This window comes from Mercenaria mercenaria, chromosome 15 (genome assembly GCF_021730395.1).
Source record: "Mercenaria mercenaria strain notata chromosome 15, MADL_Memer_1, whole genome shotgun sequence".
NCBI classification, from domain to species: Eukaryota; Metazoa; Mollusca; class Bivalvia; order Venerida; family Veneridae; genus Mercenaria; species Mercenaria mercenaria.
Genome location: NC_069375.1, coordinates 13413724 through 13485812, shown reverse-complemented (window position 1 = coordinate 13485812; position 72089 = coordinate 13413724). Strand labels below are relative to the sequence as shown.

General features: G+C 36.3%; 2 protein-coding genes across 2 annotated transcripts; both read right to left on the bottom strand.

The window, feature by feature from the left end:
- Positions 1-26521: 26521 nt before the first annotated feature.
- On the bottom strand, positions 26522-42977 carry LOC123547114 (uncharacterized). Its single transcript, XM_053524589.1, has 5 exons — positions 42565-42977; positions 41792-41903; positions 39316-39463; positions 27833-30901; positions 26522-27654 (listed from the first exon to the last, which is right to left on the bottom strand). The coding sequence occupies exons 1-5, from the start codon at positions 42975-42977 to the stop codon at positions 27329-27331; spliced, it is 4068 nt and encodes a 1355-aa protein (XP_053380564.1). The 3' UTR covers positions 26522-27328.
- A 75-nt stretch (positions 42978-43052) lies between these two features.
- Positions 43053-65734, bottom strand: LOC123547108 (signal peptide, CUB and EGF-like domain-containing protein 2). Its single transcript, XM_045333925.2, has 14 exons — positions 65680-65734; positions 64939-65055; positions 57807-57886; positions 57467-57565; positions 54955-55077; positions 53571-53693; positions 52790-52912; positions 49669-49791; positions 49242-49361; positions 48066-48114; positions 47406-47476; positions 47045-47158; positions 44746-44871; positions 43053-43387 (listed from the first exon to the last, which is right to left on the bottom strand). The coding sequence occupies exons 1-14, from the start codon at positions 65721-65723 to the stop codon at positions 43053-43055; spliced, it is 1647 nt and encodes a 548-aa protein (XP_045189860.2). The 5' UTR covers positions 65724-65734.
- Positions 65735-72089: the final 6355 nt, after the last annotated feature.

Here is a 72089-nt window from a genome sequence, read left to right as displayed (position 1 = left end):
CATCCTTCTTAGGCTTTGTACCAGTTTCTGTTTGCTTACTTTCCTCATCTTTGGCTGGACCTTGTTTGATTCAGGTTTCGGTGTCGGCCTAGGTCTTAGCCCTTCTGTCTTATCTGGACAAGAAAAGGACATATGTGTCTTTGATCCACAAGTATAACATTCCTTATGTTTGTTTGGTTTGTATCTTGCATTATTTTGGTCTCCCCACTTTCTGGGCTCATAATTTCTACTCCGAAATTCTGTCTTGTTGGTATGAGACCTTTGCCAAGATGAAAACTGTTTCCTAAGATCATCTACCGCCTTCTGTAGTTGTTTCATACTGTCATTTTTACCCTCAGTTTCGTCACTTGTGACAAATAAAAGTCCTTTCGCCTCAGCTGACCTCTTCTCTGCGGGATAGTAAGCCTCTAGTTCAACAGCATGCCTGACCACATCATTCAGATTTATAGGTCTTGCTTGTTTGACCTTAATTCTAATGTCTGAACTCTGCAGAGAATCTATAAATTGCTCCTTTGCCAGGGTCTGCCTCACATCTGATGGTGCTGTTGGATACTCCAAGTTTGTGAGTCTTCGGATGTCTTGTGCCAGCTCAGACAAATTTTCAGATGCTTTTTGTCTCCTTTCTCGAAGCTGACATCGATATAACTCTTGTTTGGTTTGGAGGTAAAAACCTATCCTGCAACGCCGTTACAAGTTCAACATAATCATTTGACTTTGTTGCCAAATTTCCGAATACACCCTGGGCTTGGCCTCTCAAGGATACTGCTAGGTATAAGCCCTTTTCATCATCAGACCACTTATTTATCTCTGCACATGCTTCAAAATGAGCCTTGTAGTCAAGCCATGAACCTGTACCGTCATAAGTTGCCGGTTTCACCATACCACTTCGTTTGGAACGAATGTTGTCATCCTGGGGTTCAGGTTGGTTTATTCTAGTGCTGTTATTAGTGTCAGGCTTTTCAGCACTAACTTTCTTTTGTTTGAACGAGTTCTGCGAGTAACATGTCGATCCCAGGGCTCCTTTTGTGTTTCAGGCGTCTCAGAACTGCTATTGTCAGATAATCCCTCCTGCTTATCAACCTGGAACCTAGTTGATACTTTACGTTCATTCTTCTGCCTTCTTTGATCAAGAGGTGTGGCGAACTTTCGTTTCCGAACCTTAGGTGTGGATGTTAAAGGTTCCACATCATCCTCGTGCCCGTTTCCAGCTGCACTTTTGGAAATTGTTAGCAGGTCCAACTGTCTTTCTAACATAGTAATCTCATTCTGCATTCTGAGAGCATCGTTTTGCCGCTGTAGTTCTGTAAGCTGCTGATGCAAATGTTCGAGCTCGCCCCGGTATATCTCACTGATGTTTTCAGCCATATTTTCGTATGTTAACGTGGATAAGTGATACTTGTATGGATATCAAATGTCCCACCGCTGCCACCAATTTGTAAAGTTTTCGCCCGAGCCTGGTACTAAATTATCGTCTCAAACAGACTAGATATAATAGCAAAATATCAATATAAATTTCCCAGCTATCTAGCTTATTTAAGGTATAAAAATGTGTATATATATAATTTTTCTCAAGCTACCTTGCTTAATGATTCTTCACAAATGATTGTAAAAATGATTGGATATTGTTGGAACAAATTAAAATAGAATTATGTTGTTAATCTGAGCTTGTAACTGATTTCAATGTTTCAATTGGTTTCAAACAAACTTTCTTGTCCCTTATTAATCACTAAAATATTTATGTTCGGAACTTTCTTAATAAGGTTTCAACTTGGACTGAGACTATATAGCTTCTATCTATCCGGTATGCTGTATATGCTACGGCATAGGTCTCAACCCTGCCTCAGACCTTCACTTCTGTACTCTATGTACCTTTAAGTCTCAAACTTGTCTCTAACTCGAATATACGCATGTATGGAACCTAGGACCCGAACCCAATTTGTCTTAACCCGCAACTCAGAGCATACGCTGCTACTCTGGGATATTAAAGGAACCTGCAACTCAGGGCATACGCCGCTACTTTGAGGTATCCATATAAGCTACTAGTAGTTGGTCCAAAGTCCTAGGAATTTCCAAATATCGTAAATAATTTATTTAATTATTATTTTTCTTCGATCTGCTCTCTTCAAAACCCAACGAGGTTCTGTCAAAGCGCATCTGCTGGCTTCTATTTATATGCCAGATCTCATGCGGATCCCACGGACTTTTCCGTTGGTCCTAATGTCGTACATATTTTAAACACTCGTTTTCCTATACTAGACTCTTTTAGACTTAAAAATGCAATTGATTTCTTAACTAGAAATAGTTCATGAAGTTTACAGAACAAAATTATAACTTACTTTTACTTTCCTTTTAAATCCAGTTTCAGAATTTCTGCAGACAACTACAGTATTTAACCCAAAGATGATTATCTAGCGCAAGTATACCTTATAACCGGAAAGTGCGTTTTCACTACAGTACTGTGGCTGTGTATTGCGTCTGGCAGGTGGTCATAAAGATTGGCGGAACCATCAGCTATTTAATTGACATCCTTATTGACCAGTCAGCTATCACCAATAAAACATTTCATTCTGGAGGCGTTTCCCTGTGTGGTGGTGCCTTTTCCCAATAATCAATATTTATAATATTATCCAAAGATAACATGTTATAGGATTTAAGGATCAGGGTCCCAATCTTTTAATCTGAGAAAGAATAAAACGGAAAACGAACACTGCATGAAGGCTTTGGATTTGATGCAAAATTAAATGTATCTTTAATCATATTAAACCTTTGAATGCAATTGCATTACATTGAAATTAATATAAATTAAATTTCAAACTTTACTTTCAATTTACTTTGCGTTTTATTATTCATGAAATTCATAAATTTCCTTTGCATTTCACTTGCTCTTAAATGTTACAATTTTTTTATTTGGTGGTAATTTTAGGACAATAAATATGATGATTTATATGAAGTTAGTAATTCTTTATGCAAGTAAATTTTGAATGCTACTGATCAAATTTCACACAATGTTCAAGATCTTTTCAGTAAAGGTATAGGTCCGGGCTCGAATATAGGTGACAGGTTCAAATGCGAAAATTGCACATTATTTCTCTAAAAAAATCTATGTAACATCAACCAAGGCCGAGCAGTAACACGCTTTGGTGCATAACTATTATTTCTATGGAAATAAAGACTTTTGTATAAGTTGTGTCCGTCTGTACGATCTGCAGACTTGCTATTAGGACCGTTAAACAGGAATTTTGGACGTTTTTTCCCTTAAATTTCATTAAATCGAATTTGATATAAAAACTGTTTGGAATAACATATCAGACTTAACTGTCTTTTAGCAAGTAGTTGGAACTAACGTCTAAACGAATATGCAATAATAATAATAAAAAAATCCACATTTGCTGAATTTTGGCATTTTTACCGTAACATTTTAGCCGTATAATAAGGAATAAATGCCTGTAAATTGATTATTAGGTACAAATAAATACAAGTAAACATTTCCTTTGATAGAAAAAATAATATCTAAAAGTTAGTTACAAAATAGGCAACATTTGTCTGTATGTAATTTTGGCTTTTTAGGTTTCAAAACCTGTATTACCGTACTTTTACGTAGTACTACGGTGAAAGTCTGTGTTTTTCATTAATTTCAAATTATTGTAGATATAACAGACACAAGATATTTTATTGAAATTACTTTTAAAAACTAATTCAAGGCATTGTCTAAAAAGATACGTAATTTGTATATTTTACTGCCGACGGCTCCGTCGTGGGAACCTCTTAAAATGTACTATTTTCGTGAAAATATATGCTTTTTTTTTTCTTAATGTAATAAATAGATGGGCGAGCTATGTCTGACAAATCATATCTTTATGTCCTGATGTCCGATTTTAATAAATGATACGTTGTTGGAAAGAACAAGCTAGTACCTAAGTTAGAAGAAGCAAAAAAGGGTTCGAACATTACTAACCGCACCTTTGTGTGTCTTTGCATGTCTTTGTGTGTCTTTGCATGTCTTAGCACTTGTTTAGCACGACCCTCTGGGTTAGGTATTTTTGCCATGGATGCCATATGGTGGAACAGTACTTTAACTGGGGTCTAACATAGGTTTTATATGCAACCTCTTTAAATCTTTTATTTGAGGTTTTGACATTTCGTTTGAGGAATCTTAGGGAATTTTTTGCTTTGGATGTTACGTTATTGATATGATTGATCCATGATAGGTCTTTACTAATGGTTACGCCTAAATATTTGGCGGAATCAGCCGTTGTTGTGCAGCTTATAAGGGAAGATAACAGGGGTTCTTTTACGACTGATTCGTAGGACTTCGTACTTATCTAGACTGAATTCCATGGACCAATCAGACTCCCAGGTTTCGAGACTTAAAATGTCTTGCTGTAGAGCTTGGGCATCACTGTTTGATTTGTCCGTAACATAGACTATTGTATCATCTGCGAACAGCCTCACCTTGCCTTAACACTTTCAGGCAGATCATTAATGTATGAGAGGAGGACCGAGCCTTGTGGGACACCAGAGAGGACGGGGAGATTGTCTGAATTGTGACCTTAGACGACAACCTGCTGAGTGCGACCCTGAAGGAAGGACTTGACCCAAGAAGTTGCCTTTGGGTTGACACCTAGTCTTTGTAACTTGTTGACTAGTTTGTGATGATCAACCTTATCGAAAGCTTTCGAATCTGTTTGTTGACCTAGTTCTAAACTGTGACTGACTTCTTGGGAAAAACGTATTAGCTGGGTTTCAGAGCTGTGTTTTGACCTGCAACCATGTTGGTAAGGGCTGAGAATGTTAATCTGATCATAGAAGGACATGATGTTGGAGGCAAGGATGTGTTCCATTAACTTTGAGGCAATACATGTGAGGGATATGGGGCGATAATTAGAGGGTTTACACTTAGGGCCTTTTTATATATGCAGGGGCAATGACTGCATGCTTCCAGTCATCGGGGACAATACCAGTATTGAGGGAGATTTAGAATATGTAGGTAAGGACAGGGGCTATTTCTAAGTACAATTCCTTCAATAACCTAGGTGGCAGTTCATCTGGGCCAGAGGCTTTGCTTGGATCAAGGTTTTTAAGGAGCTTTTCTACACCTTCCTGAGATATGTTGACCTTGGGCATGACTGGTTTATTTACAGGGGTTAGCAGCTGTTTGCATGACTGGGCGATGCTAAGGGACTGAGGCCGTGAGAAGACTGACTCAAATTGCCGTTTGAATATATTTGCTTTTGCTGTCGGATCGACACATGTTTGACCTTCACTTTTAAGAGGAGCAACACCACTATTTTCTGTCATATTTGATTTGACAAATGAGTAAAAAAATTTGTTTTGACCTGGTTTGGAGTCGGCAGTGAAGATTATGGTGTCAAAATACTACCAGTAACTATTCCTAATATCTTTTTTGTATTTTTCCCTTTAAGCATTTATATTCTTTGACCAGGTTTTCAGAGTGGGAGTGGGAATTTGACCTTTTTATTTTGGAAAATAGACGGTCCCGTTTCCTAATTTGCTTGATAATGGCAGGAGTAACTCATGGGAGATCACGACGGACTTTAGTGCATCTAGTTGGGATGTGGATAAAGTAGTGGTGTTGTGGACTTGAGAGGGCATGTTTGTGAGGAAAATGTCCAATATATTATTTCCTCTAGGTGACCATTTGCTGGAAATTGAGATTAACTATATTTTCAAGAAAGGAGGTATACAAGCTATGTTGTATACAAGCTACGGTACCTACAGTTTTCAGAGCTAGATTATGATGTCCAGTCAACACCAGGCATGCTAAAATCACCAAGGACCCAGAAAGAACTGTTTTTGGGAATATTCTGGATGGTTGACCAAAGTTCACTTAAGGATGTTTCATCATCTTCCTTAGGTTTGTAATAGGAAGAGATGTATATATCTCTAATACCTTTGAGGGACAGTTTGGCCTAGACAGAATTGCATTTTGACCTGAGCTGAGGCTGTTTTGAGCTGACAAGGGAGCGTGAGATGGCTAATAGGGTACCACCACCTTGGGCCTCTGTCCTGTCATCTCTAAATATTTGGAAATTAAAGTGGTCTGAAAGAATTTCTGAGTTACGAATTTCTGGTTTGAGCCAGGTTTCGGTCATACATATAATGTCCGGATTAACCTGAGAAATAACCTGATGTAGATCAGGGATTTTGTTTTTGATGGAACGGCAGTTGACGTTTATAACAGAGAGTTGCTCTACAGGCTTTAATTTAGGAGGTCTGGGAGTCTTGACCTTTTGCTTAGTATTTTGGGTAGATGTGGCAATTGGTCTAGATTTTGGACTGGGTGTGAATCTTACCTGATCGGGTATTTGACTATTCACGTTCATATCTGGGGTGTCATCTCTAGTTAGAGATTCTAGGGGTAGATAGGTAGTGCTTTCACAAAGTGAATTTAAGGAGGTTGAAAGTGACGACGAATAATTAGTGTTGCCACACCTAGTGCAGTACCAAATAAAGCGGGAATCGGACAGGCAATCATAAGCTGAGTCGCCTATACCTTGGCAGTCTGTATGATACCAGAAGTCACATGAGTCACACAAGATGTCCTTCTGTGCCCATGTGACTTCTTTATTACATGTTCCACAAGGGTATTTGGGAACATGTTTTGCTGGGGGTCCAGGATTAGTTTCAATATCCGAGACCTGGGTCAGGAGTAGACAGTGCAGAAAAATTAATGATGATGACCTTCAAGGATTACCATTTACTTAAACTGTTCCACACAGTAAAATTGCTCTGGTCAGGTACAGAAATGTGAAAATCAGTAATGCTGGGGCTGGTCTGGTCCTTAAACACATCTCTCTTAAAGGTAAGAAGCTGGCATCCAAGGATGAATACATACAGGGCCAGTAGTGCTGCGTTGAAGTTCATTCTCGGGCTGGAAAACTACTTTTGGACTAACCGGAAGTAGTTTATGTCAACAAAGCGAGGTTACTTGAGCGTTCACCTGATACCTGAAAATGCTCCAAATGATATGAAATTAAAAATGGCGGACAGTGTGGTAGCTTTTTCTGCTAGCTGACAAAAGTTATCTAAAATAGTGTTTAAAGAATTTAAAGGAATATTTTTATCACTGGAAAGTTAGTTTACGGATATATAATGCTCCATATGGTATTTAATTGAGATTTGAGAACTTTGAAATGGATCTAAACGGTGATTTTGCAGTGACAACAAAGAACCGCTTTCAAATTTTACAAGAGCGGGAAAATAGCACAATGAATTCTTCAATAAATACAAGTAATACCAATAATGACATAACTAGACATGATTTTGCTAACAGTTCCATTGATAGTAAACTTAACTACATGTTTGATGAACTTAGAAACATTAGAATTGAGCAAATGAATTGTAACAAAGGAATGGTGAATTTTGAAAAAAACTTTGACAGGGATGAATGAAAAGATGGGTCAGGTGAATCACCTGGGTCACGCTGTCGATCGCCACTTGAGCCATTTGCGACAAAAATTTAAATGTGGCTCCGAAATTTTCTAATTGGCGAAAATGGCCCGAAGCTATACTGTATGTCTGTCTGCAAATCTACGAATATTGCCAGTTTTACGAACCAAAAGGTGTGAAAAATCGATAATCTTTGTAGACACAACATCCGTTATTGAAAGGGAGTGAGCCAATTTGCAAATTTTTTATTTGATCAGGCAGTTAATTGGCGATAATTAGATTATTGAATAACAAACTGGGTAATTATAATCATCATTTTGTGCACTTGATAATTTTATGAGCAGTCGGTCGTTAGACAAATTTTCTATGATTGCCGAGGGTTCGTTTGGGTAAAAACAAATGAAAATGCTTTAGACAAGCAGAAATTGTAAGTATTGAATAGCTGTGATGATAGAAAAGCAATAAAACATAGGTATTTTATCAAATATTTAATTCTAACTTACGTTTTCCGAATTTGTCACCCGTTTTTGCGACCATGATTTTCGGATATTTCTGTCATTTCTGACGATATTTTTAGTGCAATCTTAATAAAAAGCCAATAAAAAGTCTACATTTAAGAAAAATATGACAACTGTTGCAAAAGGAGCTCTTATTTTGAAGTATTTTTCGAGAATAAAACATGCGAAGGCATCGAACCCCACCCACTTATAGGCAATGTGCAAAATAAGACAATTGTTTTTTTTAAACATTTTTTTTTCTTTTTTGACATCTTTATTTTAAATGTGATTTTCAGATTTTTTTTTATTAAATGGCAGATGTTTATAAAAATGATAATTTTAGAAATTAACACAAATTGATTTTCAAATAGCTTTTTAAAGGGTCACTAAAAAATATGTAATAACTACATTAATTTCTTGAGTAGTACGAGTACTTTGGTACATATAATGTAGTCATACAAGAACGTCAATGCTATGCGCTTCGCCGTTGTTGGCCTCATAATTTTATCTTCGGAAAAAGCAGTGGCTCAGAGAAAAAAATTCCCAGTGTGACCCCTGGGTGATTCATACCACTAACAGGCACACAGACTTTATGAAATCACTAGCATACAGGTCCATAGATATAGAGGCCAGGTCACGTAGAAACAATCTCATATTTCGTGGCTTTAGTGAAAACAAAGGTGAGAACTGTTTTATGATAATACGGGACTTTCTGAATAACCACCTTGATATTGACCCCAGGGATATGTACCTAGCCCGTGCACACAGACTAGGTCAACGGAAACCCATGCAACAGATACAAAGAAGGCCTTTAATTGTGCATTTTAGGGATTATTGTGACACTGAGTTAATCATGAGTCGTGTTAAGCTGCTTAAAGGCTCGCCATTCTCGGTGGACTATGATCTCCCTCGTGAGATCCAGGAGGCTCGAACTAGATTATGGCCGCAGTACAAGATGCTAAAATCCAGGGCACCACAATCGAAAGTTCAAATTGTCTACCCAGCCAAACTTATACAGGACGGAAAACTCATCAAGGATGAAATGCCAGACTGGAACAAATATACAAAAATCAGCAGACTTTCGCAGCTGGATTATATAGTGCCCAAAAATGGAGACCATTCTACACAAGATCAACAAACGCTGGTGAATCAGTGAACACGTCGAACGGTGTTGATACATGTGCAAATGAACAGGTTCGAGACAGTAACTTTAGTAACAATTTACCTTGTGTATCCCAGGGCAGTGCGTCTGTATCCGTAAATGTCATCCACACACCCCCACAATATCCATTTCCCTTTCAATTTGCCCTTCCTCCTACTTTTCAGCAACCGGGTATATTACAAAGTCCTGTAAATCCAGGGTATGTAAATAGTCCAGTGCATATGCACTCAGCATTATTTCCAGGAATTCTTAATCAAACCAACTCGCATGTACAGTCACTACCTGAAACATCTGTTCCTGGTAATGTAGACGCAAGTGTTCCTAGCGTTATGAATACCCTATCCCAGGCAAGTCAGATGGAAATGCCCACCACAAATTCTCAGGATAGCTTGTGCTACTCGCAATGTCCTTCAGTCACTAATACCTCCACTGTTGATCCGCAAAGTCAGCAAATGACCGACTCAGTGTTAAATAACACAAGCATGGTAAGCCGTGAAACCCAGCAAAATGTTACAATGCAGTCTAATGTCAATGTCCCTGTTTCGCTGACAGACAGTAATAGTCCAGTTAAAAAAGGCACTATCTCGCACAAACAAACTAGCACTGACAAGCAAAATACTGAAGAGACACAACTCAAATCTATTTTTGCAGACAATATATGTCAGTCACAGGCGGATAAACAGTCAACAAATTCCCAGACGAGGGGGCGTGCACGAAATTCTCGGGCTGTATCCAGGTCAGTGAATCGCTCAAATTCGGCTAAACCATACAGAAGGAACAGTTCAAGCACAACGCGTAGTAAAAATGACACGGTTTTACCCAGTGCTATAAATAGCACATATACACAGGTAGACAATTCAGCAGACGACGGATTTGCCCCTACAGGTGTGAAAGTAGGACAATAGGTCATTGACCAGAAGGTCTCGCTACGTTGTGTATTGTTGAATATACAGGGTGTTTCGACAAGGCGAGCAAATAAATTATTATCACCAGAAGTACAGACTATTTTTAAAAATCATGATCTGATCTTACTCACTGAAACTTGGTCTAATGATCTGACAGAGCTACAAGTTGAAAATTTCGAACATTTTGTGTTACATAGAACGGAAAATAAGGAAACTGCCAAACGTTCATCAGGGGGTATAATAATATACTTGCGAAATGATTTTGTTTCCTCTGAGACTTTAATATTTCAAAGTCAAGATGACATTAAAAAATAAAAATAAAGGGATCTAAGTTAGGCTTAGAGAATGATTTGTTTGTATGTTTATGCTATGTAATTCCAGAAAATAGTACTCGTCAAGCAATGTCTGATTCGCATACCTTTGATAGACTTTTAGAACACATTGTAAGTTTAGATTCGAAATACGAAAATGGCTTTAATTTCCTACTTTGTGGTGACATGAACTCGCACACATCTGATTGTGCAGATTTTGAAGCGGATGACAATTTTTCACATAATGATTTTTTACCTGACGATTATAATATCGATGAATATAAGCAACGTAATTCACAAGATAAAGGTCGTTTAAATAACAATGGTTTACTTTTATTGGATTTATGTAAGCAAACTGGTTTACGTATTATGAATGGCCGGATTGGCGATGACAAGAGTATTGGTAGGTATACATTTGTTGGCAGCAGAGGGTCTAGCGTAGTGGATTATGTAATCAGCTCGCAAAATTTATTTAAATATGCTAGATTTTTCAGAGTAGAGGAACCAAATATATTATCTGATCATTGTTTGGTCGATTTCACTTTTGTATTTATTAAGTCGGATTTAAACGTTATATGTAGTGATAATCATTACGAAAAGGTGAATTATAAATATAAGTGGAATTGTGAAAATACAAACGAATATATAGAAAGTCTTTCTGCTACCGAGACGAGAAATAAACTTGATATATTTAAACAAAGTATTCACGAGAGTGTAAACAACACTGATATTGATTCTTGTGTTAATGAATTTGCCAATATTGTAGATGAAGTTGTCTCCCCTTTATTTAAATGTAGTTTAGACAGTAAACGGTCTAATATTTGTGTTGCCGCGGGCCAGAAATGGTACACAACAGAATGTGATGATAAACGCAGATTGTTTCATGCGGCCTTAAATCTATACAGGAATGATAAGACAGAAACAAATAGGCAAAGCGTGGTTGAAGCCCGGTCACAGTATAAATCTTGTATAAGGAAAGCTAGATATGAGTATGATAAAGATGAAACTTGTAAATTGATAGAGGCCAGATATAAAAATGCAAAGTTATATTGGAAAATGTTAAAACATTGTGCAGGTGTCAAAGAAACAAATGTTTCACTTGATGTTTTTGAACAGTATTTTAAATCAGTAAATAATCCTGATGACCATTTTTTCAATGCAGATGAAGATGTATTACATTTTATTAATAGATATGAACAAAATGAGTTTAACATTATGTTTGAGGAGTTAAACGTTCCATTTACGAGTGATAGTTTATTGCAAGCAATTAATCAATTAAGTTTAAACAAGTCTGGAGGCCCGGATTTATATCTTAATGAATTTTTCATACATGGTAAGCAAATTTTAACACCTGTATTGTTATCGTTGTTTAATAAAATTTTTGAAATGGGCTATTTCCCTGAAACTTGGTCTGAAGGTTTTGTTATACCGTTACATAAAAAAAGGTAGTATAAATGATGAAAATAACTACAGAGGTATCACTCTACTAAGTACCTTAGGTAAACTTTTCACACGTTTGTTAAATAACCGCTTAAAGGATTGGGCCGAGCATTATGGAGTATATATAGAGGCACAAGCAGGTTTTCGTTCTAAATTGGGCACGGTGGACAACATATTTGTGTTGCATGGTATTATCAATCATATGATTAACAGTGGTAAACAATTATATTGTGCATTTATTGACTTTAGTAAAACTTTTGATTACGTAAACAGAGATAATCTATGGTCAAAATTAATTCAACTTGGTATAAGGGGCAATATTTTGAATATTATTAGATCTATGTACTCAACAGTGAAATCAAGAGTCAAGTGTTGTAACGAGTTAAGTAATAATTTTGAATGCATTTTAGGGGTGAGACAGGGTGAATGTTTATCTCCCTTCCTCTTTTCGATGTTTATTAATGATATAGAAGATATGTATGTTAAAAATGGTTTTGATGGCGTTGACGTTAATATGTTCAAAATGTTTTTGATATTATATGCAGATGATATAGTCATATTTGCAAACAGTAGCACAGAATTACAATCCAGCTTAGACCTATTATTAGATTATTGTAATAAATGGAAAATGGTAGTTAACATTGCCAAGACTAAAGTTATGATATTCAGAAAAGGTGGGCGTTTACCCGAAAACATCAATTTATACTTTAATGGTAATACTGTTGAAATTGTTAATAAATTTGTTTATCTTGGTATTGTTTTCACCACAGGTGGCTCATTTTCAGAGGCACAAAATACAATTGCTGGCCAAGCACTTAAAACTATTTTTAAAATGGAGAAGTATCTATACAAATTTACAGATATATCTGTTAGGCATAGGTTAGAACTATTCGACAAATTAATATTACCTATTCTAAATTACGGAAGTGAAGTATGGGGGTTTAATCCAAGTAAATCTGTAGAACGGTTACATATGCAATTTTGCAAACGTTTGTCAGGTGTAAAGAAAAACACCCAAAATGACTTTATATACGGTGAACTAGGAAGAATGCCATTACAGAATATGAGATATTACAATATTATAAAATTTTGGATAAAGTTACTGACGTCCGATGAAAATAGATATATTAAAAAGGTGTATTTAATGTTGAAACAAGACATCATGGATCACCCAAACAGAAAAAACTGGTGTTCATTGTTAAAAGATTTATTGTGTACTCTTGGTTTTTATGAAGTATGGTTATTTCAGACCGTTGGAGACTCTACGATATTTTTGTATAATGTAAGACAAAGATTAAAAGATCAATTCTTACAAAATTGGTCTGGTAGGTTAAATGAGTCCAGTAGAGCTTTGTTTTATAGATATATTGGTAATCATAGATTTCAACCATATTTGGATATCGTTAATGTTAAGAAATTTCGTATATATTTCTCACGTTTACGTTTATCTTCTCATAGACTGTTAATTGAAACTGGTCGTTGGACCAGACCTGTAAGCACCCCAGTAAACGAACGAAAATGTAACTTATGTAACAGATTAGAGGATGAATATCATTTTACTTTAGAATGTGTTTTGTACAATGACCTAAGAAAACAGTTTATACCAGCCTATTATTTCAGGCGACCAAATATGCAGAAATTTATTGAATTAATCATTACAGAAAATAAACGTGTCATAAGAAACTTAAGCAGTTATGTAGAAAAAGCATTTGCAGTTAGAACAATGGAACTTTACAGAGGCAACACTTTTTAGAAATCAACATATTACGTTGTCTAAGATATCTAACTGATCTATAGTTTATAACAATATATAAAGATACTTATAGACTCATTGAGTGTATGTATACGCATCATTACTATGTTTGGTAGATACACATATATTTCGTTATGTTGTTTAAATACATAATTCTACGAATGAATTTATAAAATATTTACATAGTAAAAATTTAACGTTCTGTATATCTACTGTATTTATTTGTTTGAGGTTCGTTTATTGTAAAATACAGACGTCACACCTTGTTAGTTTCGCTTTCGAGCAAGACGTGACTCTATGTCGTGCTAATAAACTCATTGAGTGTACGTAGACGCAATATTACTACGCTTAGTATATGCACATTTATCGCATTATGTTGTTCCACTCCAAAATTCAATAAATGGACATGTTAAACATTTACATAGAAAATATATTGTTCCGGGTATCTAATGTATTATTTTGTCTGATATTTAAAAATTTTAAAAATCCAGATGTCACACCTTGTTAGTTTTCGTTTTCGAGCAAGTTGTGAGTCGATCTGGAACTTTGGAATATTAAGAAATGACAGAAACATTTATGAAAACATTTTAATAGAAAATATTAGTTTTGTACGTGTGATATACAGAGCGTTATAATTCAGATTGTGTGTGAATTGGTATTTTGCATGTATATTCATAATGTCTTATTGGATAGAATGTTGTTGGCAGATAAGCTTGTTAAATAATAATATTATTATGAGAAATTTACATATGTCATTAGGATATATACGTCTTTTACATGTCGCCATATTTATATGTATTTGTTGTATTGCCTCATGGGTCTCAGACCTTCTGGATGGAAATAAATAAAACTAAAACTAAAACTATGATTCGGCAGTTCTGAGATACTTTATGTTAGTGATAAGTTAGTTTACCACCTACCATCTATTTAGATAGAAAAGAGTGACAGGAAAACCTATTCTTCTGAAAGATTTTTAAAAATGTGACGGAGCGATGGAAAAATTCCGTGTGCACTATCCCGACGCATGCGCACATTCCGCAAATCACTGACAAACTGTGGTAAATGATGACGAATAACTTCAGACATATTTAATGTGTTTTTATCGTCCTTGAGAATGTTTGCCATAGGATCGAATTTTGCCAATCTTGTGTTTGATCTACCGAGCAACGGACGGTCGCGTAATACTGAAACATACACAGTGCATACATGAATCAAATTGATGAAAAGAAAAGTCCTGTACGCGAAATTGCAAGCAGTTTATTGACTATCCCTTTTAACGTTATCGACAAGAAACGGTTTGCTGGCGACATGTGGCTATCAGACTGAGCCCATGCTGAAACGTCTAATTCCTTCTTCAATACGGCATCGCTTTATCTTTCCTAGAGAAACATGATAGGCTGAGCCACTGTTCTGTATCGATTCTAAAGGTCGATTACTATTGACATGTTTAAAGGTTCATGATGCCTTTGTTAAAAAAATATGCTGCACAAGTTACAATGTAAACGAAATTATGAACACGATATGAAATTATTATTTCTTTGTATCTCCTCAATATATTTTTGTACTTTGCTTATCATTTTTGAACTCAGTGTACTTTAATGATTTAACGAAAATATTTTACGTTTGTATTGAATTTGCACATGATCATTTAGAGACTTGATCAAGCTAACCTGCCTGGTACAGTATTTACAACTAGGAGGTCTTTAGTTTCTATCCCTAGCGAAAGTAATGTATGTCTTGTGAAATGCCTATTATATATAATATTAGGTCTTCTACGTATACACGAAGATAGTAAGCAGCATTTTCTCCAGTGGTCCCAAAAATATAAGCTGGATCTTTCATTTAGGTCTTTTTTTGTTGAATAATGTATGTAAAACATAGTTAACATTTTTAAACAACAAATTAAAAACAGCGTGTGTCCTTAACATTTTAATTTAGCTGTAGGATGTGTCTCTATTAAAAACTAGGAATGACTTATTATAACAATACGCAGGATATTAAGAATTATCCGAAAATTTTAATTTCCTATTTTACTAATACTAAATCCTCTACCACGGCCAATTTCGATATAACTGTCACCAAGCTTTAAGCATTTTAATTTGATATTGTATCCCCAAACAATTGTTACCTATAGTATTTAAAAGATAGTGTCTGCACACCTTTAGTATTGGAGAAATGTTATAAAAGTTTTACTATTTTTGTGAGAAGTTATTACCCCAAGTCAGGTAAGTATTATGTGATAATCTATATTTAAAATGTTTTTTGTACACTAGTTTTTCGCTCTTAAATACTACACCATTATCTACAATTGCATGTCTGTATATAGTTAGCTTAATAAAATTAGTTTGGTTTTTATTGTCGCGAGCAGGAAAAAAAATACATTCAAAAAAAATAACGTGCTTACTTATAAATAAACAAAAGTAGACTTTTTTTTTCTTTTCTTCGTTTTATTATTCATGGATATATACAAATTTTATTCTTAATAATACTAGATTTTTCGTCGTCGGATATTAATAGACATGGTAAATCAGAATTAATTTTTACATCTTATTTATTTAGAGATTGTGCAATTCGTGCAGATCTTGAAAAATCCAGCACCTCTAATTGTAGTATTAAAAGTGAAACGAGCGATATATACTTTAGTTTTGATATGATATTACCGAAATTTTGACATTAAAGACACTGACCTCCAGATTTTCGCTAAAATGATGTTTCTTTAGAATTGAAGTTTGATCATATTATGAACATCAGAACATGAGTTTTTGTTTCTAAACTGTCTTAAAATGCCAAAATCAAGAAAAAAAAAAGCATGCCCGAGTCGGGAAATCGAACCCGGACCGCCGCGGCAATAAGTATTAACCAGCTTTCTTGACCAGTATATCGCGGAGGAATACGTACTTACAGTCGTTATATATATGCTTTATAATTAAGTCAGTTTACCTCCGGTATCTTTTCAATTTTAAATGGAAAAATTAGTAGAATCAACAAATTCATATTGTTTCCATAAAATAAAATCTGTAAGTAAATAAGGAAGTTTTAAAGCCTTCTTAAGAAATATGGCAATAATTTTCTGACATCTAATTTTTTTTTTTTTGTTTTTTTTTTGTCGTACGATCTGAAGGTCTGTGCCTCGGCATTTTTAGGTTAAAGAATGTCATAATTTTGCGTTCAGACATTCGTAAAGTATAAGATATACCGAAAGTATATCAAACCTTTTATAAATCGCCATCTTTCATACTTTGCCAAATTTTTGACAAAGGTTACATAATTATTATGTCAGGTATCTGTTTCCAAAATAAATATGATAGATACAGGTTATTACAATACACCGAGTAAACATTATATTCAAACTCTTAAAGTTCTACAACAATATTTTTATTTTCAATTATTCTAATTTCAACCTAAAAATACATCGATAATTGAAATAATAATATGTACTTTAAAATCCGATACAAAAGTAATTGAAAATACAATAAAACTTTGAAATTGACAAACATTAGAACAATTGCATTCAAGTCTTAAATGCAATTACAGCTTGCTGGAATTTAGAATACAATTTTGTTGTGCTTGGAGACGGGGAAAACTAGGATATGTCCTAGGTGAAACACCAACAGGACTACGAAACCAAGAGTCATGTTTTGTTTTGTTATGTTTCCAAATCCTCTAACAATTTAGTAGTTCTTAAAATTAAGGTATCACAGCGTGTATTGATACATAGTACGCAAACTTTGGTAATCGATGCATATTCTGTTTCGCCTTTACACTAAAATAACTCAGAAACAAACAGACAAACAGAAAACTTACTTAACATAGACTATAAGAATAAAAACGAGTCGCTTTATTGCATCCGGTGTTGAAAAATAAAAGGTAATGAACAAATATACATTTAAATCTGTGAGACAAAGCTTAAATGCAAGCGGATAAATGACCACTTTTATGCACTGCATTGCCCCCCCCCCCCACCCCCAACCCCCTGCACATTCATGCATGTTTTACCTCCAAGAGCTTGATGTATACCCCCGGCACCAGCCCCAGCCCCTCCCCCACATGTTAATCCTCTAAGAGCCTGATGTATTTAGAGAAGGCAGCGACAATAGTTGAAAATGCCTTTGTAAGAGGTGTACTACCACGACCGGAGTAAAATGTTACGGTGAAGGAAAAAGACTGACGAATGTCAGTATTTTTTAAAAATGTAGTCCATCAGTTTGAAACTAATTTGAGCTACGTTCAATTAACCATGTCTAACAGTAAATATAAAACATACCATGGAACCAAACTGCTTTCCGTTTCCATTGAATTATGACAGCAAATAGACTCTAATACCCTTTTACTTTTATGTGTCATTTTACTGTAGTTTGCATGCGACGATGTATCTGTAATTTATAACAAGTTGGAAAATACACAATTTTTATCAGTATTATCTCAAAAGAATATTTTAAAATTTGCACTAAGAATTATCTTTAAAACTTCTTTTTCCTTCCCATATTTTATTGAAATAGGAATATCAGTCGAAGCGTCAATAATATTGGTTATTCTGTTTGTAAATATTTTGATTGATATTAGTGTTGATATAACTTTGCTTGGATACCTGACCTTATAAAAGGACAAGAGCGCGTAAACCAATGTGCCGAGTGATTCTATCACAACATTAATAGTTGAGAGTCTTCCTTCTTCTAGACCGGAATCTAAAGAAATCCAGTAAATGTTAATGAAAATGAGCAGAAAGCAACGCGAAACAAAGAAATGATGAACTATCATCTGTAAATTGGAATTCGATTAAATTGTGAACTTCAATTAATTCCCTTCACTTTCGAATTTTAATTTTTTGAAATTTCTTTAAATAATTGTATTAATATTTAGAATATTTTTATCGAACAGTCTATCCGAAAGTCCATTAACAGTAAACGCATTAACACTTGAAGACAACAGAGTGCGAGTATGTCCCCGACATGTCCTTGACAAATTAGGGATAACAATGAAAGCAAGAAAATATGTAAACCTTTGTATGTGGGATTTTGTTGGCATTTATCTATGCCTGAAGTTTGTAAAATTTTACTAGAATGTTTTATTAGTATTATAAAGCTGCTTATCAGTAATAAAAAAAAACTTTTATGAAGCACAAACATTTAAATTTCCTAATTATATGTGCATTGCAGAAATAACGGAAAACATCCAGATGGCCACGAAAGAGAGAAATGAAGGTCATGTCAAGACTGTAATTTCTGGTAGGACAATGTGAAGGTGTCGATATCGAGATTGTCAAGTAGTATGCGGTTACCATCGTCTTTGCGCTCAAGTAGAATAGACTTTATTGTATCACGAAGGTCAAGCAATTTCGGATCTTCACCGTCCAGACGTTCAAGCAGTGTAAAAGTGACATCACCTGTCCATGGTCTGACGTCGCTTGTCCATGGTCTGACGTCGCCTGCTCGAAGACCAAGAATAATTAACAAACAAATTTTGGACAGAAAAAGCAAGCAATCAGTCTTTGATGTCTGACAATATTCCAAATGAATTGGAAACCATGAATGAAAACAATATACCAAAAGAACTAGAAATATTTATTGATAGATGCAACAACATTGAAAAGACTGCTGTTCAAAATATCACGCAGCGGTCAAAGCTGAGATAAAGAAGTATAGAAAACAGGTGAATAATGTCCTAGATGTATGGAAAAAAGAAGCGCTGGAAAAAGTTGATGATATCATGAAGTGTGATATTGCTCATCTTAATTCCATATTAGATGAATGTGTCAAACTCGAAGAGGAAATACTACAATCAGCAAAGGAGGTGACAGAATATAGAACAAAATTGTTGGAGGTAAATGTTATTGAAACTGAAGCGAAGAATACTTACAGAGAATATAAATTCATATGCAACGAAAGTATATCAAACCTTTTAAAAACGGAAACTCGAATTGGTGGAGTAGAAATCACGCACGAAGTGGCCGGACTCTACAATAATCTGAATGGGTTTGGTAGTTTTGTGCCAACTTATCTTGAAGAGATTAATGTTAAAGCTAAAACTGATACGTTTGATTGTGATATAACTGGAATGGCGATGATTGGTACCCACAAGCTTGTAGTTACTGATACGGGTAATAAATCTATTAAGAGTGTAGACACAAAACTCAAGAGAATCACTTCACACCTGAACTTTTCCTCTGGTCCCTGGGATTTGACAATGGTACACACGGGCCAACTTGCTGTCACTATACCTAGTGAGAAAATAATTCAGTTTGTACTAACCACCGGCGGCTTGACAAGAGACCGGCATCTCAAGGTTAGCGGAGAATGCCACGGGATAACCTATCGCCGTGAATGTTTAATCGTATCTTTTCGGTCGCCTGGTAAAGTTCAAATAATGAATCTTCAAGGTCGTGTTTTAAAAATCATAAATCAAGATTTACATAAAACAAGACTATTTGACTGGCCGGATTACATCGCCGTTAGCAAGGACGACAGCTCCATTTATGTTTCAGACTGGCAAAGAAACACAGTTACCCGTCTTAGTTGGAAAGGGGAAGTCACTGGCGTTTACAAAGATACCATTGGTACCAATATGGCAGGAATTGCAATTGCAAATGACGGGAGTGTATTTGTCTGCAAAAGAACGAGTCATTCAATTGTGAAACTAAGCCCGGACTGCTCAGTTAGCAATACAATCCTTGAGGAGAAACATGGACTCAAATATCCGTGGTCATTGTGCTTCTGCGACGAGGAACGTAAACTCTTCGTTGACAATAACAGAAACAGTAATACTATTGCAGTCTTTGAACTGCGATGAGTTCCATTAGGTGAATATAACAGTCGAAGGTACTACCGGCTATCCAGCTGTTTAGTACTATAACCGAAGAGCTAGTATATAGAGAACTGCATTCATCAAACGACAAAACGATCGTCGATCGATTTGACTGTGTTTTTTTTCTATCACTTAAAAAGTGATTTTCATGGATCATTGATAAGCGCTAGTTCATGAAGGACCGTTCCTGCAGAACCATGCTGTTAGACAATTTAAAGTTCCTGCGAAACAATGCTGTGAGACCATTTAACGTTCCTGTGAAACAATGCTGTCAGACCATTTAACGTTCCTGCGGAACCATGCTGTTTTACCATTAAACGTTCTTGTGGAACCATGCCGTTATACCATTAAACGTTCCTGCGGAACATTAAACGTGCATGAGGAACCATGCTGTTATACCATTAAACGTTCCTGCTGAATCATGCTGTTATACCATTTAATATGCATGAGGAACCATGCTTTTATAGACCATTAAACTTTCATGCAACGGATCCTGAACATACACGTTTATGTTTTGCAAATATATTTTCACTTCGTTATCAACTGTTGAAAATCTGTAACATTATTCTTCACGATATCTACATGTCTGTTTTACATCAAATATGAATCTAACGCAATGTTTTCTTTTCTTATAATATACTTCACATACTGTTATATGCTGAAATAAAGCTGAAAAAAACCTCTAAAACTTAGTTTGTATTCTTAAACAGACTGAACGTGGAGACAAGCCTTAAGGTATCCGATCCACTTAGCAAGTTCTATATAACAATGCTGTTAAGATATACGAACTACTGGTGCCCGGTAAGCTTATATATTTTTGAAATTATTTGAAAGTGTATTGTCTACTGAAAAAAAAAACATAAAGTACTTGATAAAAGCATGTTATAGATTTTTTTTTTTTTTTTTTTTTTGCTTTAACGTTTTCAATGGTACTTCAACAGAAATTCAGTTATTACAGTGTTTTACAAGATTTATAATTTCGAAATCAAAAACATGACTGTAACGATTCGCGATTCGTGAATATTATTTATTGTCATCTTATTTATAGGTTGGCCATTTTAACTTTTGGGGTTGAACTAATTCCAACATAAACTTTTTGATGTGGAATAAGTAGTATGCAAGGCAATGAAATATAAAAAATTCCTCAAAAATAGCATGGCGCAGTTTTGAGATATTGCATCTGAAATTCTGAAGTAGGGTTTAATAAGTATTGTGGCCGTTAATGCAGACCATAAGATTTATTGTTCTACTACTGGTGTACTATAGCACATGACTGCTTTGAATATCCGGAAAAATATATTTAAAGATTTCTAGCAAGTACCGGTCGGCTACGTTTAGTATTTCACCTTTCTGTCAAAAAACATCGGGGTGTCAAAGTTCAGAATATAGGTGTCAAAATTCAGAACATAAAATTTCTAACCAAATTTATACATACATATTTCTAACACAAGCTCGTCGGTATTGGAGTTAGAAGGGGTTGAACACCAAACATGTGCATTTCAAAGTAAACATCAAGAAAAAGATCAATTCATAGGAGATTCGTAAAACAGCAAGAGCTGCCTGTTGACAGCGCGCTCGACTATTTGAAGAATTGATGGAAGTATGGCGTCAAAATATTACCAGAGATTTTCAGACAAAAGAAGAAACATAGATCAGACAAACAATGTACCTGTATTTGTGAATTAGATTAACTTGCACTATATGGCAATGTGTGACCATAATGGTAAGCAAGTGTTCAAAGTTTCAAAGCCACATATCAAACATTTTAGACACAATATGGAATGGTATGCGAAACTAAACTAATTTCTATGTCAAAAAGGGTCATAATTGAGCTAAAGTCCTTGTCCTTGCTATGTAGTCTTGCCTATATATGTAGACTATGATGGTAAACAAGTGGTCAAAGTTTCAAAGCCATATGCCAAACAGGTTAGGCAAACTATGGACTGGTATGAAAACTTTAACTGATTTCCAAGTCCCAAAAGGACCATAATTCAGACAAAATAGTTGATAGAGTTATGTACTCTTCCCTTTAGATGGAGAACATGACGATAAACAAGTGATTAAAGTTTCAAAGCCACATATCAAATAGTGTTGACCAGAACGTTGACTTGTACGAAAACTGAACCGATTTCCAAGTCCAAAAAGGGCCATAATTCAGCCACAATAGTTGACAAAGTTATGTACCCTTGCCTACTGGTAGATACTAATATAATAACAAGTGTTCAAAGTTTCAAAGCCACATGTCAAACAGTTTTGACAAAACATATACATAAAAGGGTCATTATTCATCCAAAATACTGCACTCTTGCCTACAGGTAGAGAGTGTTATAATAAACAAGTGTTCCAAGGTTGAAGTCAATATCTTTGATGGTATACAAGATATTACCATTTCATAAAAGATTTAACAAACGCCGACGCCGGCGCAGGCGTGGGTAATATAGATTTCCATATTCTTCGAATAGTTGAGCTAAACATGTATTCATAATGTTATTGCAGATGGGTGGGGTACTTGATAACATCAATATTTGCTCAAAATTCATAAACAGTTATAGTAGTTATTTATAAGATGCTTCTTGAATTGCTTTATTATGTAATGCTATAAATGATATTAATACTGTGCTTAACTGGTTTTATTTAGATAAATGTGCATTATTTTGTTTAATTTAAAGTAAGCTGCCCTTTAATATCACTTAATTTTCAGAGCATGGCTTGGATTTCATTTGAAGACTTTATTTCGGTATTGCATAAGTAACCAAAGATTATAAGTCATTAATAAAACTTCATGTTGGCATTAGTTTAAGGTTCTGACATTATTTCAAGTAATATAACCGGCCTATTACTAATTTTTGTTCAGCAGACACAAGGTTAACCAGGCATCGAAATGTTATCTATTTGTGGATCGTAATCACACTCGGCAATTTCCGTGCGATTAAGTATCCTCGTTATGAAATTCGGATTTCTTCGGAAATATATGTACAGGTGATTTTCCTTAAAAACCGGAGAATACCGAAATCGCATACGGAGTAGGCCGATTGTCATAACTGTTTTCACTACCTTGGTCGTGTATTTTACGCCGTGTTTGAAAATCGGTACACATGGCAAACTTCTGTATAAATGGATATAAATATTGTATAGAATTTCGAAAATGGACATTTTAAATATGATAAGAACTTAAAAGTATACCACAAAATCAGTTTATTTAACGTACAATAGTTCGGCTAAATTTGGCCATATCCTCTAAAACAGTCGCTGATTGAATACCTGTTAAGCACTGGCAAATAGTTAAGACGTACATCTGCAGATAATCGGTGGGAAGTTGTCAGTGCAGCAGTAGCAGCTAACGTCTACTTCTGTCAGCATTTACAACAGATAACTACTGGTACTGTTAGCATTGTTGCAACTGTTTCTAACTCGGGAAAATTGTGTTTTAAAAGTCAGTTAATTAGTTTCCGAGATACGTCGCCAGCGGAAAGACTATGTTCATACTACCATTTATGTTTGTCCAGTGATTGACAATTACGATTTAATAGTGCTTTTTATAGTAACTTTATGTAGTTAAGTTGTGTTTCTTATAGCAGTTTAATCCGTCCTTGTTTGGACCTGCTATCATGAAAAGTGTATAAAAGCACTTTAATCCGTCACCTGTAGTTACTGTCAGTGGTTAAATTCTGTCCCCTTAGTCACTGAGACCATAATTACATTGAAGAGCCTAGAGTAGTGGTTAAGGCATCCGCCTCTGGGACGGAAGGTCGAAGCTTCAAATTTGACTGGAGGTCATTCCGATGGCCTTGTGGGCTATGAATCGGGAAGAAAAAGGCGTTTTACCAATCAAAATGGTTGGCTTCTAAAACGGATGACACTTATTTCGTCAAACTATTGTAATTAAGAAATGTTTTCATCTTAGAGCAATTCCTCTAAACGACGCATATTAATACAGCACGATCATCTATGCGCAATACTATGAAACACTGTCTGTTAATGATGAAACTCACTGCAGTTATATCAGTTGAATTTATATGTAAATGGCAGAACGAAAAGTTTATGAGTTGCCTAAAGAGCCCTTTTTCTTTTGCTGAAATCACATGACAGATCTATGCTTGACATAATAACATGACAGAATTTTTGTCATGGAGACTTAGATCATACACCACCACTACAATTTGGGGTCTCACTTTTTAGCTGAATTTGCAGTTTGTGTGTTTGACTGAAAAAAATGTTTTTCTTGCATCAAATAATGGCCCCCACCTTTCTTTTGATTTGTATTCAGTACTGACAATATTCTTCACGAAACTGTAAGTTACAGACATTTAAATGAGTCTTGATGTGTGTTGCGGTCATTGGAAATATGTCAATTTTATATAGAATAAAGAACAGCTAGAGTATTTTAACCTATATACTAAGTATGTTACTGTTGGCAGTAAAACGTGCCTACTTGCACGTTATTTAATCTGTCTTATATAAGTTATTGTCAGCTTCAGTCATTTTGTAGTATATATGTAGTTTATGATACTATGATACTCGCATATATAGTACTGTCATAAGTTAAATGGAGTTTCGATTAAGCGTAAGCAGTTTTATCATTTTTTTATCATTGTTAAATGGCGTTTCTGATCATTCTCTATGTGTGTGTGTATATATATAGTGTAAATGCGGTTAGACAGTTTAAGAACAGTTATACTAGTTTCATATCTATTTTACTGCCACCTGTAAAATGATGTTGCTACCAGCAATTTTATCAGATTCCTACATATGTTACTTACATAAGCTATATGATGTTTCTTTAAGTTTTTTTTTCAGATTCCTATGTCTATTTCTGCCAGGGGTAACATAATCTGTTGTCTCTACATGTATAATATATTACTTGCAGTGAAATGATGTTTTATAGCAGTGTTATCAACGGCTTTGACAGTTAAATAACGTTTCCTAAATATGTTCTATCGGTATCTTGAAGATGTAACATCTAGCAGTTACATAACCGACAAGCATAGATCATGTGTTGACACATTGTCTCATCATGGGAAACGTTTGTGTGCAGCACTAAGATAATCCATCAATGCATATAAAAGTTATGAAGTGGAAACAATTTTTACTTGAGCTTCAGTAGTGACCGTGACCTATGACCTTTAAGCATAAGTTATGTCAGTGCATTATTTACATATTGCTTTCTATTCACATATCAAGTTTTATGAACCTAGCTATATACTTTTTCAGTAATTGCAGGATCCAAATTTGCGGATGGATAAACGGGCGGACGGACGTACAGATGGATGGAGGGCATTCCTATTTCCCCTCCGATGTTCCAACGGCAGAGGTCTAAAATGTGAAAAGTGGAAGCTCCACAGGTCGCTCTACACAACAAAAACGAAAATGTCGCAGGCTCGGTTTGATTGAGCATGTTCATGGACGGTAGTGGAAATGGAACCTACCGTCCACGCCCTCTAACCCCGAGTTGAACAGAACTCAACATTTACACATGCGACAAGTACAAAATAATTTAGAGACATCCGCAGATGTGTGAAAACTTCCGAAAACGTCTTCTGATCAGTTTTGAGACACGCTCACGAGTAAATAAGAGTTTGCTCTACAACAGTCATCCGGTCCCAATCCAAAGTCAGGGTCTCGTTACGTCTTCCTATCCCCTGCTCTAAGAATTTTAATCTATGCCCAACACCCGTGTCCCACCTACCCAAGGGTGCCTCTAAAACAAGTGTTTTCCAGGAATGGCGGCCAACATTGCCTTGATGGGGGACAACTCTACAACGACCATATGGACCGATCCAAAAGTTCAGGTCCGAGGCGGAGATGGCGGCGTCCAAACAGAAAAAAATAAAACCAATCCGAAAACGACATCAGACCAATTTAGAAGCTAAAAGGTTAAGGTCTGGGGCGGAGCTGAGGACACCAAGATTATCATATATTTAGCAGTCATGTCCTGAACCTACATGGGTGGGTGGATGGATGGATATGAGCGTTCCTATTTTGTGTGATTTTCCTCACTTCAGTTCGTTTTAGTTCTCATCGTCACTAGTGAGCTACGAAATTCGATTCGAGCACTTAACAACTTCTTGTCAATATTCGTGGGTATCCTTGCTACAATAATCATTATAAATAACACATTGAATATAAATGGATAGATGGAGATAAAATACATATATAATCATTTTATTGAAAAATTTGACCGGCTCACAATACGAAACCATCCCTTACCATAAGAAACCAGTTTGACACAAGCAAAAGCAATGTAAGCATCACAGATAACTTTATTCTAGATATTCCAAAACAGGAAACACATAAATAAGTAAACGACAAAGCTACACAATAAAATATGAATCAAATCATAAATAAGCCAATTCATTTCACTGAAACATTTTACTCTCTTATCCTTTCTGAACGCAATGTTTAAAATAAATACAGTTAGCCATTGTAACGAGTTAAAAGAACGCATCTGTGATAAGTAATGTCATTCAGTGCCATGTTTATGTTGAATCGATTTTGTTGCATTGAATAAGATACAAAAACGTTAAAACACAGTTCTACACTCAAATAATTTCCACTAATGTAACACAATTCTAGGGCAAATTTAATATAATTGTACTAACAAAAATAAAACAAGTCAGTTGATTTTAAAGACGAATTAGGGGATGTTCCGGTATAAAGATACCTGGAATTGCGTCTAGTACATTGGCTGTGCATGAATATTTGATAGCAATTACAGCTTGAAAGCAATACGTTTTATACGAATAGAAGACAAAGGTAACAGCTTTGGTTTATCTTTTTTGAAAGTAATATTGAAAATTAACCACGTTTACATTAAGAAAACAGAAAAATTTCTATTCCCCGCTATGGTTAACATGATAAATAGTGCTGATAAATATTATATAGTTAGATAAAAGAATGCGATTTTATAATTTACTTTATTGTGACCTTGGGCTGCCATACTGTCCTGGGCCTAGCGACACTGGCCAATAAGGTAAGTGTCATGTAACTATGAAGCCAATACGTAACTATCTACAATATATCAATGGTGTGATTATTTTTTAATCTCACATTTATATTGTGATGTTTATTTGTGCCTCCTGTACATTTATCAAGCCCGGTATTTTTTCTTCCGCCATCCCGTCTTCCTTTTCATCCTTTGATCCTATCTCGGAGTTGTCTTGGTGCATTGTTTGCACGTCGGTAGTCTTGATGGACTTTTCTTCCTGCACTTCCACACTTTCTTGATGCATGTACTTATCACGTATGCGGTTTTGGTTTCTGATCTTCGCCTTTTGCATTGCCATACAGCATACCACGATGCATATGAGAACTACAGCAGCCACAGCAAAGAATACATAGACGAAAGCATTTATATTGTCTACTACTGGCTTTCGACCTAAAATGAAACATTTTTCAGAGATATATTTACATGTAACGTATGCATTATACTCTCAATTAATGAACCACTAAAGAATTACATTTACTTTCTTTCAGTGTTTTTTTTTCTATTAGTATAATAAAATGTAAAATGTACAATCATCTTAAGCATATTTGTATTCATATAAGAGCATTACCTTTGAATTCTATGACAAATAAATGTGCTTCATTTGAGGACAGATTTGCGACTACATTGCCAGCCTCACAATAGTAGACACCTTCGTCTTTGGGTGTGATTTTAGGTATAATTAAGTAGGCCATATGTTGTCCCGGAATACGATCGCCATCTTTATACCACCAAACATCTGGTTCTGGGTCTCCAATTGCGTCACAAGGAAATACAACTTCTGATCCAACTACCGCCGTTATGTTATTCAACTGAAGTCGGAACGTCGGAGGGATGGCGCAGAAAGGATTTAGCTTTGTTACGAGTTCAAGAGTCGACACAACATATTTCATCGTTGACACCATTTCTTTAATTGAGACATTTGTGTTCAGAAACATGCTTGTAACATTTTCGTCTAACTGCATGATAGCATCTTGAATCAAGGCCACGTTTGGTACTTCTTCCTCTTCGTAAAGATCGTAAAGCTCGGTGAAACAGTGTAGGATACAGTCTTGGAAACCTGCACATATATCTTCCTCAAAGAATTGTTTTGTGACACCATTCATAAGAGCCATCCATTGGGTTGAGAAATCAACTGATTCAATGTTATTCAGTTCAGCTGCAGTATTTTCTCTTGACGCATTCACTCTTGCATTAAAATCATTTATTATCGAATTATTCATAACTTCATTTTTTGCTTCTTCCTCTGCAGCATCAATTTCTCCGTCAGTTAGATTATAATCCTCTTGAGCGTAGTCTCTGCTTACACCCATATTTTCAAAAGAAAGATTTGCTGTAAAAGTGTTTATGTCCATTAAAGAAATATCAGCTTCAAACTGGTCTGCAATATTATAAATCTCGTTTGAATCGTTTGCGAGTGTGTATAAATACTCGAAGGAAGTTGACATAAAGTCTTCGATTTTCACTATCATGCGACATTTCTCAGCGAATAATTTAGTCCTGTAATCGTAATCGGTGCTAGCATTATATTCAAACCCTAGCGATTCATTTATGTAAACAATATCTATATCGTCACTTCTCGAGCGGCGAAGATGATCAAATATTATCGAGAATGCTTTAAAAGAAGCACTTCTCTTTCTTCGTCTTTTTAATATTCGCATAGCTGTTTTTACTGTTGCTTTTGCTGCATGATATATGCTCAAGTATGGATGTAAGAAATTAATTGGAAACTCTACTTTCATCCAACCCATTCTGAATAGATTTATATCGCAGTAAACATAAAATATTGGGAGGTCCCTATCACTTATTTGAACATTAAACCCACAATTTCGTACATCTACAATTTTTTGCAAGCCATGTTCTATTATCATTTGGGCAACTGTTGCTGCTACTCTAACTGCTTCTTTTACTGCCTCTAATGTTACTTTTATCATTTCAAAAGAGATTTTCACCATTTCTAATGCTGCATTAGCGAGGTCAAATACGTGTTCTGCAATTTCAAGTGACAAACGAGACTTTTCGAGAACGAATTCAGCAGCAGTTAGTGCAAGATTAGCAATATCGAAAGGAATCATCGCTGTTCTCACAAATATTTTAGCAGCTTCTAAAGCAGCAAATGCTATTGTCCGTATAATCATACATGCTATATTTCGGATTATACATACTGGATCGGGAATTCGAAACATACATCTGGTAAAATAACAGCATGGGTAATAAACTCGAGCAAACCAGATTTTCTTCGAACATATTTTACATCTAATTCCAGGGATACAAAAGGAGTCGCATTTTCGTATTCTACATAGATTCTTCACTTTTATCTTTCTTCGATTTAATTCTTCTATTGCACGTAAATAAGGCTTCCTTGTTTCGTCTACTTTTCTCCTTGCTACTGCAAGAGCAGCCTCTGCTTTATCAAAACTCTCCTTCATGTTTAAAAAGACACCTTCCATTTTGTTTAAGGAAGCTTGAGCTTTTGTTAGCTGGGTCTGTGCATCAGTAAAAGAATTCTGTACAAGTGTTATTCTCGTATTCACTTTATCAGCAATCATATTTGTGAGCTTCTTCAAGGCACTTATATATGAGCCAGAGAAAGAGTCCGTTCGTGTCTGTGTCTGCCTTTTCTTTCTATCATTAGCAACAAATCGGCCATTTACGTCGAAAAGCAGGTTATTGAATGAATTATGGCTAATGATAACGTCGATCTGTGAGAAAAATGTGTTCCAAATATTCGTTTCATAGTACACGAAAATTCCTTCAAAAGTAACCAATGTGTCGACGGTACATACAACGCCTAGTATCTTAATAAAACTATTAAATTGCATTACAGCAGTATACTTTTCAAGTGACATTGCCAGTCCTATGCCGCCACCTATTTCCAAATCTAAAAAGCGTCCAATACTTTTACTTCGTGAGGCTTGTCCAATTACTCTCAAAGACGCCTGACCATTTAACAGCTTTGAAACAGCGTCGAATCTACTACACTGCAACATATTTTCTGAGTAAAATACTTCTATATTAAACCATCCTAATTTGATTTTGGACTCTTCTCCAAAGAACATAGATATGTCTACTGAATATCTTAATCCTAATGACGTGCATGTTGATAACGATTTAGTTTGCATATAAAATCGCTTGATCATATCATTCAATACTTTTTTTACTTTTTCAATATTTTCGCTAACATTTGTCATAAAGGCGTCAGTTGTTTGTGAGACTGAAAATTCTACGGTGTCATGAAGCAGTGTGACTTGACGTTTAATGTTCTTATATAAAAACCAAATATTTTGCAGAAACATGCGTTGTTCTCTTGCGCCATATAGCCCGTCATAGTATTTGTTAATAGCAGATTGCATTATGATAACTTTCTGAAATAGCTGATCTGGCAAGTCACTAAATTTTACCTCATCTTGCATTGCTAGAAGGTCTCCTATAGTTTCATTTAAATCTGTAAGAAAACTTGAAATATTAATTTGAGAAGGTTCAGTCCAACGACAACCTATCAGCACGTCAATTACTTGGGCTGGATCTTGATATGGGCTCCAGTGCCTTAGAATTGGTACGTTTTTAAACGGGTCCACTGTTGTTTTTAAGGAAAAATAAAGTCCATCGGGAACGATGTTTTCATCACATTGATTAAAACCTGAAAATTAAATATCGAAATGCTACTATAAATAGTCGGAGTATCAACATTTCTATAAAATGGAAATTTCTTTTTTCAAAGGTCTTAGAACTGAACTCTTTTCACTTTTCTATTCGGCAATATGGTCTGAAAATAAAGTATGAGACAGTAACGTAGTAAATGAAATTAAAGCGAACATCGATTTTCACTTGCACGACTTTCTTTTAACATTTTAAAACGAAGCATAGCTGGCGATCATACAAAATGCGTTTCAGACTTTTTGAAAAATACAGTTTACCATCAATGCTCTTTACATTAGAAGATTGGAAACCGTAAAATTGACACTTAAACAATAATGGACTAAATTTTTAAACAAGCACCTATCTATCAATCCCTGGCAATAATCGACAGTTTTGTAACTATTCGTCAAATGATGCCGTATTTGACTTCGCGGGAATTATATAACTTTCTTACATCTATTTTCTACTCTGGAGCACTATCGTGCAAATGAAAAGCCGCCTTTTATATTCCCTAAGCTGTCGGAGTCGCGTACCAAAATCGATACGCTTGTAACTCTAATGAGCCGGAAAATAACTACACGAGGACTGTTAACTATGAAACGAAACGTAAAGGTAAAAAAATGCAGATTGCTTTTTTTACATGTCTATGTCACTACTAGTATATACGATAATTTTGACAACTGAAAAAGGAAACATGGAAACTCTACACATGCACATGTTAAAAGTACCAAAAACAATTTAGAGACATCCGCAGTTGTGTTCAAACAACCTTGTACATTGAACCTTAAATGATACTCAAAGTGAAATTCCATGAAAAATGATCGGTGTGAAGTGAGCAGTTAGCAGTTGCAGCAGTTCAGCAGTTAACTGCTACAACTGCTGGCAGTTACAGCAGTTAACTGCTAGAACTGCTGGCAGTTACAGCAGTTAACTGCTACAACTGCTGGCAGTTGCAGCAGTTTACAGCTACTTGTATTATAGTCCATCAAAGGGAAATTAATCAGAAAGGATTCCTCGGAATTGCCTTCCCTTATAATTGTAACCGTTCCATCAGCTCAGACTTAAAATAGTGCCAACTTAAGCTGATCTTGTAGGATGCACTTAACTAGAAACCCTCAAGTTCACTCAAGTTTCACTAAGCATGCAACTTTCCAGCCATGCTATAGCTCCAAAGAGCAGATATTTCAGCGGGGTGGTTACTACCCTAGGTTCGTACACTGGGTATATCAAGTTTATTCTAAAGTTAGACCAAGTAAAAACCAAGCTGAATAGCAGTTTTCAAATATATTTACAAACCCTTAACAATAGCGAACAGCTAAGTTAATACATCATAAAATGAAATGTGACAAGTAAAATCATGAATACTAGGTACAGTTCATAGATGATGCTTTGCTAAGAACTTGCGGGTTGTGACGGAAGAGGGCCGTCCGTAACCCATAATGTACCATATACTATATAAGGGTTATGACAGAATTGGGCTGCCTGTACCCTTTTAGCCTTTAGCCTGCTGCCGGCTAGTGATTCTGCCTTTGCGACCAGTGCAGACCAAGATCAGCCTGCACATCCGTGCAGGCTGACCATGGTCTGCACTGTTTACTATTCAGTCAGTAAATTTTCATTTAATAACGCCCCTTCTAATAGTAAATGGTATTGCCCAAACTGAATGATGGAACAGTCCTTTTTAGAAATTCAGCAGGGTAAAGGTTAGGTGTAGAATTTTATGTGATCAACTGGGTTATGACAGAAAATGGCTGCCCGTAACCCACGGATTTGTGACAAACAAATATGCCAGACGTAGGGTCTGACCTGGTTGCTTGGATTTCATTAGTATTTAGGTAAACTTTCAGTAACAGTTAAACTGGTATGAAATTAGCATATTAACATATTCATAAGTAATAAATATTTTACTCACATCATAATCAGAATTCTTTTACATTTTAAAGAGAAATAAAATTGCTCTTAGAATAATTATTAATATGTAATTCTAACAAACTGTATATATGCTATGAAACAAATGTAATTAAATTTTCAGAATAAAAGGGAATTAATTCATGTGATATTACAGAATTAAGTAAGAGTTACTAAACTAAAGAAAAGTCAAAACCATTATAATTATCTTTCACTAAAACGAAAGTAGGGAATTCCAAATTTCAAAGTGGAAACTGAAAAGATTTTGATAGTTTCGCATGTGTCCCGGGCGCTAAATTTATATATAACACGTATATGCATTTTACATGCATTAATATTCAAGTAGTTATTTATCATTATAATTGAACAAAGGAGAGGTAAAAAGAATAAACATAATGTATGACAAGAAACGAAATGAGTGGGGGTGCTTCAAAGTCTGGGCAGAACGTAAAATGGCGAGTTTCGGTGTCGGGCTCCAGTCCCGCAACAGCAGAAGAAACTGGGGTGCCACCGGGTGGTCGTTGTAGAGAGGGTGGACGCCCGACACGCCCGGGTGGTGGCCATCCTGGTTAAGGTCTGGTTTCCGAGCAAGGGTGGACTTTGGTGTTTGGCCGGGAAGGCTCGAAAACGCCATTTCGCCTCCAGCAGTTGATTGCCTGGCCGTAACCGTAGAAGAAACTGGGGTGCCACCGGGTGGGCGTTGTAGAGGGGGTCCGTGCATGCGGACCCGGCATAGCGGCCATCCCGGTTAAGGTCTGGTTTTTTCGTGAGCGTGCGTCAAAGTCTGGGCAGAACGTAAAATGGCGAGTTTCGGTGTCGGGCTCCAGTCCCGCAACAGCAGAAGAAACTGGGGTGCCACCGGGTGGTCGTTGTAGAGAGGGTGGACGCCCGACACGCCCGGGTGGTGGCCATTCTGGTTAAGGTCTGGTTTCCGAGCAAGGGTGGACTTTGGTGTTTGGCTGGGAACGCTCGAAAACGCCATTTCGCCTCCAGCAGTTGATTGCCTGGCCGTAACCGTAGAAGAAACTGGGGTGCCACCGGGTGGGCGTTGTAGAGGGGTCCGTGCATGCGGACCCGGCATAGCGGCCATCCCGGTTAAGGTCTGGTTTTTTCGTGAGCGTGCGTCAAAGTCTGGGCAGAACGTAAAATGGCGAGTTTCGGTGTCGGGGTCCAGTCCCGCAACAGTAGAAGAAACTGGGGTGCCACCGGGTGGTCGTTGTAGAGAGGGTGGACGCCCGACACGCCCGGGTGGTGGCCATCCTGGTTAAGGTCTGGTTTCCGAGCAAGGGTGGACTTTGGTGTTTGGCCGGGAAGGCTCGAAAACGCCATTTCGCCTCCAGCAGTTGATTGCCTGGCCGTAACCGTAGAAGAAACTGGGGTGCCACCGGGTGGGCGTTGTAGAGGGGGTCCGTGCATGCGGACCCGGCATAGCGGCCATCCCGGTTAAGGTCTGGTTTTTTCGTGAGCGTGCGTCAAAGTCTGGGCAGAACGTAAAATGGCGAGTTTCGGTGTCGGGCTCCAGTCCCGCAACAGCAGAAGAAACTGGGGTGCCACCGGGTGGTCGTTGTAGAGAGGGTGGACGCCCGACACGCCCGGGTGGTGGCCATCCTGGTTAAGGTCTGGTTTCCGAGCAAGGGTGGACTTTGGTGTTTGGCCGGGAACGCTCGAAAACGCCATTTCGCCTCCAGCAGTTGATTGCCTGGCCGTAACCGTAGAAGAAACTGGGGTGCCACCGGGTGGGCGTTGTAGAGGGGGTCCGTGCATGCGGACCCGGCATAGCGGCCATCCCGGTTAAGGTCTGGTTTTTTCGTGAGCGTGCGTCAAAGTCTGGGCAGAACGTAAAATGGCGAGTTTCGGTGTCGGGCTCCAGTCCCGCAACAGCAGAAGAAACTGGGGTGCCACCGGGTGGTCGTTGTAGAGAGGGTGGACGCCCGACACGCCCGGGTGGTGGCCATCCTGGTTAAGGTCTGGTTTCCGAGCAAGGGTGGACTTTGGTGTTTGGCCGGGAAGGCTCGAAAACGCCATTTCGCCTCCAGCAGTTGATTGCCTGGCCGTAACCGTAGAAGAAACTGGGGTGCCACCGGTGGGCGTTGTAGAGGGGGTCCGTGCATGCGGACCCGGCATAGCGGCCATCCCGGTTAAGGTCTGGTTTTTTCGTGAGCGTGCGTCAAAGTCTGGGCAGAACGTAAAATGGCGAGTTTCGGTGTCGGGCACCAGTCCCGCAACAGCAGAAGAAACTGGGGTGCCACCGGGTGGTCGTTGTAGAGAGGGTGGACGCCCGACACGCCCGGGTGGTGGCCATCCTGGTTAAGGTCTGGTTTCCGAGCAAGGGTGGACTTTGGTGTTTGGCCGGGAACGCTCTCCCCTTTTTTGACTTGCTTATTTGCTTATTTCTAATGTTTCTCCAGTGGGATAATTGTCGTGTAGTTTTGACTCAAGACACCATTTTCACTTCCAAGGACAAGTTTTCAGTATAGAAAGCCATACCGGTATCTCGTTGCGTATCTCTCTCTAAATAGCATTCACCGAGTAGGTTTATATCATAACCCCCCCTCCCCCCCCCCCCCCCCCCCCACACACACACAAAATAATAATATAAAATAAAATGAGTCTAGGTAAATAAAATGTAGAATGATGACAGATGCGCTATAGTATAATTTACGTTAGATTTTGTAGTAGTAATGATTTCCTACTGCGTTTCACATGGTCTCCCGTTTTATCTATTTCTTTCACCCTAATTGTGATAAAGATTCACACTTATTCTGCCCACTTCCTTGAAAAAAGTAAGATTAAGGTGTTGTCGCGACCCTATAAGAGCTTGAACCTATAACCCCAGGATCGAAAGGCAAACACCTTGACATTGACCCCGTTTTAAGATTTTTTAATCAATCACCAGCCAAAATTAACTCCATGTGATCTCCAGTCGGAACTATCTTTTAATGCCGGGCAAAAGACAAAACCACATTGGAACTGCAACCAGTGAAATTGGAACCTTGACACATTAGTTCCGCGCACACGATACTAGGGGAAAAAGACAACATTGTTCCGACAAGATATTATACGTACTATAACAATGTAATATCATAACAGTTACATTAATGTAACTACAATTTAAACATACTGAGGTCTTTTTTCTTTATAAAGGTATTAGACACAATAATTCTATTAATTCAGTACCAAAGACATGATGTTGGCGTTGTATGCTGAATTGACAGAAATGGTTGATGTCGCAACAATTTAAAACTGTAACATTTTTTTCAAGATGAACCAACATGTTTCTGAAAAAAAAAATGCTTTTTAATGCTGTATAATGACAGAGCACTAGATATGTGCACATTTTGTAATTAGGTATCTGGCATACTGACAATCCGTTGCTGAAGCAATACATGATAGTTTGATTCTAATATGAAAATTACATTTAACAGGTACGAATAAAGAGTGCTGCTATATATACATTTAATCTTCTATTTCATATGAAAGGCTTGTTACACTTAAAAGCTAATTTAGGCACAGTGTATGGATTACTAGGTACGCAGGATAGAACTCACTCTACGCACTCCTATGTTTTTTCAGCGTTGTTAGCACAAATACACGTTGCACGGTGACGTGTCCACCTACAATATTTGGTGCCTTAAATGAGACGTGAACTAGTGCTTCCCCATTCTTCCATCTACGTTTTTACATAAAAAAGAGCATATTACAATCGATCGAAATAATAATCAGCGGAACCATGTTTTAATTATCCAAACAATACTAGTCAGTTACAAGCTGCGTGGATAATTCACTCGGACAAGACTCGTGGAATTCTTTCGCAGGTGTAGGCCCTATACTCTGTGTATTGTTTATATAATTTTTATGTTAAAATATGTTTATGCTAGATATTATTTCAAAAATAAACGTATATAGCTACATATGGTTCGCCCTCAAAATTGTGAATACAGTAGTAACTGTTAATTTAATGTTTGTTGTTACAACAGCAATAGAATAAAGAATGTTGTTACCGTAACTTCTATTAAAACCTAAAAGCAGCAAAACTGCAAGTACTACTCCAGTGCAAACTTCCGGTGATCCGTAGGTTTATGCTACTTCAAACTGTATACATTGTATAGATTTTACATTCTTACTAAAAGCTTTGTTATTTTTCAGCTTTGTAATTAATGACATTTCATACATTCGCAATGTTTAACTGCTGTAACTGCTGGCTGTTGTATGTAGCAGTTAACTGCTGTAACTGCCAGCAGTTGTAGCAGTTAACTGCTGCAACTGCTAACTGCCAACTTCCTGCTGGTTGAAAAATGGCGTATGGTCGAAAGATGAAATAATAGGCTTGCCTTAAACGAGAAATCAATGGGCAGAACTAAACATCTTTCAGCTTTACAAGTCCTTGCCACTATGGTGTATTCATTTTGGAACCTCGTACCTCTATTGGTCTGTGCTATTTATTTTGCTTTCGGTCATGCTACAATGTGAGCTGCTGTATAAGCATAGATAGTGCCTCCCCAATGCGATAATAACGATACCAACATGCTTGTTTATAGACAGACTAGTACTATTACAAATGTATATAGCTGTAACTACAACATCGCCCAAGTTTGCCTTTGTCTGCCCGTTAGTTCGTAGGAGAGAATGTGTGATTATGATTTGATTTGTGATCTCAAAAAGTATTTCACCTGCCGGTATTCTTGAAATATTAGAGGTCATAAACTTTATCTGATTGTTTAGAAACTGGCTCTACAAAATCTAGATCTAGTTTGAAACTGGATCATCTATGGTTTGAAATTAGGTCACGTGGTTATGCCTTAGAAAAACATTGTAAGCATTACAGAGGCTAAGTTTCATGCTGGATTTAATATAATAACAGTGATTGCCTTCATCAAATCTAGGTCATGGTTGAATTATTTTATGCTGGATTTAATATAGTAACAGTGATTGCCTTCATCAAATCTAGGTCAAGGTTGAAACTAGTTCATCTGCGATTAAAAATTAGGTTAAAACATAGAAGGTCAAAACATAGAACAACATTTAAAAATACTCTACAAAGGCCATATATTCTGTATGAAACTCAGGATATTTGTCTATATAAAATCGAGAACGAGTTTAAAACTGCTTTATCGTAGGTAGCTCAATTCACCTAGTGACATTGTTATCAACCTCGTATACTCCAGTTTCAAACTTGACCTATATTCTATAATGACAGTAATCTGGTCATACGATCAGGTTAAAAAACTGGCCTCTAGCGTGGAAACAATGTTTGCCTATGATTTCACAAACTGGCATAGATGTTGACCCCAGATTCTGACCATCTTTCAGAAAGATCAGGTAGAAAATATTGCCTTTGAAACGTTTACAAAACTAATCTGTTATTTTACCTAGTGGCTTTATTTTTTATCCTAGTTCTAAATTAAATTTAGATTCTTTAAAGTTCTATTAACAAGGATTATTATGGATCTAGTAGAAAATATATCCTATACAGATTTAACAATGTTACAGCTCATCTTGCCTCAAGTGCACAATTAACATTCCAGTTAAGTTTTATGACTAGGCCAAATTATGTACAAGGTATGTGTAACACAAATATTCTCTGATCAATAGATGGACGAATTGACAGAAGGCCATGTTAACAATGCCAACTCTGTATTACTCCGCAACAATGTAGGGATATGGTTAGATTGAAATCTATATGTCATAACAATAAGTTATGATATATATCCGAATGTCAGAAATACGGAAAGCAACCATACAAATCTGATTGAGCAAGAACAAAAATTCCTAAGGCAATGCAATACAAACGAATGGGGGTTTTAAACATTGCATCATTGTAAACTGTTGCATTTAAAGTTCCATATAATGAATGTAGCATAATTATAATACTGCTGCATATTGTAAATCGTAACACTAGATGTAGATTAATTTCACTCAAGTGAAATTCCATAGGGCCAAATTGTACGGTGTATAGCATTTCAATTGTCAAAATTATGGCATTAACTTGCCAGACAGTGTCATCTACATATTACAAAGCAATATGCATTTCTTTACTCAATAATATTTCGAATTTGGACTGTATTTCTGTTGGTAACTGGGGCATGCGCGATAAAGAGTAGGTATCCGTCGCAAGGTAGTTCCATGTGTCATTTTCACAGTTTCTCATCTTTTAGAAAAACGCATTCATGGAAAGGAACATTTTAAAGCATACTGATATTGTAAAACAATATATTCCGGGATCGCTGTCTATTCTCAATTCGTTAAAAATGCTCAACTGTATTCCTACAGTTTGACAGCGATGGGAAGAGGGGACGGACACCAAATGTCTGTGAAAAATATATGAAGATTTTAACGCATAACTCAATACGGTTTTGTTAACAGCTTTTGTATGAAACTTTTTAAAGTTTGGGACTGCTTTTAAATAATGTGTATGTGTATGTGTATGGAATTAAACCTACATTATGTAATCAAATGTAATCTACTTGCACCAACAGGTGTAATATCATGAAAACTGGCTATTCTTACCTTGCTCATTTCGATAAAGGTCGATGTCAAATGACAACATACCAAGTGTTTCCGTGAATGCTTTACCAAGGACATGTATATCAAATGACGGAGCAACAGTGACGTCAAGTGTAGATATACTGCTATATGGATCGACTGAGGAAAGCAGCTATATTAAATGAAGAAAAAACAAGTGAATGAAGTATTGCCATGCAATACAAAGTCCCCTACTGGAAGGCACCTAATTTTCTCTACTGCAGTATAACATCATGAACTGATATCTGTCAATGATGTTTAAACATTATTGTACTATTATATACAATATGTTATAACAACACACCTGGATTAAAATGTGCATATATAAAAACCCACAGTTGTTTTCATATTGAAATGTTTTGACCGATTATAAAAAAAATATCATATAAGTTATTTATAGTACCAACAAAGGAAAATTAATCTTAAAAAAAAAAAAAAAAAAAAAAAAATCTATAAAATATAAGTTCACAAGAAACTCTTTACCAGGTAGAGATAGGTCAAAATACACCTAAAAAATGGATGTAACATGCATGTTGTACCACAGAAAAGTGGTCTCGATTTTTCTCTACGGCCAATAATAAAAAAGTTACAATAAAATCTATTTATAGTAAAAACAAAGGGACGTAATTCTAAAAACAAGGGTGCCTCATGGTGGTGAACATTTGGTCCAAGTTACATCAAAATCCCTCAATGCATGGAGAAGAAATGCTCCGGACAAAGTCATTCTTGAATTTGACCTTTGACCTCTAAATATGACCTTGACCTTAGACCTAGGGACCTGGCTTTTGCACATGACAATCCGTCTTATGTTGGTGAACATTTGTGCCAAGTTACATCAAAATCCCTCCATGCATGAAGAAGAAATGCTCCAGACAAAGTCATTCTTGTGTCTGACCTTTGGTCTCTAAGTGTGACCTTGACATTAGACCCTGGGCTTGGGTTTTGCGCATAACATGTTGTCTCATCCAGGGGAATATTTGTGCCAACTGATATCTAAATCCTGTTTTGCATGACAAAGTTTTAGACTGGACAGGAAAAAAATCCTACTGACCTTTGATCTCAAAGTGTGACCTTGACCTTTAAGCTAGGGTACTGGGTGTTGCGCATGACATGTCATCTCATCCTGGGGAACAATTATGCCAAGTGATATTGTAATCCCTTGATGGATGACAGAGTTCTGGATCGGACAGGAAAAAAAAACTATTGACCTTTGAACTCCAATTGTGACCTTGACCTTTGAGCTAAGGGTCCGGGATTTGCGCACGACACGTCGTCTCATCATGGGGAACATTTGTGCCAAGTAATATTAAAATCCCTTAATGAATGTCAGAGTTATGGACCGGACATGAAACAGACCCTGTTCATGCTATGTTAACATTTGACTGCTAAGTGTGACCTTGACCTTTGAGCTAGGGGTCTGAAAGTTGTGCTTGACACATCGTCTTATTATGAGGTACATTTGTGCCAAGTAATATTAAAATCCCTTCATGGATGGCAGAGTTATGGACCGGACAGGAAAAAATCCCTGTTGACCTTTGACCTCCAATTGTGACCTTGACCTTTAAGCTAGGTGTCTAGGTTTTGCGCATGACACATCGTCTCATCATGGGGAACATTTGTGCCAAGTAATATTAAAATCCCTTCATGGATGGGAGAGTTATGGACAGGACAGGAAAAAATCCCTGTTGATCTTTGACCTCCAACTGTGACCTTGACCTTTGAGCTAGGGGTGCGGGTTTTGCGCATGACACGTCGTCTCATCATGGGGAACATTTGTGCCAAGTAATATTAAAATCCCTTCATGGATGGGAGAGTTATGGACCGGACAGGAAAAAAGCCCTGTTGACCTTTGACCTCCAATTGTGACCTTGACCTTTGAGCTAGGGGTCCAGGTTTTGCGCATGACACGTCGTCTCATCATGGGGAACATTTGTGCCAAGTAATATCAAAATCCCTTCATGGATGACAGAGTTATGGACCGGACACGAAATTGCGGACGGACGGACAGACGGACGGATGGAATGACGGAAAAGCGCATTCCTATAGTCCCCGAAACTGGTTTTCAACCAGTAGGGGACTAAAAAACGTTAGCAATGTATTAATATAAGTACAGGCAATAGAACAAAGCTGGATATAAAAGGATAAAATTGTAATTTTGAAAATTTGCAATCTTGACACGGGAATAATTGCAGAGTACTAAAAATATAACTTGGACTGGTCTTATGTTTCGAGGTCTGTTTCACAATGCCTACTTATTACAAAGTTTGAACATAGCAACAATATATGTTATACGAAAATATATCCATCTAACAAAGAATTAAGACAGCTGATACAACATGATAGTTAACTAGGCCGCTCAAGTTTGGTTTGAAATTCACCAAAAGAATGCTGCATTCAGAGTCTGGTCTACAAATTAGATTTAATAATCTAGGGCCTGATATCATTATAATAATACACTCACCGTCTCTGTGCTACTTGCTGACTTGAAATAGCTTTCTTTCCCTTCAAACTTCATTATAAACATTGAAATTTCTGTATAAGAACCCACCCATAGCTTCGGGTATGGAAGAGTTCTGCAGATATAAAAGTCTTCAAACTGGGCCGAAAACAGTAAAGTCATTGGCAGAGTAATCTTATAAATGTCAATGGAAATCTCTATATTAATAATAATAATAATAATAATAATAAATACAATGATTTTTTTCAACAAGAGTAAAATTAATTAAAATTCTTTACAAGAGCATACATACTTTACATTTACTGAGTCGGTTTTACGTTTTTTAAGAATTATCAACAATTTACAAGTATAAAGACAAATATTTCAAAGCCTTAAAATCACAATTATTCTGTAAAATGCATTGTCTTAAAGTCAATACGATGTCAACAGATGCAGAGAGGTTAAATATTTGAAGTTTTGAAATGAGATCCTTCTGTATGTTTTCGACACAAACAACCATTAAATCGTTTTACATAGGCAATATTTGTGTCCATTTGCATCAAGTAGTCTATGTATTTTGTGTGTGATTATATTCGTCATATACTTACCTTTTGGATCTTTCTCTCTGGTTTTTAGAATACAAAAATAAGAGTACATGCATATCTATACCTTTACTACTACATGAACATTTTTAAAGCTGCTGTCCCCTTATTAAGTACATTTATTTCAAAAGGATCATTAAATTACTGTTGGAAAGTGTCAATTGACACAACTCCAAAAGAAGATGTTTTACTTACGGAGTGAATGCCTTATACCCGTTCCAAAAAGATAAATGTTCATCATTCACATGTATTGCCTCACCCATGCTTATCCCTACACCTCTAGGGTGATGTTTTGTTCTCAGATATACTGTTAGATCATCTATGTGTTTGCTCAAGTCTTCAGGTATCAGTAAAAATGCAGTTCCGTTGTCGTTATCAGTTACATCGAGCACCAAGCATAACATTTCCCCAGATGTTGGCTGCTGTATGTAGACACTCTCGCCGTATATTTCTATTCTCAAGTCAGTAGAAAACCGGAAGACATTATACAGTCGATCAGACAACACAGGCGCCTCAGTACACCACTGTGTTGTCGCTATTTGACTACCTTGTTTAAATTCTGACTTCATGTGTATAACAGATTGGGTGCTCGGATGAACTACCGACATATCGATCCAGCTTGGAAGGCACTCAGGTAAAGATGATATATAACTTCGTATAAATGACCCCTCTCTCACCAGATCCTAACTGTCCTTGGCAGAGAGTTCTATTTCTTTGCATTCTGTTTCTTGTTTTGTGATTGAACCGTCTTTATATGTGAATGTGTTGCTTGTGATTGTAAGCAAGTCTTTGTTGAAAATAGCAAGTCCTTGAATAGATATAGGATGGCATCTGCTTCCAATTTTTATATGCACAACCCCGCTTGTGTAGCAAATGGATTGATCATTGTGAAGGCAATACCATGGTAACGTAGATGTTAAGAATCGAGTATCGTCAATGTTGAAGGAAAAACATCCTTCGGGCAAACGCTTTCTAGCGATTCGAAGGCGCTCAAACACACTAGTGCCGGTATAATCGCCTAGAATGCCACATAAAGAACAGTATTTTTAACTGTAAAATGTTTCAAAATATTGATGACAAATATACAGGACACTGATTTGAAATAAGAACGGCATCATTAAAAGTTTTGCTTTGTTTAGTTTAACGGTAACTTTTCCATCTACCATGTTAATTTACGTAACGAAAATAAAATTATTTTAGAACTATTAATTGACCTTATACAATATGCACAATGCTACTTGCTTAATACAAAGAAACTTTTCTATGTAAGCTACTTATTTATAAATAACACGGTGACCTTCAAACTGTTATAACCTGGCTTCCGAATTTCATACTTGCAACTTTTCAAGGCAAAAGTAAAAGAAAATACATATATTTTCGTCACTGTTACTAGATAAATGAAAAATAAATGTATCATTGTACTTGCAAAAAAAAAACAACATACGCTATTACCGCTTATTAACCGTTTCATAAAGGTTTATGCAATGCAAAAGTTAAACATGATTTCAAATATATACGACGGACTCAATTAAATTCTCCCTTTATGTCATTAATGTAAAACAAGTAGGGAATACATTATCAGTCTCGAAATTAGAAAATACACAACTGAAGAGTCATATGATCAGCGAAGCTAGGATACGAGGAAAGTTCTCTCTCTCTCTCTCTCTCTCTCTCTCTCTCTCTCTCTCTCTGTGTGTGTGTGTGCGTGTGTGTGTGTGTGTGTGTTCGGGTTTAACGTCTTTCTCAACAATTTTCAGTCATATGAACGACGGTGTCTAATTGTAGCAGTGAGCACAATACCCAACTTTATAGTGCTGCATCACTGTAATATCACGCCGTAGACACATGACATGATACCCCACCCAGTCACATTATACTGACACCGGGCTGGCCAGTCCTAGTACTATCCTCTTAATGCTGAGCGCCAAGCGAGGAAGCTACTAGTACCATTTTTACGTCTTTGGGATGACGCGGCCATGGATCGAACCCATGACCTCACGCACTCGAAGAGGACGCTCTACCACTAGGCTACCGAGGAAAGTTCTGATATAAATTCCTCGAAAACCTGGTAACACATCTCTGTCAGGCAGGCCAGATTACAATAAATGTCTAAATGGGTTGTTTCCATGCTTTGAATGCATTTGGTTTTTTTGAATATTTATTTTACAAACCTTTAAACTTTTAAACAGTATCATGCAGTTTTAGGCACTGAACTGTCTCATAGATATCAGGCAGCGGAAGCCGTGTTACATGGACAATAGTCTTAGCTCATTGCTGAAGAAGACAGTGTGATACTGTACAAAATTTCATTAGGTAGATTATTAATCGCTCTAAAACAAAGAACCAAATACAAAATGATTAACTGGTTGCACACACCTCCTTCACAAGAACGTTGATTGGCTGCCAGGCTTCTGTTCCCTGTACAACTGCACATGAACGAACCTAACGTGTTCATACATAGGTCATTGCATCCTCCATTCAGAAATAAACATTCATTCACATCTAAAAATCAAATAAATATACATGTAGTGAAACATGGCTCGCTCTAGCATCGTGGTACTTGGATGTTTGCTCTCCGTGTTAAAAATGGCGAAAATAACTTTTTATCAAATGATGAATCGAAACCATGATCATCAAATATAAACATTTATGCAACTATAAGATATTGAGATCTCAGATATATTTTTCATTCAGAAATAAGAAAATTATCGCCGATATTAGAATACTTTTGCTATCGGTTTCGACACGGACGCAACATTGACATACTCATATGAAAACAACAACAAAAAAGAACTGTCACTATTAGTGACAAATGACCCCGAAGCGTACCCAAGAATGCTACAGTTGTCTGCGCAAAATATGTCAAATATAGTTTAGGTATGAATCATTTTGCGACTTTGACCTTGACCTTGACCTGAGAGATCCGGGTCATAAAAGCGACACACCTTCTCAATATGTTAACATTTGTGCCAAATTATTTTCAAATCCCTTGATAAATGGTAGAGTTATTGACCAGACAAAAACAGACCATGTTAACCTTTGACTTCTAAGTGTGACCTTGACCTTGGAGCTAGGGGTCTTGAGCTTGCGCATGACACGTCATCATTGGAACATTTATGCCAAGTAATTTTAAAACCCTTTCATCGACGGCACAGCTATGGACCGGACAAGAAACAGACAATGTTAACATTTAACCTCTAAGTATGACCTTGGCCTTAGTGCTAGGGGTCTGGATCGTAGGCGTGGCACGTCGTCTCATTATGTGAAACATTTATGCCAAGTAATTTCAAAATCCTATGATGAATGGCGGAGTTATGAACCGGAGATGAAACAGACCGTATTTACTTTGACTTCTAAGTGTGACCGTGACCTTGGAGTTAGGGGTCTGTGTCTTGCGCAAGTCACATCGTCTCATTATGGTAAATATTTATGCCAAGTTATTTCAAAAGTCCTTCGCGGATGGCAGAGTTACGGACCGGACACGAAACAGACCCGGTTAACATTTTATCACTAAATGTGACCTTCACCTTGAAGCTAGGGATCAGTGTCTTAGGCATGACACGTCATCTTATTATTGTGAACATTTATGTCAAGTTATTTTAAAATCTCTTTATGGATGGCAGAGTTACAGTCCGGACAAGATTTTACACGGACACACGCACGCACACAGGAACATGGACAGTGCGATTTAATATGCCCACCTTCGGGGGCATAAAAACCACAAGGGATTCATCGATGTGTGAATGACTCGGCTAAATCAATCGAATGGCTTGAATTAGCAACTGGAATCATAAATATATTTTTGTGTGAGAGGGATTATTTGACAGATGGTGGTTTAGTGTTGCGATGGTTATGGGATACTTAGGCACAAGAAACTAAAAGTAAAAAATATTTGTTTTGGTGGGGGTTATTTTGCAGGCATGTTGTAGTTAGGGATAAGGGAGTAATATGGACTGCAATCTGAACATCATCACCTACATATATTCCAAGTTTCAAGTCAGCACTTTGTAAAGTTATGTTCCAGACACACAATATGACGTCAGGTTTGACCTTTATGCTCACTTTGTGACAATCTGTAACCTTAGCCTTTGACCTACCGACAAGGTTCATGCACTCTGCACATCATTACATCGCCACCTACCTATATGCCAAGTTCGAATTATATTCCTTAACTGATTTTCAATTATGCTCCGGACAAGATATATGACATAAGATTTTACCTTTACCTTGATCGTTGATGTAATGGCCCGGTTCATGCACTCCGTACATCATTTCAACTCCCAAGTTTGAAGTATATACCTGAATATTTTTAAGTAATGCTTCGGACACGAAATCTGACATCAGATTTGAGCACAATTAGTGACTTTAACATTTGACCTGGTTTGTGAACTATGTGCATCGTTATCATCACCTATCTATATGCCAAGTTAAAAGTTAACACTTTGAATGTTTTTAAGTTATGCTCCGGACTGGGACAGACATACGCACGAATAGATATTCGCACGCGCTATTCTATATTTCGTCCCGTTTTTTTCAAAAACGAATATGTAAAAAGAGTTCCAGATTTGGTCAAAGGCACATACATACATGAATTGTAGTGATCTTTTATGATATGTAAATTTAATTGATACAGGCTAACCTGAATATTTACATAACCTTTATATGTTATACTAACCTAATTCGCACAAGTTTCCTGTAAATCCCGGCAGACACACGCAGGTAAATGAAGATAACCCATCTATACAACTTCCATTATTTTTGCAAGTGATGTCTGCACAATCGTCTATGTCTAAGAGTAATGAAAATTTCTTCTTTCATCAATTATTTCCATGAACATCAATACAAGGAAAGTTTCAAAATGATGTACAAAAGTTTCCTGATAACAACCGTCGCGTTTATCATAGTTTGATAAATAAATTAGTATATTTCATGTGTTTAATGTATGATAAGTGTCTTGATGTATCATCTATATGAACGATTTAAAGATTACGCAAACAATGAAACATTTACTGACGTTTATATTCTATGAAACTTACTGAAACAACTTCTACCATTGGTATCCAGGGCATAGCCTTCCCAACAACCACAGGTGAAAGAACCAATACTGGTACTGATGATAAACCCGAACAGAAAATGAGGTTTTTTACCTGTAACTTTTTTATTTCTGCAAATTGAAATCAATGGTCGGTATCAAAATAAAGCTTAACCTTAGCTGAAAACTTGACATAATTCAAATTTATATTTAGTAAGCAAACTCACACGAAGTGAGGGCCTGAAAGGGGTATGTAAAAAGGGGACTTTATGAACGTTGACTGATGATAAATTCGAACCCTGTCATTTACAAAATTTTCTTTGTATTATTGTATTGAAACTTTCCTCAAAAAGCTGCAACAGTCATTCCTGATCAAGTAATGAAAATTTAACAAATGTCAGGCCTTCATGTTTTGGCAGTTAGCATGCCCGAAAAAACACCCTCTTCCCCGGTAATTTTGGATAAATATTTTTTATACAAATTTATGTAAGTCATTTATTTATATAGAATATTTACCAATTTTGTTTTTGTTTACACCAGTTGGTGTTGTAAGTGGAAGCTATTAGATGGTGTGTTCAATTTTATAAATAACCGATTGCAATCGAATATTTCCAAGGTGTTCGACTTTATCATCTGTCCGGGTTTATCATCAGTACCAGTACTGTTTGTACACGTTTGGTCACATTGCATGTTGTTGCTGCATTCGTTGATATCTATACGGTAAAAACTCATTGAAATAAAAAAAAATTCTATATGTATGGCAGGCTATATAACTCCACTCTCCCATCTCCCCCTCGAAAGAAATCTTGATAGAATAATAAAGACCGAACTAGTTACTACTTAACAACCGCAAAAGAAACTCAAAACAAAAAGAATTTCTTCTTGAAGTTGATTATGCTCACTAAATCCGTCAGAACAGATAGAAGCAGGAGCTGAGTACACAATGTACAGATATAATTTTACAATTTCAAATTCCAAAGAAAAGGACATGAATCCATAAAAATAACTGGCCATAAAACTTCCGAAATATGCCCATGTCCTGTAATGTATACCATGTGTCATTTCAAACGGACGAAGACTGTAGGAGAAGTTAATGATAGTCAGTGCTCATCTTTAACTATAATACTTTATGTCAAATGTAAAAAGTCCTCATCAAGTGTGTTTAACTTTTATAAATTAATTGTGTATGTAGAGCTACATTCACGATTAAATGCCATGCATTAACAGATGATCGTTAAGAAATCCAGTTTTTAGTGGCAGTGCACATTACTATAGTGTTCAGCTATGCATGTAACCTAATGCATGGTAAAGTCCATGCATACAAATTTGTTTATTCTATGTATGCATAAAAATTATTTAGCAATGTTTAAATATTTAATTAGGAAACATATGGGTCTAGTATCCTTTTAACAAAGCCATACTTTTATGTAGTTGCAATAAAGTACATTAAAGGGCTTTAAGTCAAGAAAAGCTAGATGTGCGTCTACAGGACACTGATGTCCCCGCTTCATGTCACTGTACATGGTTTCATGACTCTAGATGAAATATGTTCTTAGTTTCGTCAACACTTTTATTTCAATGCGAATACAGTTTCAGTGTTCTATAACCTATAGTAACTTGTGATCATCAAAATGTGTCACAGAATTAAAAGAAGACGGAACTGAACATTTACGTTGGCGGAAGGCTGATCACTACGAAATAACATGTAATCCTACGCTAGTCATAAGAAGTTCGAATTTTCCTCGTGTTCTTTCTCAATAGCTCAATAGTATGTTGTTATCGTGATACAATATTGACTCAATTGTCGAATTAAAACGAACAATTTATGACTAAGTATTACCTTCACACTGATTTTGTTGTACTAAGCGGTACCCATCAAAACACGAGCATTCATATTCACCTGGGTGGTTGGTGCATATCTGGCCGCACCCTCCATTGTTGGTTGAACATTCGTCAATGTCTGCAAATTGTTTCGTTAAAATAATAATAACATTGAAAGTACGAAATTGTAATTTAATTTACTATAATTTTGTCTTCATCCACTTCTTAAGACGAAAAATTATATATGATGGTATTAGAAGTAATATCATTAACATACGGATTTGCCACGATTTATTCTAACATCGGTTAACAGGCGGCTCTAAAGTCTGTGCAGAATACAAATCCTTAAATAGCAACATAACGTCACAGAATATAGCATAATGACTACATTTAAGAATTTGTATACTAATATAGTTACAATACTGCATATTAGGACATTACATCACCTTTGCAAGAAAGTCCGTCTGGCTGTCGTTCATACCCCGCATTGCACTCGCATTCGTATGACCCACGTGTATTCACACATATGTGGTCACATAGGGAAGTTCCATCAGCACACTCGTCCAAATCTGAAACATAATTGATTGGAGTTCTTTGATGTACGTTATACATTATATTTCACAGACCATGCACGCACTGTCTGCTGTGTAAACTTCGTACGAATCAACTGTTTACACTGGGCAACGTTTTTTATAACTTCGAAAATTCACAAGGCAATATGGTCAAAGGGAATTAAGTCACTGGGCTTTTGATTGGTTGAAAAAGTATATGGTATTCTGAGACAAATATTTAAGATGTAAAGTGGTCTCTGATTGGTGAAATATCTGTTGAATATGTTTGAAAACTGTTTTATTTCTTAAATTGAAGTTCTAAGCCATGATTAATTGAGGAAAAAATATTTGAAGGTGTATTTTGCTTGAAAATTTTGCTTGTTTTAGTGATATAGTATTTTCATGAAATGTAAACAAAAATTAAGTGCCGGACTGGGGGTTACTGACTTCCGGGTGAAAAAAGTGCAGAAAAATGATGGTCAACATGTATATTGCTGGCTGTTTTCTTTTAGGTCTTGAATTGTTCTATCACCCTGGGTAGGTGGCATCAAAAGTTTAAATGTTAGGAAAGGGCTATAACCCAAAACATTACAATGTAAGTCTATGGGAAACTGGTTACTTCCCTTTGACCATATGTGAAGTGAAGGTCCGCGTTGACTTTACCTTTGCTTTGTCTTTTTGTATATCCATGGGATATACTTTGCCTTAATTAAACATCAAAGCAAAGATAACAATAAAGTGTAATTATAGCAAATATCTTACCGGGCGATAGTTCATGGAATTATTTCCCTTTCATGATCTTTGTTTGTTCCTTGCCTTCTTCAAACGTGATGGTAGCATGTTTCTGATTTTTTTAAACTGTTTTTTTTTTTTCCATTTAATCTCGTCATTTTTCCGCCAGATAACATATATGGGCCAATCGTTGCCTGAATGATATGTTTAATGTTCTAGTTGTTTACATTCTAAACTGAGTCAGTTGTTTGTATCATACATCTAATTCTGTATGTTGTGTACGCTATATACTGTCAGTAATATGAATATTATATCAAATGTGCATGTTATGTACGTGATATACTGAGTGAGCTGCCTGAATGATAGATTGGATGTGCATGTTGGGCACGTGATATGCTGAGTGAGCTGTCTAAATGACAGACTGGATGTGCATGTTGGGCATGTGATATGCTGAGTGAGCTGTCTGAATGACAGACTGGATGAGCATGTTGGGCATGTGATATGCTGAGTGAGCTGTCTGAATGAGAGATTGGATGTGCATGTTGGGCATGTGATATGCTGAGTGAGCTGTCTGAATGATAGATTGGATGTGCATGTTGGGCACGTGATATACTGAGTGAGCTGTCTAAATGATAGATTGGATGTGCATGTTGGGCACGTGATATGCTGCTAAGTGAGCTGTCTGAATGATAGATTGAATGTGCATGTTGTGTACGTGATACGCTGAGTGAGCTGTCTGAATAATAGGTTAAATGTGCATGTTGTGTACATGATATGCTGGGTGAGCTATCTGAATGATAGGTCAAATGTGCATGTTCTGTACGTGATATACTGAATGAGTTGTCTGAATGATAGGTCAAATGTACATGTTGTGTACGTGATATACTGAATGAGCTGTCTGAACGATAGGTCAAATGTGCATGTTGTGTACGTGATATACTGAATGAGCTGTCTGAACGATAGGTCAAATGTGCATGTTGTGTACGTGATATACTGAATGAGCTGTCTGAACGATAGGTCAAATGTGCATGTTGTGTACGTGATATCCTGAATGAGCTGTCTGAACGATAGGTTTAATGTGCATGTTCTGTACGTGTTATCCTGAATGAGCTGTCTGAAGGATAGGTTTAATGTGCATGTTCTGTACGTGATATGCTGAATGAGCTGTCTGAATGATAGGTTAAATGTGCATGTTCTGTACGTGATATGCTGAATGAGCTGTCTGAATGATAGGTTAAATGTGCATGTTCTGTACGTGATATGCTGAATGAGCTGTCTGAATGATAGGTTAAATGTGCATGCTGTATACGTGATATACTGAATGAGCTGTCTGAATGATAGGTTAAATGTGCATGCTGTATACGTGATATACTGAATGAGCTGTCTGAACGATAGGTTAAATGTGCATGTTGTGTACGTGATATACTGAATGAGCTGTCTGAACGATAGGTCAAATGTGCATGTTGTGTACGTGATATACTGAATGAGCTGTCTGAACGATAGGTTAAATGTGCATGTTCTGTACGTGATATGCTGAATGAGCTGTCTGAACTATAGGTTAAATATGCATGTTGTATACGTGATATACTGAATGAGCTGACTGAATGATAGGTTAAATGTGCATGTTCTGTACGTGATATACTGAATGAACTGTCTGAATAATAGGTTAAATGTGCATGTTGTGTACGAAATATACTGAGTCAGCTTCTGAATGATAGGTATATGTACATGTTGTGTACCTGATATGTTGATGGAGTTGTCTAAATGATAGGTTAAATGTGCATGCTGTGTACGTCATATGCTGAGTGACGTTCTGAATGATAGATTAATGTACATGTTGTGTACGTGATATGTTGAGGGAGCTGTCTGAGTAACAGGTTAAACGTGCTGGGGGAATGAAACACAACTAAAAATATAATAGATTGGTTTTCACAAAGGGGCCTAGTTTTGAAGCTGCAAATACAGTTACCAGGCAGATAAGCTCTTAAATGTATATGTTGTTTAGATAATATGTTAGATTTAGTTAGATATGTTAATTGTTTTCGTGATGTCTTGACCCTGAGTTTTCCAAATGACAGGCCACATGTGTATTTTGTGGACGTTATAAAATGTACTGATATAATGAGTCTGAATAATATGTTAAATATGTATATTGTGTACGTGAAACACTGAGACTTCTCTCACATGCATTAGGTCATATTTAAAGCATATTCCAACCATGGCATCGCCTTCTTGAGGTAAAATTTACTATCAATCAGATATTCTATTTAACATAACGTCATACCGTCACATGATCTGTCATCAATGCCCAGTTCATATCCCGTGTGACAGTAACAGCCAAATGAGCCAACGGTATTTGTACAGCCGTGCTCACATTCATGCGTACTGTTTGCACATTCGTCTTCGTCTGTAAGCATATTGACATAAAAAGTTCGTCATTTTAAGTGGCTCGTTTTCAATACTTTTTTGTTAAAAAATGAATGTATAACTTTAATATGAATACTGTTTAAGTAGCTTTTGAAATCATTTGCATATAGGTTGACAGGTTTGTGAGAATGTCTATGCATAGTATTAATATATTCTGTCAAAGGGTCGATTTCAAAGGGACTCCTAGACTCCATAATTAAAGTCGCTGACTTCAAAGTACTTTCCTACTATCAATTTACTACCACCATTTGCGGTTGGAAAGCCTGCAATTTCGGCAAAACTATTTAACGCCAGTAAGTCGTCCAGGTGGCTCACGGAAGACCATGTTGTTTTTCTTTTTGTTAGGCTATTCACACGAAAAAAGGCAACAACTCAAAAGAGTCCTTTGTTTATCTTTAATTTACAATGAACATTCACAGGTTTCTCTTTAATTAATGTTTTTGACGTGTTCAATGCTTCCAAAAATTTTGTTTGATACAAATGGAAGTGATATGAAATATGTCTTCAAAGAATAGTTGGTGGTCCTTTTTATTATATGTGAAATGCACCATTCTCCCAAGTAAAGAGCGAACAGAAGTGCATGTTTTAATGACAACAGGTTAAAAATGGTTATTACACAATTTACATGTATTGGTTACCTGTACAAGTAAGCTCATCTGCACTCAGCTCGTATCCTTGGTTACAAGCACAGCTATATGACCCTTCGGAATTAACGCACACCTGGTTACATCGGCCATTTTCATTTATACATTCGTCAATATCTATAAAATAAATCATTAAAAAGAAATCACATACCGGGAATTGAAACAAGTATGTATATACTTTATGTCTACATACATTCATTATGATCATGACGATAACTTACCAATGGATATTTCTGGTTGCATTAGTGATAAAATATATCCCGATTTATCTTTTGTAAAAGACAAAACTTATACCATTAAAGACGTCTCTAATGTTTTCACAAACACTTTTTAACCGAAAGTAAGATACAAGAAATGATAGTAATTCCTCTGTTAAATGGATATTAATAGTTACAGCTACGCCACAAACAGGGTGGTCAACCCACTGTACCTTTTGGATACCGCACACATGGAGAGAACGTTCCGATTTAGGTAATATTTTGCCAATAATGTCCATCTTACTTGACGGATTTCCATAAGATAATAACGCTGAATACTTTCCTCCTAAAATAGTCTGCCATCAATTCTCAATACCTATCTTCAACACGTCGCCTGGCTGCTTTTCGTTGAAAAACTGTGTACAAAGGCACTCAGTGTCAGTCTAATCGAAAAATCTAACGAACAGAACATCGTACACACATATATTCGTTATGATATCAATTTCACACTAATACGCAGTATCGATATAACAATGGCTGTAGGTGGACATGAACCATTCTCAAAAGACCAAAAAGGAAAATGCCACTGTACATGTTACACCCTACCCCAAAGTACACTATAACAACCATGGTCACGAACGGGAAAATATACTTACCGATTTCAATCGCGAATTTCTCATTTAAAACGCGCAGTTCGGTAAATAGGTACAGTAACTATGCATATTGAACAACTGATATTTAATCTTCCATTGTGTACAAGTCACATTGTCTCAATATTTCATATCGCAGAGGCATTCCGCATATTCCATATTTCCAACAACATGAACTTCTTTATTTGTAATATTTCTCGATTAGCAAAAGGGGTTCATCCACTGATGTAGGTTTTAAGTGAATACTTTCTCTAACTTTAGCCTACATTTTAACAGTCTTTCCAAAAAAAAAAAAAAAAAAAAAAAAAAAAAAAAAAAAAAAAAAAAAAAAAAAAAAAACATTTGGGCGAAGTGTTTGAGAAATGTATTGAGAATTGATTTGCAGACGTTTTGTGCGGCGGGAAAAGTGAAGGTATTCCCTGTAAAACGACAAATACAGTTACTGTAACTGTCCAGTTAAGTTTACTTATAGTTTTACCAGGACCACGGACACGTTTATTGTTAGTGAATGTTAAAATAACTTATGTTTACCTGAACATGATGCTAGATCTGGTTGAAGCATATACCCATTGTTGCAATCACACGTGTACGATCCCTGTGTGTTAACACATATGTGTTCACATGTATCCAACTGGTTTGCACACTCGTCAATATCTGAAGAAACCATGAAAGCTAGTAAATTTAATCTGTTAATTAAAGTTTCTGTTTATGATAATCAAGTTCCACTAGCAGCTAATTATTACATGGGTATCTATAAACAGTAACAATTTTGTGCTGAAAATGTTCCTGTTATCGTATTACCTCATGCATTATCACATTTTATTATATACGTTACTATAAATAGTAACAAAAAAAGCCTTTAAAACGGTCATTACGGCCTCTGTTGACAAATCCATAATGGCGCAGTGCGCCTCACGCGCCATAATCATAATGGCCTCGGGTAACCGGAACGTCAGCGCGTTCTGCTGTTGATGTCATGTAGCAACGTTATTATGGCGGTTGAAAGGGCGCTGAATCATTTTCAGATCGATTGTCAAATATTGATGGCATTGTTGATAAAAAGCAATACAAATAATGCTTTTAAGTTTTTGGAAAATATGTGAAATGAAAATACCAAGATAAATATGAAGCGAACGTATATAATAAAAAAAGGTCAATAAACGGCTGGTTGTGCCTTCTAGCCATAATGGCACACCTAGTTTCATAATGGCCCTCGGGCTAAAGCCCTCGGGCAATTATGACACCAGGTGTGCCATTATGGCAAGAAGGCACAACCCAGTCGTATATTAACCTCTTAATCATAACTGGCCCTGGGGCCATTATCGATAATGGCCTTGACGTTAGAGCGGGACATTAACGTCCGTAAACAGAGATGACGACATGAAGTTTCATTGAGGTAAAACTAAAACAGAGAACATTTTAGTTTTCGTTTTATTATCTTGAACATAACGCCGTGTATTATAAGTGAAATAGCTTATTTTCAACCCTAAATTATGTTATAAACAACAAAGTAATTATGCTATAAACAACAAAGTACAACTCTGACTTCAAATCACTTGTCCCTCATCGATGTAGGTTAGAGCCTCACTCGGGGCGTTGAATTCTTCATGTGAGGAAGCCATCCAGCTGGCTTACGGAAGGTCGGTGGTTCTACCCAGGTGCCCGCTCGTGATGAAATAATTCACGGAGGGGCACCTGGGGTCTTCCTCCACCATTAAAGCTGGAAAGTCGCCATATGACCTATCATGTGTCGGTGCGACGTTAAATCCAACAACAAAGTACAATTATCAGGGCATTTGATTTTATCTAGGTTATTAAATGGGAGAGAGGTACCTTTGAGTGATAATGGCCCTGGCAAGGCGATAATTGCACGAGGGCAATTATCATCTTCCAGGGACATTTTCACTCAAAGGTACTACTCTCTTATGTATTTACATGTTTATTACGTTTGTCTATAATATATAGTAAGAAAAGTTTAGTGTGTCATTTATATGGGTAGTAGTATCTACTGGTATAATAACGTTCAGATTTTCAGTTTCTATATTATTTGTATAAGAGGCTATATACTGTGTAAAATCAGATGCCTTAATAGTTGTACTTTCTTGATTAAAGCATAATTTAGGGTTGGAAATAAGTTATTTCACGTAGAATACTCGGCATTAAAACTAAAACTGAAATACTGTATGTTTACCATCATGAAACGTCATATCGTAATATCTGTTTACGGATGTTAATTTCCTGCGCTAACGTCGGGGCTATTATCGGCCTGGGACCAATTATGATAATGCACGAGGCAATACGATAACAAGGAACATTTTCAGTAAGAACTTGTTACTTTTAATAGGTACTCGCGTAATAAACAGTATTTAGCCTCTTATACAAATAATATAGAAACTGAAAAGCTTAACGTTATTATGCCAGTAGCTACTAGTACCCATATAAATGAAACGCCAAACTTTTCTTACTATATTATAAGTAAACATATAGTAAACAGGTAAATACATGGGAGAGCGGTGCCTTTGAGTGATAATGGCCCTGGAGTAAAAAGACGCCACGTTAGGCTCCGCCAAGGTATAAAACAACACACCTTCCCAAACCTCAGCTAACATTGTAAATAAATCCTCAGTAAAAGTCACATTTGATTCCAATTTTTAAAAGTATTTATTATTTTATTATCTTAAACGACTCCCTATGAAACAATGATGGAAATCCAACACGAAAAGCATTGGCATATAGTGAGTGATGTATGTCTGTGTGTAAGAGTTTGCTTAACACAAGGAACAAGTACACAAAAATAAACATAGGCAAGGTAAAACAAATAGATAACGAGGATAAAACATTAAAATAACAGGACTCAGTAGATAGTAGGTAACAAAATTCATTGAACTACTGTACAAATCTTCACTGCGCTACTTTATACGCCTGAATATCTGCGCGCAAAGACTATCGCTTGCAATTCGATTAATTTTATCAAAAGACGTGTCTATAGCTATACACGATTATCAACTCTTGTTTGAACTTGTTCGAGGCATTAAAGTATTACCATCACACGCTGGCTCGGAGAAGCCGCTGGTACATGTACAGTTGTCCGGGGACACACACGTTCCGCCGTTAGCACAAGTGGTTGAATTGAAACAAAGGGCTGGAAAAGACAGGCATTTATCAATTCATCAACTTCTCAATTGAATGTGTAGTCTATCGGCAAAATATACGTAGAGTGAGCTTGTTTTAGATATCCTGTGATAATTGAGACAAAATGAAAAAATGTTTTTAAAGGTATCAATACATAATGTGAAACATAATGTTATATACATTTTGTCATTAAACTCATTCACTATGTTTCGGATAAAAATACCCTTCCATATAGTCTTTAAAGTAAATACGTGTTAGGCAGTCATCCCCCGTATATCCGTCACAGCAGATCTCTTCATTGCATTGCTGTTGGCAACTGTAGGACACACGCCTGAAGTGGATACCATTCAAAAGTACATATTCCTAGTTAGTAGAGTGCCAATTTCGAAAGATCTAGACAGGTTGGACAAAAGTACCAAATTTTGTAAAACGGTTGCTTAGGACAATATAAGACTTTTGGCTGTAAGGGCCAAGGTCACAGCTCTTTGGAATTCTATTTTTAGAACATTCAAAATGGCCGCCATTAAAACAAATAGCTATTTTAGTAAAAGTTAGTTTTTATCTTATTCTTGATACATATTTATGTGTAAACTGATTAATACTTACTCTTAGGGTCAAGTGATGCATTTACATAAAGTTAGGTCATGCTACATAACAGTCTGTCTGTACATTCGTCTGTACGAACGTTAAAAATGTCTTCTTTTTTAAAACTATACGCTTTTACGTACATACACCATAAGCCCTGTAATGTGCTGCTTGATCTCGATTGGTCTAGAGGTGATAAATATGTGTAACGACTAATTTTTGTAGAAGATATGTTCCATTTTGTTTCGTTCGTCCGTCTGTCTATCTGTCTCTCTGTCTATCGCAAAATCGTGTCCGCTCTGTATTTTAGTCATAACAAGACCACGGTAGCTTGGGACAATATAAGACATTTGACTGTAAGGGCCAAGGTCAAAACAGTAGCTTGAGAAAATATAAGACTTCTGACTGTAAGGGCCAAGGTCACAGCTCTTTGGAATTCTATTTTTAGAACATTTAAAATGGCCGCCATTAAAACAAATAACTATTTTAGAAAAATATAATTTTTATCTTATTCTTGATATAAATTCCATTTATGTGCATACTTACTCTTAGGGTCAAGTGATACATTTGCATAAAGTTAGGCCATTCTACATATCGGTCTGTCTGTACATTCGTCCGTATGTACGTTAAAATGTCTTCTTTGTTAAAACCATACGCTTTTACGTACATACATAATAAGCCCTGTAATATGCTGCTTGATCTCGATTGATCTAGAGGTCATAAATATGTGTAACCGACTAAAGTTTTGTAGAAGATATGTTCCATTTTGTTTCGTTCGTCCGTCTGTCTGTCTGTCTGTCTATCGCAAAATTGTGTCCGCTCTGTATTTGTAGTCATAATGAAACCATATGTGGAACGCAACATCAGTTTAATATTACTGTTGTACAGTGTAGATCAAATGATATAAAGGCAGCATTTCATGTCCGCTAGTGCCTCAGATAACATGCAGATGGCAATTCCATTCATCCTTCTATTGAAATAAAGCTATATTGGGAGACATGGTTCATTTTCATTTATGGTTCTTTTGCATCATATACATGTATCAAAATAATAAGCTTTGTTCTTTTGGTTTTGGTAGTTTTAGCATCGCATTAACACAACTCTAGGTCATACGGTGACTAAATAAGCTTTGTGATTAGCTTTGTAATTCCCATAATAGAACACATATTACATATATTTATATATATGTATCTTGAAAAGCTTTATTGTAATGGAAAGTTAAAACTCTTATTTAATGATTATGTCTTTATTTACTGGGTTCTTGTTATAATTTATCATTAAGAGGTGTTTACATAATTTATATGCACCCTTACTTCATCTTTTGCATGAACAAATAGTTGTCTCAAACAATTTAACATTACTTGCAACTGAAAGCTTTGACCACACAGGACATTTTTCCTGTTCAGATCATCAAACCGACATCTTCTGGTGTGATACTATTCATGTTTATCCCGGTCACATATCACGCCAGAGCCTTCTGGTACTGGAACATTTTTGTTGGGATAAGTCACTCATCAAGAAACTATAGGTAAGGGAAGCGGTTGTCTAGAGGTTAAGGTATTGGCCGCTCAACCCAGAGTTTGATACCGACTTGGATCATAACCAAGCCTTCTCAAATGACACAAGTACTCGGTTTTCCAGGATTCGAGTGTGGTTCAGATAAGCTTCTAGCTTTCATCACAGTTGAGCTTAAAAATAAATTAGTATAAACTAAAAAGCTATAGTTATTCATATAGACAAGAGAGGAATAGATGTGTGTACATGCGTTTTTTGAACATAATGATTTATTTCTATTTTAAAAAGCCTCTTCTTTTATATAGACATTCTCTTCTGAATGATGATTAAAAGCCAAAAGGAGATATAGATAGATATAGAATGCTGACATTTATCACTAAAAGCTCCCAAGTAATTATGCCATTTCACTACAAATTATATCACCAGAAGTATATGCACCTTTATGACATACTCCTTATGAATATATAAATGGAAATACTATGCAACAAAATTGTAAAGCATAATTAAACAGTCAAAGCATTGATTGCAGCATACATGCACTGCCTTTTAAATAGTTAGAAATTTCCCACTTAGATCAATGACATCAATTTCTTCTTAAACGACGACAACATGTCTTAATAGATTGAAAACAGTATATAGTATTTACACCAGCAATAAAAGAAATGGAATAAACTAGTTTCCCTTTATCTTCAATGCTAATTTAATATGTTTTCATCACACTGGATTAAAATGGCATTTGTTCGGGCAATAAGTTAATTTATTTCAGATATACTTAAATTAATGATTGATCTATGCATAAGTCATTTATAAGCATAGCATTCTTTCTCAGCATATAAAATACATAAGCTGTTATACAATTATCACCATTATATTGATTAATAAAGCAATTTGCAGTTAGTAATGTTATGAAATTATCTTACACCTAACTGTCTAACCTTGAAATAACCCCTAGAATGCAACAGCCCCATTGACACATAGATACAAGAATGACAATCTCACCATTAAAAACTTTTGTCATCTACACAGTTGTTTTAGATAATATAGGTACATGTAGTAATTGGTGCTCTCTGTTTAAGACATTAAGAAATAGGTACAGGTATCAAACATGATTTGAATAGACATTAACAAAATGTTCCCCTCAACCATCTTTAACAGTTGTTCAATATGCCTAAAGTACTTTTCAATAGGATATTTTGTCACGTCTGTTTAGGTGAACTTCACTGTGTTAAAATTCCGTAATGTTTTAACCCGATACAGCAACTCTCAAAAAAGAGAATATGCATGATAATTATATGGTTGGAAAAGCACTTCTTTCAGTGCTGCACATGTATTTATCCTTTTGCATAAAAGGGAGGTTATAAAAAAGAACGGACTCAGTAATACTTTATACTTTGTGAATCATACTTTAAGTACCTTTGAAAAATATGTTATTAATAAAGTATCAAAAATAAGATTTAACAAGTTATTAATATATTTTATGTTTATAACAGAACATGTGGCAGTCACATAATAACCAAAGTCATTATGGCCCTATAAGCAGTTAAAACAAATCGTTTTTATACATTTTTGTTTTCATTTTTAACAGGGTATTTCAGGAACAGTCACTAGGATATTCCAAAAGTCAATAGGCATGTAACAATTTATAGAATAAATAATGTCAAAAATCTTAAAAAACCCTCAGATTTAGCCAAAACAGCTGTTCTGAAATATATATATGAATTTTGCGACGGACGGGCGGACAGACGGACGGAACAAATAATAACATGCTTCACCCAAAAATAGACAGACAGACAGAATTTTGTTTCAGCTGCACCAATACATAATTAAAGTCAAGCTGCACATTACGGGGCCCATCTTATAGTTATAATCACAAGTATACTGTTTATAAACAGCATTTTTGACATACAGACAGACGGATTTACAAACAGACGGACGTGAAAATTGACATCACTTCCTGCAAATGTATCACTTGACTCTAAGAGTAGGTATGAATCTGTTTACGCATAAATATGTATCAAGAATAAGATAAAAATTAATTTTTACTAAAATAGCTAACTGTTTTAATGGCGGCCATTTTGAATGTTCTAAAAATAGAATTCCAAAGAGCTGTGACCTTGGCCCTTACAGCCAAAAGTCTTGTGTTGGTCCAAACTACCTGTGTGCAAAATTTGGTACTTTTGTCCGGTTTGTCTAGATTTTTCAAATTTTATGAAGAATTGGAACTAAGCTAAGTCTATTTGGTAGCAGTTTCGAATTTTAGCCTATGTTAGTAAATATTTCAGATATCATTATTGAAAGTAATTTAGAATCAATGATTTCCGTGTACATGTAGTTTAAAAGAGGGAATGCGAATATTTGTCTGCACTGTCCATATATTGTGTCAGTCATTATTTTGTAAACAAGCTAGTGTTTTAGTTTATTGTAACAAATCTGCAGTAATTGTCTTTAGGCCAGCATCGTGAATGACTGACACTTTGAGTTGCAGGTTTTTGCACCGTTAACATTAATTTAGATGAAAATATAAATAAATTATATTGACTGAGTACACGAAAGTGTGGATGGTATGTTTAGAAAATGTGTCGAAATAATTTTGCTTTTTAGACAGGTAAAGGCTAGGTTTAAATGCCTTTTTAATTTCTAAATGATATCACAAAGCACACATTACAGAGTAAATTACAAGTGCTTTTACCAACATTTATACTTCTTCATTACAAGTTTCATACCACTCGTGCAACAGTGTAGGCGTATTTTCAATTTATGATATTTGGGCAATACAAGAAATCGGGACTGAGATTGCTTTTACTGAAAAGGGGCGTCATGTTACTGCGATTAAATAGTAATATCACGCAGACGTGGAGTGAAAGTGCGAATTTTCTCTCTGAAATTTAATACACTAGTACTAGTTACCGAACTATACCACTGTAAAAAAAACACGATATCGAGTTTTTGGCGGTACATTGTCATTGACAGACGTTCTATTTTAGATGAATTAAGGTATTGGTATGTGAAGACATGAAACGGTATTATATAACAATGGTGATTATATTCATTTGTTTTGTAACCAAACTTACCGTGATAAGTTCGATCCACGCTGTTGAAATTATTATGACCTCGTTGTATAATGGGACGTAAAACTGATCAATTGATCTTTTGTACGAATTGTCAAACAACATTTGATTTTTTTTTCTCTTTCAATACAAAATGAATGTTAATTAATTTATTTCTTTTGAATATGTAACATTGTTTCCTCGATATTCGTACTACAGACCCGAAGGTTGGGAAGGCTGTAGTGTATACAAACGTGACTGCTGGCTATTCGTCACCGAGGTATCAAGCGTGACTGTAATGTAAAAACTTATGCACAATCGATGTGAATCTATGTGAAATAAAAAGGTTTAAATCGATGAACAGTGTATTTGCATGTTTCTCACATTTTAAAAGGATGTATTTCTTATAAGCGACCAAAAAGAGAGTCAGTTTCAAGATGAAATCTGTTTTCTCTTGGCCTATCGTAGGACACAAACTAGCAAGCAACACGCACACATGCACGCTTGCTCGCACGTTCGCTCGCTCGCACGCACGTTCGCTTAGTTTGATAATATTTTAGCTGCTCTTTACATATAAACAATAACAGAACATAAAGGTTGGGCAACAAGTTCTTCCAAATTAATGAATGGCCTCCCCTAACGAAAAACATTTCAAATTTGATCGGCTGACAAATAACCTCGTTCGCTCGTTCCTCTAGCTCAAGCTGACACCAACACACGTTTGGCCGTTTTTTTTTTTTGTTTTTTTTACAAAAAAAGATATTGCCATTAAAAGACCAGTAAATTACGGATGAATACTTACATTCAAATTTAAAAAGCCCTATTTCTATGGAATTTTTCAATTGATTAGTTGTTTACAGATTTTTATTATTTTTACAACGTAATCATTAATGGAAATCAAGCTAAAAATAGAAACAATTTTAGACCTTTTCGGCGAAAATGTACATGTACACGACTACGAACACGTATTATTCATTTAGGTTAAAATTTGGCCTTTTCTCAAAACAACGAATACTTATCGATTAAGTTAATACACTGGCGAGAAAAAGAAATCAAACTTATTGTATAATATTTTGTTCAGCGTAAATCAAAATTAAAAGAGAACAATCCCATTCGCAAATCGCAAATTACTGTTTGATTAGACAGCACTTCATGGTCGCATTATGCTTCAAATATTGATAGGAATTGCATCACATCAGTAGCGCGTGTAGCCACCTCTACTTGCAACCATAGCAGTAAGACTTCGCCCCATGGATCCGCACCAATTACGTGGCAGATATCATGGGAGTCTGGCCAACTCCTAGTGAAGCGCTGCTATCAGATCCTGGACGTTGGCAGACTGCGGTTAACGTTGACGTAACCGCCGTCCAAGTTAATTCTAGGAGTGTTTAATTGGATTTCAGTCTAGTGAGCACGCCGGCCAAGGCAAAACATCAATGTTGCTCGTCTGTAAAAAAATCCTGGTGAGGTCGCTCGTTGTCATGCTCAAAGACCAAGCCTTGGCGTACGTCGACGGAATATAGGGACAACCACAGGACGTAATATTTTGTCGATGTAAAGCCTGGCTGTGAGATTACCTTGGTACAAGACGAGTTGGGACTTCAACCTATAGTTGATGGCTGCCCAGACAGTAACTCCGCCCCCACCTTAAGGATTGTACTGTAGACTGCAATTGTTAGCGTAGCGTTCACGAAATCGTTTATAGACACGCAAACGTCTGTCGACGTTCCACAAAATCACTAAACACTACGTTCTGCCAATACTGACAGCGATAGTTGCTGGCCTAAATTAGACGTTGGTGATGGTGACGTAGCCTAAGAACTAGACCGCGGTAGGGCCTGTGGCAGATAATTTTTGTAAGCCTATTTCTCACTCTATGTCGACTTCTAGGCTGTCCGAGGTTAACTGCCACTAAACGTGGGTCACAAATCTGTCACTCAACATATAAATTAGTTCGCTCAATAAAACCATATGGTTGACACTAACGGGTTGCATGGGGATATCATGGGCAGTTACATGAATTTACAATAAGCTGAATAAAATCGAACCACGCCGTGTGTCGGTTGGGTATGTTTGTCGGTTCGAGTACATGTAAATTCCTCACATTGTCTAACAAATTTAAACTATGTACCAACTTTCGATTAGGCTCGGCAAATTGAATATGAATCGCTACCGCTATTCTGTCGTTCATTTCGCATGAACCCCGAAAAAAATCATTTCTTAAATAGTCACTCACCGGTATCTGTTGCACCTCCTCCATCCCCATGTTCCACAACTCACTGTATAGCTTGAAGTACGGTAGCAGGTCTCTGTGCATGTTTTCTCCAATATACAGGTGTCTCCTAAAGTGAGGCTGCAACATAATTTGACCTCAACATTTGATAAATAACAATACAAGGTACTATAAAAATATCATTTGTTTTCGTGGCTATTTAATTTACTCCTTATCAAGTATAATTTTCAATTATTTGGTTAAAATAATCAATAAACGTTATAATATTATGAAGAAGTTTGTAAAACGAACAAAAAATAGAGATCTATGCCGTTAATAAACGTTAACCACACAAACTTACACACTGTGTTTTACTGAAAATTAGAAAATCATTTTTTCTTTCATAAACATTTAAAAAAAAAACGCTGTCGTATGGTATATAACGTACGAAAAGAACTTTTCTCAAATATTTAATTCTAGTTAAAATCAAGGCATTTGTAGAGGTAACTAATTTCATTGTTCGTTTATATTAACTTATGTTGTAGACTGGGTATTTTCAGCTTCTCCATTACCAAAAACAGTCTATGGAATTAGGTGAAAGAAAACAAAACACAAACCTTTAAGCACCAAATTTAATTGTTTTAAAGTGACATTAAATAAATGGAACGAACTTTGAATCCCAATTTTAAACATGAAATTGAAACATCAGATATCTAGTAACACTTAAACGAACTAGTACACAAACAAGAATGTAGTAAAAATTACCATATTAGATCATCGTATAAGATAATAATCAGTAGTTCCGACATTAACTTCAACATTTTTAAAATAATCCTTTTCTTTATTAAACAGTGCTTTTATATTGAATTTGCCAAGTCACGTGATATAACATATATTTTATATTGCAAATCCCTTGCGTCAGCATATCCGATAGCATTGTTAATAAGCTATACACTCAAGAACTTTAAAAACGCAACATCCATGCATTCGGATAATTTGATCCAAGAAGATTTTCGAAATGTTTATATTGATAATTAAGTTTATCAAACTTGACTTATCACTATATACTACGTTGGGCCAACGCTTACCGTGATGGTTGTGAACCCCAATAAGACGTTGGTCACGATGACGTAGCGTAAGAACTAGACCGTGGTAGGGCTTGTGGCAGATAATTTCCCGTTCCCTAAGCCGATTTCTCACTGTATGTCGATTTATTGGCCGCCCACGGTTACCTACCACTAAACGTGACCTCGATTTAGCCATCACAGATCTGTCACGCAGATGGCGTTGATGTATGTAATTGTCCTGCCGTACTGAAACGCGGTCTACCAGAAGGAGGCCTATCGACAAGTGTTTCCGTGTCTCTGACACGTCGAACGAGGCGCAGCCTTGTCGAATGAAAGACGTTAAAACGTCTAGCAACTTGTTCTTGCGTTCGCCCACATTAGAGCATGGCCAAAACTTGGGTCCTCTCTTTAAAATTTAGCCTCTTCATTATCAAAAACTGATTAATTGTCAGAAAATCTTTGAAAGCATGGTCGTATGTCGACTAATTCATGTACCTGAATAAAACCACATGATTGACACACGATGAAATCTTGAGCAGGTACATGATTTTAACTAGCACGAGTTTCGGTTGGCTGTATTTGTCGGTCAGAGTACACGTACATTTCTGACATCCCCAACAAATTTAAACTATGTAAATGATAATGCCAACGTTCGATGAGGTGTTTCCTTATCTCGTCAGTATAGAATAGAGGCACAATGGTGTAATTCAGTAGTGTATCATACTACAGAAACGAAGGACTTGACTAGCTTCTAGACTATGATATATCTTTTTACATCTTTATGATTGAATGTAGTGAACTGAGCCAGACTATGTCCTTTTCCCAATCATTCCTCTGTTAAAATCTCTAAAATAGACTAGCTTTTGTCTTTAAGAAATGGAGGGGGAAAATGAGGAAATATATTTATTATCAGTCTAGTGGCTAGTCTAGTGCACGATCGATGTGAATTAAGAAAAGTGATTAAATCAATGAACAGTGTATGTGCATGTTTCTCACATTTTTAAAGGAGGTATTTCTTATAAGCGGTCAAAATGTTATGATATTGACTAGTACTGACCAGATACTACCTTTTATTTCAGCTGGTACAGCTTCTAAAATCTCGTATCTTATACATGTAATTCCTAATAAATAAAAAGCCGCATATCTCGTAAAGACGTAAATAATGGTTAGTCATAAAACCCGGTTAGTGTCATACAGCGAGTATTTATTAAATTTATTTGGTAATAGTACATTTTCTTAATAACTCGTGTTGTTAAGAATACAGTGTTACTGGTATTGAAATCATTCAATCAATTTTGAATGAAAATGAAATGGGATATATAATTTTTCATTTCTGAAAAGCGACCATATTGCCCTTTCTAGATTTTAGAACATTTGTTAAATGACTTAAATAATTGACAACAAGCAAAAGTAGTTATGAGACATTGATTATGTATACGCTTTTTAACGCACTAAGTACATTGCCTTAAGAAAGAAAAAAAAATATATATATATATATGCCAGGTCATTTTCGAAAATTGGATCGGCTATAAATAGCTGTATACAGTCCATTTCCTAAATAGGATTTAATGTTCATGAGAAGTTTTATATAACAAGGCTAGCCCAGCACCCACCATTTGGATCGGGACGAGGGACATCATCAAATTCAAAACTATTCTGCTTTAGTTTTCCCCTTACATCATTACCATCAGTCCTAAGCCATGTTCCACTGATAACACAAAAGTCCATGTTCTGTTAATAATTGTGTAGACTTTCCACGTAATGATCCTGTATTTACAGTTGCAGTCTTTAATCTACTTTTACGTTTTTCATTCAAAGCTATTGTTGGAGCTAATGTTATTTTTGCAAGATTATCTCAACGAATACCATTATTTGTGTCCATTAGCCTGGGGCAACCTGCTCGTTTTCCTCTATACATTAACAATCCCAGTTCATTTAGTCTGATCAAAACTTATTTGTCAATTATCGAGTTAGGCAATGGTGAGCGAAATCTCACCAGCTGTTCAACAATATATTTTCTAACTATAAATTTATCCATTGTCATTTAATCCAATTGTTTCTGATCAAAATTTGATTAAATCCAATTAGTAATACACAAAACAATAATGTTCAGAATATATTCACAAAGTTCTAGTCCAAGAATCCAGTTTCTATGCTAAGTAAATCCAGTTATGAAACATGATTATTAAATAGCATAGAAATTTGCAGCCCGAATACAACGACCGAAATGGGGGATGCATCGCACGTACCGAGGTTCTAGGCAGCGGGCTTTTTACGCTTTGCAAGGGCGATGCATGGTCATGTACAGTGCACAAGTATAATACAGACGGTGTGTAGAAGTAAAATAGGTATGAACCGGCGCAATAGTCTAGTACTTAGTAGAACATCTGCTTCGAGTGCGGGAGGTCGTGGGTTCGATCCCCGGCCGCGTCATACCAAAGACGTAAAAAATTGTACCATTAAGTGACTAACTTGGCGCTCAGCATTTAAAGGGAAACTGGCCTCCTCTCTCATACCCTCATGGCGATGGATTTCACCAAGAATGAGGTGTCGAGAGTGATTAATATAAGTTGTAGAACTTCCTTCACAATCGACCTAAAATAAATAATGTATAAACTAAAACAGGGTAGAATATTATCATTTGCAGTTATCAGTATAATCTTCGCACCGACTCAATTATAGGTCATATAGCGACTTTTCAGCTTTGATGGTGAAGGAGGACCCCAGGTGCCCCTCCGTCCATTCTGTCATCACAAGCGGGCACCTGGGTAGAACCACCGACCCTCCGTAAGCCAGCTTGATGGTTCTTCACATGAAGAATTCAACGCTTCGAGTGAGGCTCGAACACACATCGATGAGAGGCAAAAGATTAATGGCGACATATACCAATATGTTAAAAAATGTCTGAAGGTCATTTTATGTTATGTCGCTAGTCTGAATTCTGCGAAAGGACCGATTTATGACGTCATCAAACTTATTAATCAAATCTATATCATATTCTTTAAAAGTATGTACATTATGCATATATCATGATATATCATGCCTCTGAAAAGCTGGAAGTTCAAGAGACGAAGTAAGATAATATTTATTTAAAGTCGACTAGATAGCACACAAGTAAAACATAAGATCATGTGAGCTTACGAACCGACTAAAACATGCAGCAAATGTGAAGTTCGTTTATATATTTATCTAAGTTAAATACATTTCATGAGGATTTTCTAGATCTAGATTAATATCTAACGATAAGATGTTTTAGTGAAGCATAAGCAGAGCTTCTTTAAAAAAAAAACTGAAACAGTTAAACCATTTCTATGCTAATCTCCTCGGTAACCTCGTGGTAGAGCGCCCGCTCCGAGTGCGAGAGGTCGTGGGTTCGATCCCTGGCCGAGTCATACCAAAGACGTAAAAATGATGTGGCTTCCTCGCTTGGTGCTCAGCATTAAGAAGATAGTTCTGGGACTGGTCAACCCGGTGTCAGTATAATGTGATTGGATGGGGTATCATGTTAGTGTCTTCGGCGTTATATTCCAGTGAGGCAGCACTATAAAGTTGGGTATTTTGCTCACTGCTACAGGCAGACACCGTCGTTTATATGACTGAAAACTTGCTGCAAAAGTGGTTAACCCTAACACGCACGCACGCTCATACGCACGCACGCACGCGCGCTCGCACACACATACTTACATACGACGTAAACAATGGTACTAGTATCTTCCTCGCATGGCGCTCAGCATTAAGAGGTTAACACTAGGACTGGACAGTCCAGTATCAGCATATTGTGACTGGATGTGGTATCATGTCACGTGTCTACAGTGTGATACTAGTATTCTTTAGAGGTAGCACTAAGAAGTTTGGCATTGTGCTCCCTGCTACAATTAGACACCGTCTTTTATATGACTGAAAAAAATGTAGAAAGAGACGTTAAACCCGAACACAAATATTTCTATGCTACATTATCAAGCATACACATCCGTTTTTCTAATGATGATAATCGTATGTCGTTGAAAAATATCTTTAAATCTAAAACAAAAATCTTATTCTTATATTTCACGAATCTTTCTGAATGAGTGGACTCTTGGACTCCTATTTTGCACAACATATACTTTCTTACCCATCTGATTTTTTTCGAGTGAAACTTTTACAACATTTCAAGTGAAATTACCGATCACTTATTCAGAGAGTGGTGGTGTAGTATCTAAGGCTTCCGACACTCAGTCTGGAGATAGCGGTTTGAATGCCACTTGGGTTACAATTTACAATTACATCTCAAATGACATTAATAATGGAGTGTGTCCACATGAGTAAATGTCTCAACAGACATTTCACAGTTGGAACTCACATTTCAATATTGTGAGTATGTTATAACCTGAACAGAATCAATAATGTTCATGTTTACACATAACACCTATTTTCCCAACCAGCTACGTATTTGGAAAATGTGATTTATGTTATAGTCACATAGAGGGCTTGAAATAATTGATATATAAGCGAGATTGTCTTGCAGAAACAAGTCGTAAATTTTGGCTCATTTCTGTACCCATCTGTTTATGCTAAAGAAACCTTTCTCATTGTTATAATAACTAGAAGAAGATCTAGCACCTGGGAAATCTATCTGTTTGATTTAACAACAAAAAAGACATCTTAAATCCGATTGATTTTCATAATAAAATAAGTACATGTATTTTACATCTTCTGTATTGTACATCTTCTTATTCTTTATGCTAAAACTGCATCTATATGATTTCATTTCTACATTACACAATTTTCTATTATTTTGGGAAATTAACGTTACACACCATCAAATGTACTTTCCTTCTAGTGTCCTGTTTTACTGCTTTCAACAAATTTCATATGTTCACACCAATTATTGTATACTTCATTGCAATAATTATTTCTATTTCCTGGAAGGCGGTAGCTTAGAGTCAGTTGGTTGGGTAAAGTAGCAATCCCTTGAATCCCCTTATTGCATTTTTGCAATATAGCTGATGATATAAACAAAGACTGCATAATACCTGGCCGAGTAAATCACTACCGTATCCCTACCATGTATGAGCTGGATAGCCGTTCTGTTTATATGTTCCCTTGTTGGACTACGCGGCGGATGGGGGTTGCGAGTGACGAATTTTAATAATTTAGTATGGAAAATCAAAATAAAAGAAACGACTGCATACCGAAACGGATTCTGACGTCATGGAAGGTGAAAACTCTCATCGACCTCTCACATCATATATGGCTTTTCCAAGATTCCTTCTCATTCGATCAAATATCGAAAACTTCAAAATGACAAAGTATCCTCCCGTTTGCAATTAAGAAAACTGTAAAAAGTATAGCTGACGTTCCAAAATCAAAAAAAGTTACGTACTGGTGATCTTGAAGTTGACAGAGCAGCACACGCTAAAAATCTACTTGGCATTACATCCTTTTTCAACCATCCATGTAAATGTACTTTGAATTCCTCAAGCGGAGTCATTCAATGTCCTGATATTGCTGGGGTATCAGAGACGGAGATTGTACAAGAACTTGCTGCTAAACATGTCACAGCTGCTAGACGTATCAACATAAAAAAGGTAGGCAAAGAAATCTACACCAACACTATTATTCTAACATTTGGCATTCCATTTCTCCCTTCTTTTATAAACATTGGCTATCTACGTACAAAAGTTACTACCTACATACTCAACCCTCTTCAATGTTACAAGTGTTTCAAATTTTGACACAACGAAAGGAACTACAAAAGTGACCATATTTGCCCAAAATGCGGTCAAAATGGCTATTCTCATGAACATGACACCTGCAGTCGCCAACTGTCTTGTGTGAATTGCAGCGAGCCACATTCGTCCAAGTCTCGTGACTGCAAGACATGGAGGATCGAAAAGGAGGTTATCCATATCAAATTCACTCAGGGCATTGGGTTTCCTAAAGCTAGACAAATTGTCAATGCTAAATTCACATTTCCATCACAGACACCAACATACTACATGTATTCGATAACAAAATCTAACACAAACAATCAACACAGTGTATTGATGCGTCTATGCAAACTTTTCCTGAGCCTGTCCCAGACGTACTAATAGAAAAGCCGAAAGTTGCAGCAAAGCCCTCTCAGAT

Coding starts and splice junctions, on each gene's coding strand:
- LOC123547114 (XM_053524589.1), bottom strand. CDS start 42,977: ATGTCGGTAGTTCATCCGAGCACCCAATCTGTTATACACATGAAGTCA. Junction 39,464..41,791: donor CAGCAAGTAGCACAGAGACG/GTGAGTGTATTA, acceptor CATTTAATATAG/CTGCTTTCCTCAGTCGATCC. Junction 27,655..27,832: donor ATTTGTCATAGAATTCAAAG/GTAATGCTCTTA, acceptor GTTTCATTTTAG/GTCGAAAGCCAGTAGTAGAC.
- LOC123547108 (XM_045333925.2), bottom strand. CDS start 65,723: ATGTCGGAACTACTGATTATTATCTTATACGATGATCTAATATG. Junction 47,477..48,065: donor TGTGACCAAACGTGTACAAA/CAGTACTGGTAC, acceptor TATCATCAGTAC/CAGTATTGGTTCTTTCACCT. Junction 43,388..44,745: donor TCAACGTTCTTGTGAAGGAG/GTGTGTGCAACC, acceptor GTGGCATTCTAG/GCGATTATACCGGCACTAGT.